General features: G+C 45.7%; 3 protein-coding genes across 3 annotated transcripts; all 3 read right to left on the reverse strand.

Annotated features, from left to right (window-relative positions):
- Nucleotides 1-27402: 27402 nt before the first annotated feature.
- Nucleotides 27403-28023, reverse strand: LOC138191285 (octapeptide-repeat protein T2-like). The gene has a single exon (XM_069137927.1). It carries the CDS (start codon nt 28021-28023, stop codon nt 27403-27405), a length of 621 nt encoding a protein of 206 aa, XP_068994028.1.
- Nucleotides 28024-39393: 11370 nt separating this feature from the next.
- LOC124223663 (uncharacterized) lies at nt 39394-44100 on the reverse strand. The gene is made up of 6 exons (XM_046635889.1): nt 43704-44100; nt 43263-43607; nt 42583-42851; nt 41788-42519; nt 40631-41621; nt 39394-40511 (listed from the first exon to the last, which is right to left on the reverse strand). Exons 1-6 carry the CDS (start codon nt 44098-44100, stop codon nt 39394-39396), a joined length of 3852 nt encoding a protein of 1283 aa, XP_046491845.1.
- A 5450-nt stretch (nt 44101-49550) lies between these two features.
- Nucleotides 49551-50750, reverse strand: LOC138191286 (uncharacterized). Its single transcript, XM_069137928.1, has one exon. It carries the CDS (start codon nt 50748-50750, stop codon nt 49551-49553), a length of 1200 nt encoding a protein of 399 aa, XP_068994029.1.
- Between the last annotated feature and the right edge of the window lie 21339 nt (nt 50751-72089).

Genomic DNA, 72089 nt, shown 5'->3' on the forward strand with positions numbered 1-72089 from the left:
TCGGCATCCTTGACACATTTGCTGACTTTGATGGTCAATGTGCTCAGATTTACTTCAATTCCCGATGAATTCGGTCATAATTTTTTCATTGTTCCCATCCTACATCAGAACCCGAGGTGCGAAATGCTCGAGACAGAAGAATTAAAATCTTTATGATTCTTGTAAAGCTCTATAGGATATTCGGATATCCATCAGTTCAGGATGTAACCGATCGGTGGACCGTCTGAGCGAGTTGATACATCGATAAGATTATGCCATCACTCGAACGAACCTTATAGATTGTTTACGTCAAAATACATGAGATACGATTCCACGTTACTAGGATCAAAATCTTTTCCTATAAACCTGTTATCGGCCCAAGCGTGTCGATCAGAATATTGTGAATTTACTCCCGTGTACTTGAACATAGCATCGAAAGCAAGTCCCGGCACTGTGTAGTAGTGCAGCGGATGTAAATCATATGTTCTGAGATATCTGGTCAGATCACCGTTTTGCGTTTATCAATCTCTATAGCTCTCCATTGGTTCTAAATGGAATTCTCCCCAAACATTTTTAGCATTCTTGTAATCGTCGTTTGAAATATTTGCATTACATAGGTGTGAGTAGAAATGCTTATTCGCAGGTAGCCGAGTTTCATCGAGCTTCTCCCAGCAATCAACGTATTCATGGGAAAAACGTCGTTGCCAGTCATCAAACTGAACTGAGTCTGGTTATCGCAGAATTTACGCGTGGTATGATTATCTGCATTACTTGAATACGTGGAAAGTTTATGGAAAGGATGCTGCTAGCCATAAAAATCAAAACGAATCGATAAATCTCAAGCACATTATTGTTCCATCAACCCATTCGTTAATGAGATATATTTTTCGTTATTTATTGGCAGCAGCGTAATTTTATGGGGAGATTTTGATGATAGGGATTTTAATAAAAATTGCGTATCCAATAGGGTTGATGAATTGTGTAAAACTGATGGAATTGTGAATCGTGTTAATGTTTACAACGGTCAGGAATATGAATATTTTTACATACGTTAATTCTAAATCAATCTGTTTCGAAAGACATGTCAGAAATCAAATTATTGCTTTACATAATGTTATCGTACTACAACAATGCGGATTGGAAAATGTTGTGATGCATACCGCACTCTCGACAGCTCCGCTAGAATCTACTGAATTTGTATTTTCAAACATGAATCAGCCCGGTTACATCAACTATATTGCATGGGAAGTAGTACGTGTAACAAAATGAGAACCACTAGACGACAGAACAAGTAAAATGAGCGAATGTTACCAAGAGTTTCCCCATCTATAGAGGAATCGGAAGTTTTTTCGTGTTACCGGGAAACCTGCAGAAGATTAAATTATATTAGGTTGGCTAGGTTGTACAGTCTCGAGTTGGGATAGGTTATGGGTTGAATTGTAGTGTCTTGGGTCAAGTTAGGTTATGTTAAGTGGGAGTAGCCTTGACGTAGGTCAGGTTGTAGAAACCTCAAAGCCGTCGCGCCAACCGCGAATTGCTCAGGAATCATTGAACTATCGAAGCTAGCAATCAAGCTTGATCGAATAAATCATTTCAGAAAGTATTTTATCAATTGAGGTTAGGTTGGGCAGTCTTGGATTAGAATAGGTTATATTAGGTTGGGTTGTAGTGTCTTGGGTCAAGTTAGGTTACGTTAGGTCATGTCCTACCGTCTTAGGTCAGGTTAGCTTTCACTCCGCTGGGTTGGGTCGGGTTGGAGCTATGGATGATATAGGCAGGGAGGACTATCTCCGCGTACAGAAATCGTCCGTAAAGCCGAGGCAAAGAAATTGAGATCGCGTCGCTGCGTGAAAAATTATATCCATTTTTCAAACTTCACTGAGTTGACGAGTTATAAAAGTACATAGTTAGTAAAGAAAAAAATGGTTCTCGAATTAAAGAAGATTTCTGTAAGTACCAAGTCTCGTCATCTTGCTCATAATAAATGTTTTTATCGTAACATGTTTAAGAGTTTTTAAATCGTTCAATTATTTGTGTTCATATGTGCAAAGAAAAAGTATTCAAGCTTTGGGAATTCTTCATTTCAATTTATTGTTCATTGTTCATGATAGTGTTCTGCGGCGCATGGTTTTCGCTCTTTTTATTTGAAGTGTTTGTGTAGCATTTTAATCCAAATTTGGTTGTTCATCCTTGTTTACAGTATCTGCTGAGGGCTCTGGAGTCTCTAGGCTGAGTCAGTATAAAGGATTTTTAGAAACGCCGCCAACGTGGGGAGGAAATTCGAAGCGAAATTGCATGTTTTTGAGGGCTAGCTGATGACTGCCGATGGCAGGGTGACGATTTCATAGACTTCTCCGGCATCAGATGGTTGATCGATGGGTGGTGGGGGCAACGCTGCCCCTTCAAGGATTGGGATCACCCGGCGTGACACGCGCCGGAGGCATTTTGGGCGGTTTACGACCCGAATTACGGAACATCTCCCCCTATGCCTCTTTTTTTAAATGCTTCAAAATAAAAACAAAGGGTTTTATATCGACCCGTTATATATGTATCATATTCGATTGTGTCTATGAATTAAAACTCATTTCCTCTCCAAATAACTTGTAAGTTAGTTATAGATTATTTTCAGGTCAAGCTGTGAATTTTTTTCGATATAGCGTCATTTATCTTGGTTACATAACGTTGGTAAAATTTGGTTCGATGTTGTGTCGTGACCTTTTTGTTTGGGGATTCTTCTAAGAAATTTTCAATGCTATTTTGATTCACTGAAACGTTTGTGCTATTCGTAATACCGTTTATTGTTTGCATTTCCACGTCTTGATTTTGATCTTGTGCTCGTCTAGTATCGTTTGATTGACTTGGTATTTTGCCAGATCGTTATCTATGCATGTACGGAGATTTAATTATTGCTCTTGTTGTTGTTGTTGTTATTGTTATTATTATTATTGTGATTATTATTATTGTTATTTTTATTATTATTAATGATGATATGTTACACCTGTATGCATAAGGGAAGAGAATGTGGAGATATTTTGTTGAATTGAATATTTTAGTGTAATTCTTAGACGATTCACAGTGTCTGTGTGAAAAATGTGCATGCATCGGGTTGCAAGCCGGTGTGTTCACCGATCCAGGATTGTGAGTGGGGAGAGGTTGTGAAATTGATCAATGTGGCTGTCCGTGTGGTTAAGCAAAAATCAAAAACCCGCACACCCCCAACTACCGTTGGGTCATGTGATGGGGAAAAAAATTGGTCAACGACAAAGCAGGTAGTGGGCAGCGCGCAGTGGTGACTGTGTGGAGGGCTGCAGTGGTGGACCGCCGCAGCCATCGAAGTATAAAAAAATTTTATGACAAACAAGTCTGAGCCTGCACACCCCAACCCTCATCAGCGTGGGGCATGTGATGGGAAAATCGGTCAACGAAAAGTAGGTAGCGAGCAGTGTTTTGCGTGAGAAATATCTTGTCTTGTCGACTCTTGACCGGATGCTTTGTGCACATACAGTTTTGGGGTTTATGACTCTTTATAGGGAACAAGTCCGAGTGTGCACACCCCCAACCATATTAGCGTGGAGCATGTGATGGGAAAAATTGATCATCAAAAAAGCAGGTAGCGATCTCTTGAGAAAATTTTCCCAGCTCATACTGTTGTCGCGTTACATTTTTGCCTGTATGTCACAAGGCGTACACCCTATGAACGATTGGCTGATTGGTTTTTGCTCGGTGGTGGTGAGCGTGTCTCCTTCCATACAAATCCGAATAGCTGTTTGAAACTTTTCTAGCATTTTGAAAAATCTCTCGTGCAGAAGCAGGTGTTTGACAAAGTGAGTGGTGAAAAAAGGTGTTCATTCGAAAACCCGTAGACTTAAACGAGTTTCTACTTTAGTGTGTACTTTATAGGATATATAGTGCTACACCAATCCTCTTACGATACTGCAAATGCCAATTCAATTTCCGTAATGATTATCACATTTGATTAGTATGTTAGCGAAGTTTTTCGATTTGTTTCAATTTTTCAGTATTCAGCATCATTCCCTCGATTCCACTCTATTTCTCTCTTTTTCTATCTATTTATTTATTTATTTTATTTATTTTATTCATTTCATTTATTAAATTTATGTTATTTATTTCATTTATTTTATTCATTTTAATTATCTTCTTTATCTTCTTTATTTTATTTATTTTATTTATTTCATTTATTTCATTTATTTTATTTATTTTATTCATCCTATTTATTTCATTTGTATTATTTATTTCACTCCGGAAATCCAGCTACTCAACTACATCTCTCAGGATCCGGCCATATCCATGAGTTTTCGTTCTTGGGAAACGTACGTGTATCCCATGCTTCCATCAACAACGCGGCATATATGGTCGGTCAAGACATCGACGCAGCTTGAGAAGCCGAGATATGTCGTTCTAGGATTTCAAACTGCAAGGAGAAACGAGTCGCTGAGAAATGCCAGCGTATTCGATCATTGTCGGATCAGAGATGTAAAACTCTTCCTCAACTCATAGTGTTATCCCTACGGAAACATGAATCTTGATCTGTACAATAATCAATATGCCATTCTCTATGATATGTATGTTCGGTTTCAAATGACCTACTATAACAAAGAAGCCGAGCCTTTGCTATCGAAGCGTGAATTTATAAACCAAGCTTCCCTTATCGTCATCGATTGCTCCAAGCAGAACGAAACATTGAAAACTGGACCTGTGGACATTCGATTAGAATTTGACTCTAGCATTACGTCCCCACCACACACTTCTGTCTACTGCATGATCTCGCATAACCGCATTGTTGAATATAATCCGATTAGTTGCACTATAAAAAAATTGATACAAGTCAATTTTGAAATAATAATATGTTTAATTAACATGGATATTGGAAATTATATGTATAATTTTACTCGTGAAAATTTAGAATAAGATAATATAGAATAAAATAAAAAAACTGAATGTAATTGATGTTGAATGAAAAAATTGTTAAAAGCATTCAAAACGTCATTTTAAACCTTCCTTCAGGGGTCATTTCCTGGAATTTTTTCAATAGATCTAACGGGTTTTCACCCTGGCCGATTTATGTGCAGCTTTCTGGCGCCAAACAAGTCTCGACAGGAATTATTTTGGGTGTGCGCGCGCGCTCGCGCGTGTATGTGTGTGTGTGTGTGTCAAATCCTATGAAAATAGTCATCTTGCGGCAAACCGCGAAAATGATCAGCAGAGGGGGGGGGGGAGGGGGTGTTGCGCCGCGAATTTGGGGGGGGGGGGGTCACGCCGCGCATTTAGGGCTGGGAGGGGGTAACGCCGCGGCTATAGGGGGGCTAGGGGGGAGCTAGGGGGGAGCGCGCCATTGTATGATCCAGAACCGGCGTATATATACACTAGTTACATTGATGTTGATGTAAGTTGACCAATGAGAAGCTGCTTTGTGGGTCCCATGTGACGTAACGAGGAGGTGACGTATTTGCCGGGATGTGGTATACACATTGGATGGTAAAGCATATTACATAACAGCAGCTTTGGTGTTTCAAATCAATGTAACTGAACGTGACATGCTTAACATTATCACGTCAACATTAAGAGTTACGTTCATGCTATGAACGATTTCAGGCAACTGCAATATGTGTTATCGAACTCTGTGGATATAGCAATTACGTTTGTAATATTCGCTTAATAATTGTAACTCTGATGTCAAAGTTGTGTCCAAATAAAGTAACTGTTACATTTATTTGACATAGAAACAAATGTAATTGTAACATCAATGTTATCTCAAAATAAATGTAACCCTCATGAATAAATTGAAATTATATATATCATAGAGTCTTGGTGATCGGTCAATTAAGAAAACGTATTTTTAGTTAACGTTTCGACCCGGATATGGGCCCTCCTCAGAACGATTTATTTAAAAACTGTCAAAAATAACAAAAAGAATTTTATAATATAAATAATGGTACTAGAAGTAATCAGACATAAATATTGTAGATGTAATACTCTTAGAGCTATGAGATATTGTTGATAGTAAGAACCTTATGATTAATTGAGATAAGGATGTTTTTTAGTGTTATTTACCTTCTGAGTTAAGTAAGTGGACTAAGATGTAGTCGAATTCACAATTACAATTGGTGGAAACAGTGTTCTTTTGAGTGACGGTAGACTATGTCAATCTTCAAGTTATTTTATATGTGGGAGTTAAAAGTTGGTAGTCATTAATTAAAAAGATTAAAGAACTATGTTTCTTCACAGTCAGTATGTCAATGTGTAAAAAGGTTATTGAAGAAGGTCGTTTTAGCAATGAACTTAATTCACAGGTGTCAATAAAGTGGAGGTAGGCTCTTTATAATTAAGTTCTACATGTCTAACGAAATATTGTTGGTTGAACCAATTGAGTCAACAGGTGAATAACGACTGATGGGAGAAAACAATGTAATCCGGAGTGAAGGTGAACCTCTTATAAACAATTATACAGAAAAACAATAAATATTTTGTAAGAAAGTCATGTAGAACGGACTGTAAATGGGGACAAAATAATTTTTTGTATGTAGTTAAGGTTAAACAATATTTGTTGTGTGGGCGGAGATTAGAGGTTTGTAAATATTGCTTAAATGTTCAACATCTTGTCTAAGATTAACAGAATTGGTATGACCTACAATGTTGCACATTTCTAATAACAGTCTTCTATAATAATTGTTTTCTTCGCAAAGGATGTTTGTGTTGTCGTAATTAAAAGTGTGTTGTTTATCGATACTATGTTTCGTTAGAGCTGTGTGCCGTTCTTCAATCTCATGTATGTTGCGTTGGTGTTCCCTAATTCTAGTATTGAGATGTCGACTCGTTTGACCTATGTAGACTTGATTGCAGTCATTGCATGGTATTTTATACACGACATTAGATCGTTTGCCTATGGGGATCTTGTCTTTGCCAGTATCAAAAACTAGTTGTAGATCTTTTGAATTTTTTCCAACAAACTTTACATTATATTTGGCGAATAAACGATTAAGTGACTCAAATAGGCCGGCTACATATGGAATGGGGATATATGTGGTAGCAGGTCTATTGCTATCTTCAGCGGGAGCAGAGTCAATATTATGGTCAAGTATGTTGTTGATGTAGGTACGTCTCTTATTAATTTGTTGTTGTAATGGGCCATAAGGATAATCATTCGATCTTGGTACGTTGTATATGAGCGCCAGGTTTTTTTCTTGGAACTCTGTACCAGCTAGTTTGATAGCTCTGTCAACAAGGTTAAAGATGGTGCCTATTTTGAAGGACAAAGGATGGTGAGAGTTAAAATTCAGGTATCTTTGTGACCATGTTTTTTTGTGAAACCAATCTGTCTTGATATAATTATTGTTGTGTATCAACAAAACGTCTAAGAAACAAATGGCATTATTTTCTTCTGTTTCGATAGTGAATTGTAATCTAGGATGGTACCCGTTAAAAATATTAAGGGTGTGATGTATTTTTTCATTTGGAACGGCAGTAAGAATATCATCCACGTATCGAAAATAGAACGGTAAATTAAAACCTAGATCGTTTATGCAAGAAGTTTCCAGGTCTTCCATGACGAGGTCTGACAGAATTGGGGAAAGAGGAGATCCCATAGGCAAACCAAATTGTTGTGCATAAGTATCATTATTAAATTTAAAAATTGCGGAGTCAAAACATATTTTTAAGGCTTTTTCAAGTTCACTAAGGGGAATTGGAATCTTATTTTCCAAAGAAGCCCAACGATTGTTTATTGCACGCAATGCGAGATCTGTAGGAACATTGGTAAACAGTGAGATTACATCTAAAGATATTAACGTGTAATTGTCCGGGATAATCAATGTTTTAATTTTATCAACTAATAAAAAGCTATTCTTAACTCTCGAGATGGGAGGTGTGATATTGGTGGTGAGCCATGAATTGATAGTTTTAGCTAAGGTATAGGTTGGGCTATTAACAAATGAGACTATTATTCTCAAAGGGACATCCTCTTTGTGAATTTTTGGAAGCCCATATGCGCGTGGAGGGACACTATTGTACGTAGAAATGTTTCTATGTAGATTTTTGGTTATAAGTTTAGAGGTAAACCAATTAAAAGTGAGATTATTCACCCTATTTTGTAGGGAGTTACACAAATCATATCTAGTAATTCTATAAGTACTGGTGTCAGAAAGCTGCTGTCTCATTTTTTTATTATACGTGTCTCTATACATAGCAACCGACGTATTACCTTTGTCAGCTTTTAATATCATAATTTCAGGGTAATTTTTTTTTTAAATCATGGTCTCACGGATTTTTTGATCAGTGACATAATTATTGATGTTATTTTTGGGGTACTTTGGGAAAACAAGTACACGGTTGGTGAAATCGGATCTAACTTGATTTCTTGACTCATTTGGAAAACTCGTAATTTTTTCTTCAAAATTGGAAATGAGGTTGAAGACAGGAAGACAGTTTTCAATTGGAAAAAATAACTGGCTAATAAATCTAACTGATACTCCTATTCCAGAAAATGTTACCGAAATAGTACAATTAGGTCACAAATTCGGTCGAACATACAACAAACGTGATCTTCCTGTCTTCAACCTCATTTCCAATTTTGAAGAAAAAATTACGAGTTTTCCAAATGAGTCAAGAAATCAAGTTAGATCCGATTTCACCAACCGTGTACTTGTTTTCCCAAAGTACCCCAAAAATAACATCAATAATTATGTCACTGATCAAAAAATCCGTGAGACCATGATTTAAAAAAAAAATTACCCTGAAATTATGATATTAAAAGCTGACAAAGGTAATACGTCGGTTGCTATGTATAGAGACACGTATAATAAAAAAATGAGACAGCAGCTTTCTGACACCAGTACTTATAGAATTACTAGATATGATTTGTGTAACTCCCTACAAAATAGGGTGAATAATCTCACTTTTAATTGGTTTACCTCTAAACTTATAACCAAAAATCTACATAGAAACATTTCTACGTACAATAGTGTCCCTCCACGCGCATATGGGCTTCCAAAAATTCACAAAGAGGATGTCCCTTTGAGAATAATAGTCTCATTTGTTAATAGCCCAACCTATACCTTAGCTAAAACTATCAATTCATGGCTCACCACCAATATCACACCTCCCATCTCGAGAGTTGAGAATAGCTTTTTATTAGTTGATAAAATTAAAACATTGATTATCCCGGACAATTACACGTTAATATCTTTAGATGTAATCTCACTGTTTACCAATGTTCCTACAGATCTCGCATTGCGTGCAATAAACAATCGTTGGGCTTCTTTGGAAAATAAGATTCCAATTCCCCTTAGTGAGCTTGAAAAAGCCTTAAAAATATGTTTTGACTCCGCAATTTTTAAATTTAATAATGATACTTATGCACAACAATTTGGTTTGCCTATGGGATCTCCTCTTTCCCCAATTCTGTCAGACCTCGTCATGGAAGACCTGGAAACTTCTTGCATAAACGATCTAGGTTTTAATTTACCGTTCTATTTTCGATACGTGGATGATATTCTTACTGCCGTTCCAAATGAAAAAATACATCACACCCTTAATATTTTTAACGGGTACCATCCTAGATTACAATTCACTATCGAAACAGAAGAAAATAATGCCATTTGTTTCTTAGACGTTTTGTTGATACACAACAATAATTATATCAAGACAGATTGGTTTCACAAAAAAACATGGTCACAAAGATACCTGAATTTTAACTCTCACCATCCTTTGTCCTTCAAAATAGGCACCATCTTTAACCTTGTTGACAGAGCTATCAAACTAGCTGGTACAGAGTTCCAAGAAAAAAACCTGGCGCTCATATACAACGTACCAAGATCGAATGATTATCCTTATGGCCCATTACAACAACAAATTAATAAGAGACGTACCTACATCAACAACATACTTGACCATAATATTGACTCTGCTCCCGCTGAAGATAGCAATAGACCTGCTACCACATATATCCCCATTCCATATGTAGCCGGCCTATTTGAGTCACTTAATCGTTTATTCGCCAAATATAATGTAAAGTTTGTTGGAAAAAATTCAAAAGATCTACAACTAGTTTTTGATACTGGCAAAGACAAGATCCCCATAGGCAAACGATCTAATGTCGTGTATAAAATACCATGCAATGACTGCAATCAAGTCTACATAGGTCAAACGAGTCGACATCTCAATACTAGAATTAGGGAACACCAACGCAACATACATGAGATTGAAGAACGGCACACAGCTCTAACGAAACATAGTATCGATAAACAACACACTTTTAATTACGACAACACAAACATCCTTTGCGAAGAAAACAATTATTATAGAAGACTGTTATTAGAAATGTGCAACATTGTAGGTCATACCAATTCTGTTAATCTTAGACAAGATGTTGAACATTTAAGCAATATTTACAAACCTCTAATCTCCGCCCACACAACAAATATTGTTTAACCTTAACTACATACAAAAAATTATTTTGTCCCCATTTACAGTCCGTTCTACATGACTTTCTTACAAAATATTTATTGTTTTTCTGTATAATTGTTTATAAGAGGTTCACCTTCACTCCGGATTACATTGTTTTCTCCCATCAGTCGTTATTCACCTGTTGACTCAATTGGTTCAACCAACAATATTTCGTTAGACATGTAGAACTTAATTATAAAGAGCCTACCTCCACTTTATTGACACCTGTGAATTAAGTTCATTGCTAAAACGACCTTCTTCAATAACCTTTTTACACATTGACATACTGACTGTGAAGAAACATAGTTCTTTAATCTTTTTAATTAATGACTACCAACTTTTAACTCCCACATATAAAATAACTTGAAGATTGACATAGTCTACCGTCACTCAAAAGAACACTGTTTCCACCAATTGTAATTGTGAATTCGACTACATCTTAGTCCACTTACTTAACTCAGAAGGTAAATAACACTAAAAAACATCCTTATCTCAATTAATCATAAGGTTCTTACTATCAACAATATCTCATAGCTCTAAGAGTATTACATCTACAATATTTATGTCTGATTACTTCTAGTACCATTATTTATATTATAAAATTCTTTTTGTTATTTTTGACAGTTTTTAAATAAATCGTTCTGAGGAGGGCCCATATCCGGGTCGAAACGTTAACTAAAAATACGTTTTCTTAATTGACCGATCACCAAGACTCTATGATATATTACATACGAGGTCGAGAATTCTTACTCATTAAATTGAAATTACTAGCGGTAATATTCACATTGCATATATGACATATATATTTGATCGAAAGTTGCAAGGTAAGTTACTAAACGAGACATTCAAAGCCATTCACCAACCACATGAAGTACCTCAAGGTTCTGTGCTTGGGCCAATAACATTCAACCTCCATATCTCAGACGTCCCGCACTTGACCAGTCTCAGCTTCCAGTACGAAGACGATATGATGATATTAAACAACGGACATACCCCTCGCCGAGCACAATACCTCGCGGAAAAGAACACGCAAGAATTATTTCATTACTATCACAAATGGGGTCCCAAATGCAACGCTTCAAAAACACAAGCGATGATTTTTGGACGACAACATCGACATATAGAGCAATGCGGAATCAGCATTGTAAATCCACAAACCAGGAACATCGAAACAATAAACCCAGCAAGAATACTCAATCATCTTGGAGTTACTGTCTCGAGAACCCTTAAAATAACACCGAAATTTGAGAAAAGAGTCGGAATTACGAACTTTTCATTCAACTGTCTGCAAGAAATTATTGGGTGCTACAGCGAAGTAGACGCATATATAAAATGGAGACTGATCAGAGCATGTGTTCTCCCATCACTGGATTATGGCACCGGCTGTTCACTACCATTATATAATTAAACATCTCTACGAAAAATGGAGATAGCGTATAAAAAGACGCTTAAACAAGCCGCCAGTCTACCGGGGTCCTTTCCAACTGCCGATCTGTGGATTATGACGGGCGAGAAACCCTTTCTCGAGCGCCTCTGCGAGATACATCAAAGCAACCTGAACAAACTAGAGAATCACGCCTGTGCTCATTTACGTAGGCTCACACCAGAAGATCGCTGGCCATACAGTGTCTGACAAAAAAAAGAGACCACCTCAAAAAATTTTAAAAAAATCGAAAAATTCAAGACTTTAATATTTGTATCATCTTTAATAGGAAAATTTTATAATCCATATGAATATCTAACATCGTGATGGAAGAAATAATTGTTCTTTTTTTCATTATAACAATTATTCTAATTTATAATGATAATTCATATCTTTCAACACATGGACAAAAAAAAGACCGCTTTTTAATTTTTCAATATAACATAGACTTTTTTTTGACGATGCCTATTATTTGGTATGGCCACCTCTAGCCTTGATAACGGCTTGGTGTCGTCTAGGCATACTTTCGACGATATTCTGCAGATAGTGGTCATCCAATTCCTCCCAAGTTTTGTTGAGCGCCGTAAAATAATTGTACTTGTTTGTTACACCAGTTTTGTTGATTTTTGCATATAAAATCGACCACAAATTCTCAATTCGATTGAGATCGGGTAATTGCGCTGGCCAATCAAGCACCTTCATTTTGTTTGATTTCATGAACAGCTGTGTTTTCTTCGCTGTATGCTTCGGATCATTGTCTTGTTGAAAGATGAAATTCTCTTCCAATCCGACCCGAACTAACGCTTCCAAATTCTCACTGAGAATGTCGATATATCTATCGGCAGTCAATATTTCAGTGATTGGCACCAAACTTTCCACTCCGGACCAAGCAAAGCAGCCCCAAACTATGATGTTGCCTCCTCCGTGCTTTACAGTTTGCTATAGGTGACATTCTTCCAACTGTTCCCCGGCTCTTCGCCACACTCTGGCCTTCCTTTTCCGGTTGAACAATTCGAATTTGCTTTCGTCAGACCATAGGACCTTTTTCCAAAAAGGAATAGGCTGTTTGACTAATTTTTTTGAGAGACCAGAGTATGGAGATAAGCCGGGGAACAGTTGGAAAAACGTCATCTACAGCAAACTGTAAAGCACGGAGGAGGCAGCATTATGGTTTGGGGCTGCTTCACTTGGTCCGGAGTGGGAAGTTTGGTGCCTACATGTAAGCATATTGACTGCCGATAGATATATCGACATTCTCAGTGAGAATTTGGAAGCGTCGTTGGTTTGGGTCGGATTGGAAGAGAATTTCATCTTTCAACAAGACAATGATCCAAAGTATACAGCGAAGAAAACACAGCTGTTCATGAAATCAAACAAGATAAAAGTGCTTGATAAGCCGGTGCAATCACCCGATCTCAACCCAATTGAGAATTTGTGGTCGATTTTGGATGCAAAAATCAACAAAACTGGTGTAACAAACAAGGATACTTATTTTACCGCGCTTAACAAAACTTGGGAGGAATTGGATGACGACTATCTGCAGAATCTCATCGACAGTATGCTTAGACGTCTCCAAGCCGTTATAAAGGCCAAGGGTGGCCATACCAAATATTAGGCATCGTCAAAAAAAAAGTCCAGTTATATTGGAAAATTGAAAAGCGGTCTCTTTTTTTTGTCCATATGTTAAAAGATATGAATTATCATTATAAATTATAATCATTGTTATAATAAAAAAAGAGCAATTATTTCTCCGATCATCATGTTAGATATTTATATGGATTATAAAAATTTCCTATTAAAGATGATACAAATATAAAAATCCTCAATTTTTCGATGTTTGCAAATTTTTTGAGGTGGTCTCTTTTTTTGTCAGTCACTGTACGAGAACCCAGCAGCGAAACCTAACATTCTTTGCCCAATCCAATTCCCCCTTCTCTAAACCCCCCTCCTAAATTATCTATACCTATACAGATCCCCCCCCCCCCCCCCGCTCCTTTTATTGCATTTACAATTAAGTTTATAAAAAGATGCACAAAAACAAACAAAAAAATCAGCCCAAAGGCAAATGAAAAATATTCTACCATATGTAAATAAAAACAACATTCCATCCCACGAATGTATAGAAACCTCAGAGGCAACACTTGTACCATATGTAAATAAACCAAATTAGAAATATATTTATATATATATGACATAATTTAATTGGTATCATAAGTAACAACATAATCAGCTGGTAACATAACATATTTATTAAATATAAAAAGGATGCTACATTAATATCATAAAGTAATATACGTGAAATATATATGGTGTAATTGGGAAAAAAGGGAATGATTTTAATGTTTAATCAATTTAAGTATAGAACTATCTGGATTTCAATTTAAGCATGAATCATCTTATTTCTGTAGACGACATAATGAGTACTTATCGAATTTCTGTAGCTCAATATATAGTTTTCATCTAAATTGGCTCAAAGTTCTAAAATGATATTGATTTAGGTTCTAATATATTAAGTCCATTACACATTGAAACTATACTAGAACATTTTATAATGCACAGCATTAGCTATGACATACAGAGAACTGGAATGTGTGATGAAACAGATCAAAAAAATAAGAATTTTAATCAAATATTTGAAAGCCAAATTTTTTTGTGGAACTCAGAAATCAGCTATCACATAAAACAAACACAATGTTAAATAAAGTGAATATTAATGAAAGAAGTATTAAAATAACTTGAGTGAATGTCACAGTTACCAAATGTATCCTTATTACCGACCTCTTTTTTTTGAATATTTCCATCAAATTATTTCAAGTCAAATTAATAACAACAAATCACGATTCACCAGATTCTCAATTACCATTTTTTATTTATTTTTTATTTTTTTCAACTTGGAAATTTTTTATCAGTGATTTATAATATTCAAAAATAGAGGCCAATCATAATTGGGATTTTGCGTGTTGATACTCGACTGAGACGTGATAAGTTATTTAGCACAACTTTGAAGACACCATATGTACAGTTTAGGTTGACACATCTACGGATTCTGCCCATTTCTTCCTTTCCTTGAAAGCCGCTGCTTGGCAAATCGGAACCACTCGGCACCATGACTTTCAAAATCGAGATCAGTTACACGCTCGTGCGATGAACATATATCTAAAAATTTCAAATGTCGTTTTCAACACTCTGCATGACATTTTATACGACATCTATGTCAATGACTAAAAGACATTCAAATGCTGGCTTGGCAAACTAAAAACTAATTCAGTTGCAAATATTTCATACGTTTGCAAAATTACCTTTTATAATATTCACGCTCTTCAATTTCATAACTGCAAAATTGTTGCGTCGACCCTTCCATGAACATTGTTTGGTGCAGCTTGTTTGGGTAGATGTGACCTATGCTGATGACAAAATTTTTCTGTAAACACAACAAAAGTTGAGTCAAACTCACGCAGATTTTGTGAGATCAAAAGATAATTATCTCGAACTTGTAAATTGACGTTATGCAAATCCGGAATAGATTCGAGACCATATTTGATCTGAAGTGATTGTACAAACCTATTTAAAAAAAGGATTATTTTTGTTATACTATAGTTTTCAATTTTGACAAGCTGGTAACTTCGATTGACGTGCTGACGGAAATGTACCAAATTCCATAATTTTATAGCAGATTTTTTTAGCTGGTTCAAAAGAAGGCTTGAAAACGGAAAAACGCATTGTCGTTAGTAGCGATTACCTTCTCGAAAGCTGTTATACCTTTCAAATTTTTTATCGGAAGTGAGTCATTTATGAGGTCAAAACGTAACTCTGCTTCCGTAAATGGCTGTCGACTAGTCTACTTCTGAAGAGAAGTAAACCGATTTTCGATTCTTTTAAGCTGAATATTTGCATCAGCAAGCATTCTGATGATTTTCCTGAGAGACTCTGTAAGATAAAACGGTCAGTTAAGTGAAAAACTGTGGCGAACATAAGTGCGACCGTGATTCCATTATCACTGTATCCAAATAATTTTAAAACCATAAACCTTTAGTGATGAATGTACCACACATATTTGCCGTAGGTCTGACATCACGCGAGAAATGTGGTGTGGTACCGATTATAGAAATTATAGGTAAATCAGTTACGGAACCTTCGGAATGAAAAAAAATGAGTTAGAAAACATTGCAAGATATGATAATATACGTGTATATTACTTCTGCCGAAATATTGTATTATACAATACATATTATTAAAGAAAGTGCGCTGTTATTGAATGCATAAAATAAAATCACAAAATTCTCTAAAATTGCGTCGACTATACCACCTTCGACAACCGGTGATCCACACCTATTTTTGGAGGGTACGCGATGGCTACGAGGTGTGACGTTCAGATATGCCAACGATTCAGTCACATAATCTAAAGAAATTAATTTAATTGTTACAAATGTTTCAGAATAGTATTTCATTTTTTTGTAATAGAATATTGAGATGAAGGCCATGTATGTATATACAATTGCAGTATTTCATGTAAAATTCAATGTTCAAATTCGCTGGCTCCGGATCGTGATTTCTTGAATGACTAACTCGAAGTTGTTAACCTGGTTATTCGCTACATTCAAAAGATAGATAAATAATGTGACACTAGCGTGCAAGATTATTCCTTCACCTTAGATACATATACTCTGTACAGGGTAGAACTAAATTTTGTGTCACGGCTCTACCAGGTGATTCTCCAGCTCGCGAAAATTCACCTTTATCCTGAAATTGAAGGGGGAAATTCTTGACATCAAGAGAAACGAAACTTACAAATGAATTCTTGGTCCCTGGTTTTTATCAACACCATAATTCCTTTTTTTTTGTCTGAGGGGTTCATTTGCGATTCATGGTTCCTCGGAGAGTTTTGTTTCTCTCGTTGATAGAATTTTTCAAGTTTAGAAAGATTCGATCTTCAGTTATAACTAGGCCAAGATTAATGTTGCCTGGGAATGTTTTTACCGATCTGGAGCTGGAGAATTACCTGGTAAAGCAGCGATTCAATTTAACATTTGGTTAAACCTTCTAAAAGTATATTTTTTTTTTTTTTTTTTGAACCGTTATTCTCGTTATAGCAGCACTTGAATTGTATGGACCGAGTTCGGTTAATTATAATATAATTGAATAAAACCTTTCTTTCTTATTCTGAATTGGTTTTCACGAGACTGGTTCGTAATCAACTATCTAAGATTCAGCAGAACAACATCGTATCTTTGATTGTAGTTCAACTTTATCTTGTATCGAAATTTGGTTCAAAGGTACTGTACCTTATAGTGTGGTTTAACAAACGTCGTTTCTCTATATTAAAGATATAAGATATGCGATTTTGTTTAACCAAATTCTAAGATGTACGATCTCGTTGAGCCAAATCCCGACACAAGATGTAGTTGAACCAAATTACGAGATTCGGTGTTTTCCTGCACATTCATCGACGTTAGACTTTAAATATCCACTCTACTTTGATATTAATTTAATCTGTACTCAAACTTTTATGCCGATGCCTAATTTCGAGAATAATTTACTCAGTCAATTGTAATGTTACCCTCTATCGCTGGAGTATTTGATGAATTCTTCATGTTTAGTTCTGCTTTATCCATTTTGAGCATGTCCGGTTGTGACTGTTGTTGAACATAACTTGACATTCGAGAAGTATCTGAAATTTTGATATTAATGAAGTATGGAATAAAATATAGGTAATATGAGGGTGTTCAGAGAAAAAAAAATTTTTCTGTTTTCAGAACGCTTTTCGAAGTTTTTAAAAAGTATTCCAAACTATGTCAGCCAAATATCTCACCCAAATATGAACTCGAAATGTTGATATTTGGAGATGGCCATTTGATTTCTCCTGTTTTCCATGCAAATAACACGTGAATCACATGATTTTTGGATTCTTTGAGTTTGGATTATTTTGAGTTGTTGACAGACTTTTCAGCGTAACATTTGTTACTGATTCCACCACTGAATTTTGCTTCGAGATTCGCTGCTGCTGAAGAGTTTCCCAGCGTTGGATTGATGCGGTAAAGAAACTGTAGATCTCTTGCAAAAGTGCGAAAAACCAACAAGCCTCTTCGCACTCTTCCGCCGCAGACTCTATAATCAAACTAAGAGAGTGAGCTGCACATGGAATATATTCCTTGTGAGGTGAAAGTTTTTTTATTTGTGGCTATAAACCGTTATAAGCACCCGAAATATTGGCGGCATTATCGTAAGATTGGCCTTGGCAGTCATCAATATCGATTGCAAATTCGTCCAACGTAGCAGTAATGGATTTTGTCGTGTCCAGATCTTTATGGCCTGCGTTCGGAATAAATTTGAGGTAGCGTTCAACGGATGTACCGTTGGCCTGTACATATCGGACGACAAAAGTAAGCTGATCAATATGAGAGATATCAGGTGTAGAATCTACAACGATAGAAAAGTATTTTGCCAATTTTATCTCCGTTACAATCGTATTCATAACTTTTTCTGCCATGAGCCCTATAAATTCTTCGCAAATTGTAGAAGAGAGATATCTTGTGTCACCACTGCCTAAGTTACCGTACCGCGAAAAATGATCTGCTAAAAATGGATCGAACTCTGCGATGAGTTTTAAGGACATTAAATAATTTCCGTTGTGTGGTAAACCGAACTTTTCATTATATCCTCTGAACGGTAGACCACGTGAGACAAGAGCCGTTACCGTTGCCACAACTCGTTTTAATATATTCCTCCAATATACAATTGTTGCATCGAGTTGTTGCGTTAGCATTAGGTCAACGCGGCCGAGAAAAGTCCCCCTTCTTTTCATATTCAATAAAGACAGTTTATGCGTCGATGAGTTTTCGTGATCGGCTACCCGTATAGAGGCATTTTTCCAATCGGTAAAGCTTTCTTTGCTGCCAAAATGTGTCCCGCCGTCGAAGGCAAGGCATGGTCCACAGTAAACTCTACCGGTGCTCTCTGAATAGATAAGCCAGTTACAGAGACTCTTCCCTCCATTAACCGGACGCCGTTTGAACAAAGATCGTGATAAATAACGCGTCTGGTCACCGTATACGCGCTGGCTGGACGAAAAATCTGAATCTCAATTTTGTTTTACGCCGTTCGCCGCTATTTCGACTCTGGTAAAATCATTTACTATACATTCAGCTGTATCTCGACTCACAATCATTTTTTGTTGCTGCTGAATCGGAATAAGAGAAAATTCCATCAATTCTGGCACATGACCATTACCTGCATCGGAAGAAGAAGAAGAAGATGCGCAGGCGTTGATTGTTGAAGGATGGACAACTTGAATATCCGAATCATTTGCACTTCTTTCAGGTGTAGATAAAAACGTGTCCAATTTTCAGGTTTTCTTGACCACTTCCTCTTCTCTTTCTAATTTTTGTTTGAAATGTTTTTTGTACTCGGCGCCACTGATTTTTTTTCCGGTCACTCATCGTCGATAGCAAAAATTGCACAACGCGTATACGTGTACATGTACTGTACTGAAAAGTAGAGGGTTACACAGTAGATGTAGATACTAAACAATAAAGAGAAACAGATCATCCATGTCGTGACCCGACTCGATTGAGATATACCTACCAATTCACGGAGAATTTCGTTTGCGTTTGAAAATCTATATATATATTTGCTATCGTTAAAAATACTCAAGTGCTCCGCCGCTTTGTGTTTTTATACCGTAAATTGTCAAGTGTGATATGTTAGAATGCTGTGCTCCCAAGCTGGAACCTGGAGAACAGGCATGAGCACGCTTACAGTGGCTGGCGCGTAAGCAGGCATAAGCACGTCAAGGCCGGCTACCACATGTCATACATTGTATACGTTTATACGTATTTGAAAGAATATAATCCAATATTCCATTTACATTGTATATATCTTCCACTAGAAAATTTAATTTGATCGAAAGAATGATTTCGCAACTTTCGAATTAAACCTATAAAATTTATCACATTGGCTCATTTCGCTCATCATTTTCCGACCAGAAATTTGCCGCCCCCAAAAGCCTGCTGCCCTAGGCTGTAGCCTGGTAAGCCTAGTGATAAATCCCGCCCCTGCTAATTGGATACAATAAACTTCAAAATATCGTTGTGCGACATAAAAATTGTACGTACTTTTTTTAAATACAGATTTTGTGCTGGATTGAAATTATTGAAATGGTCGTTACTTACGAACCGTCTTATATATAATCTGAACAACATTTACAGTGTTTTTGTCATCTACAACATAAAACAGTTGAATCAAATCCCTATATGATGATAATCTGAGATTAGTATATTCTACATGGAATCCGATATTTACATCCAACATAATTAGGCAAACAAGTCATCAAAAAATGAATAATTCAACTCAGAGCAGTAGCACTCTAGTACCACATGATGCAAAACACATTTCAATTCATCAGGTGGGGAATGGTTAACTATCATAGATGCAAAATTTTCTGCTTTTTTAGACCACCAGCATTGAGATTCATTGCCACTTAGTCTCAGCCAAGGAGATGGAACTTCAGAAGCAGTCCCACTCCGGAAACTGAACAATCGTGTACATTTTATTTTTTTATGTACTAGGGGCTTCGCCACTGCGCGCTTCGCGCGCTAACCCCGTCTCGGCGCTGCGCGCCTCACTATTTCCTTACGCATTGTCTAGTAGACAGGCGAATTCCTTCATGTTGATTTGATGACAAGTCTGCACTTGCTGTCCACTTAAATTCCTTCTGTGCTAACTTTTCTTTTTTTCATCAATCTAAGCTTCCATTCGTTGGTTGAAAATTGGTGTTCCTTTTCTATTGATATCGATCTATCTCCTTGACTTGCTGAATTATTTTTGCTACCGCTTTGCCCGTTATTCTCCAAAATCACCTTCTTTATATTATTTTTTCCTCTATATTTGCGTTGCTGTTCATTCCGCAAAACACCTCTTTCTCTTGTGGTCAACATCGATCCTGGTCGTCCTCTTACCTGGTCATACGAATATTTGATGGATATTATTCTATGGCTTATTTGGTTCTTCGCACTTACGATTTTATTTTCCTCTTTCTTTTGTGATACTTCCGACCATCCACCATCTTCATCGCCTTGTCTGCTGCTTGAAACTCCTCCTTTCTCCACTGTCATCGTAAATCCCGGCTGTTCTTTTGACTGTTTGGTAATATATTTAGATTTACTATCATTTGATTTTTACTTTTCGTACTTATTACTCACTATCTGAATTTTATTTTGGTTCTTCCAGACATCAAAGTGTCCACTGTCTCCGTCGCCGGTGAAGAGTAGCGAGAATTGTGTTTCATTTTGTGATCCGATCCGGTGTGGATGAATTTGTCCTTCGCGATACACGATTAAACATATCTTGAAAATGTCCGCAGCTGCAGCTAATTCTGCTTCTCCCCCGTATATTACATTTTTATTCATATGTGATTTGTAATCACCAGGTGACCTAATCACAGCACCGTTTGACTCATTACCTGTAATAAGACCCGCAAATGTAGACCAATTATCCACTATATTTGAAACGATACTCAGTCTCACCTCTGCTTGTCGATCTTGAGTGCAGTATACACAATACGCCAACGCGCGAAAAAGACAATTCCCGTCGGGAATCATCTTGATAATTTTCGTTTGCATGTTCATTTTTTGCGCGTCAGAAACAGATACCTGTAAAGATATTTGTCAAAGACTGTCATAAACAGCCGATGACAGCTGTCAAAGGGTTTGCTAGATGCTTTTTGTTTTGTTTTCGGGATCTCACCCCACCGCCAACTTCATGCATATACTATTGTTATTATAATCTTTTTTATATTATTGTTATTATGGTCTTTTTTTTTTACTATTGTTATTATAATCTTTCTCTACGTTCATTTGTTTGAAACTTTTTTATTAGATAAAGAGATATTAGCTGTAATATCAAGGGCTGTGTATTAGATACCATACAATCATAATAATAAACATACTTGTTATATCATAGGGGTAATCAAAAAATTGATGTCATCTGGAAGCTACAATGCAAATTAATTTTTTTCATATACCGAGACAATTTCTAGAAACTATACAGTTAATGCGAATGCGGGAGTTTCATCGGCTGCTCGGGCAGGCTGGCCACTCCGAGTTTCAGTTGTTAAACTCTGTTTCTGGAGGCGATGTGATTCACACGAATTTTTGAGTTCAGAATTTTAAACAGTCGAGTTAGTGACTCGGAAAGCATTTGTTATTGAGTCGAAAAGTTCATTCTTCAAAGAACGGTCGAAACTTGATGCTACTGCTCTTTGAAAATTGGCTTTATTCGACTGAAATGAGAAATCTGTTTAAATGTGGGTGCTTGGAAGAAACGCAGCAGGTAAGTGGGAATACTTTATTTGATCACTTTTAACATTTTCTACATTAGAAATAACTAAATTTATTAGACGGCTTGTCCCGTCTTGCGTGGCTTCCTATCGGAAGAAAGAGAATCCAAAATGTAAACATTCATCATCTACATACATTCTTACACAGGGTGCTTAAAAGACGAAAATTCCCATTCACACAGACCAAGCACATGAAAACAAATTCGAACTCACTGGTCATGAGAGAAATTAACGACAACAGAGTCAGGGCGGCTAGGTGGTCTAGTGCAGTAAGGCTCCGGTCAAGCATCTCTAGACGCCAGATTCGATTCCTGGCTCCACTAGTAATTTTTCGAAATCACCAATCGTTCGAATCTATATCTTTCAACAATTATCAACTCGTATTTAATTATATGCACATCCGCATATCATTCACAAGACGGCTTTGCCGGTCTCGCGTGGCTTCCCATCGGAAGCAAAAGAATCCAAAATGTAATCATTTATCATCTACATACATTCTTATACAGGGTGCTTAAGAGACGAAAATTCTTATTCATTAGAAGTAACAATGAAATTTTTTTCTATCAACAGGTGATACGGCCAAAATAATCACATCTCTAAAATATTCACCGTTATCTGCCTATTCAATTTATCACACGTGCAAAGATCATCGCCACTTTCAAGCAGCTAAGTAACTTTCTCACTCTCTTGTGATTTCAGGCGGTAATATTGAATTTTATCACTTGAAAACGAGACATTAAACCGAGCGTTCAAGAAATTTAAATACTTATCTATCTGTAATAAAACTGCGAATTTTTTCTTCTTGAAAATAGTTTGACAAGATTTACCACTACTCGATAGTCAATGTATTTTTTCCGATCAATAAATTATTGCCACTACTATTAAGAATTTTCCAATGATCATCAGAGTTCGAATAAGTATTAGTTTCTTAGATATGCAGGTCATTGAAAAAACGTCAATTTGTTTACGTTTCGGCCCGGGTGGGAGCCCTCCTCAGATCAAATTTTTTTTAATAATCTGGTGTGAGAATTTTTCGGATGCTCAAAGTTGATGTGGACATGACGACGATACAGATTAACAGAATAAATTCACTAGCAAGAAAGGACGGACGTTGAAATTAGATGACCGTTACAGACGTTGAGACAACAACGGTCGGACTAGAAAAAAGGATTAGCGGCTAGTAACAGACATAGATATGACCTAGGAACACGGAAACGAAACAAGACAGTTTTGATGATAGAGTAGAGATATGCACAATAGGTAGCTTAGGAAACTAAGAATGATGTATTACCGACGTATAGATTTAAGTTATAAGCGTGACTCTTATAACTTAAAAGGGTTGCGGAAATGATAATTCCTGAGTCTCAACGACTTGGGTTGATGTAGAAACGTTACTAAAACATTATATTAACACCGATCACAAATAATTACATAAATAATAACAAAAATAATTATAACACTTATAGTCACCTAAATCAGCAACAATGTCGGTTTTGACGATCGGGAATGCAGGCTTAGTTAATAGTAATGACAAAGAATAATTTATAATAAACAATATATTTTGCGGAGCATTCACTATGACGCTAGTGGATGTCCCGAGCGCCTGTCAATCACTCCCCTTTCTCCCGAGCCGATGGCTCCGCGGTGTTCACTCTTAGTTATCCTTTCCGTAACCCGTTCAGCGTGTTTATTGTTTTTCATGGATAAGTTTGGGTAAACAGGCCACAAACTTACATAGATATTACTGATATGATCAATATCTTGACGCAATTAACTGCAAGAGGATAGAATAGAATAGAATAGAACATATTTGTTTTATACAAAGGCGGTATCCCCTAAGTATAAAGAGAGAGCGATACATATTGTGAATAGAGAACAGTAGTAGATTCAATACTGAATTAATTCTAATTCAATTCTGAATAATATCCAAGAGAGCGGCGAGGTATGGACAGTACAGTGGTTATAGCACGCGTTACGGAGACAATGTTCAAGGTGCGTGCGAATTAGAGCAGGAGAACGCATACAAGAAGCAAGTAGAGATATATTATGTAAGGGCTACGTGATCAAAGAGTCCTTTTTTGAAAATCGCCGAAGAAGATGCTTCATGTAACGCCTGTGGCAGAGAGTGTCACAAGCAAGTGACTGATACAATCGTAGATTTCTCGTAGCTTGCAGATCAATACGAGGGAATAAGTAAATCATATTTCGATGCTCACGAGGGGATCGTACGCTCCCGAATTTCTGACTGCAGGGTAAGTTGAGATGCGAAGAACAGCGGGACACGGAGATTGAGAGCCCGAGAAAATAGTTACGGCGCTGTGAAACTCTCAGCCACTTGATTCTCTGGAAATAAGGCGTGATGTGTTCAGATTTCATTACATTGAAAACAAAGCGAACTCAAGCATTTAGGGAATGCTGCAACCGAGTATCCTCGACGCGTGTCATATCGTGGTTGGAGAAGGGTTGGGGGGGTGGAGTTGACTGACGGCAGGGTATGGACGTCAGCGTATTCCCTTCTCCCACCTCCAATTTCCTTTTCTAAATCCGCCACCAGCAGGTTGAATAGGTGTGGACTGAGCGGGTACCCCTGCCTCACCCCCCCCCCCCCCCACCCGCTGTCCAGAACGCCACTCCTTCCTTTCACCCGCTCCTCACCCGACTCTTTGTTTCTTTGAAAATTTCCTTCACCCTTACCCTTAGCCCTTCCCTCACCCCTCTGCTTTCCATAGTCCCCCACATCACCTTCCTGTCCACCGAATCGAACGCCGCCTTCAAGTCCACAAAGACTGCCACCATCTTTCCCTCATCCCTTCCCACCTGTCTATTGATTAAATAGTTCAGCACATACACGTTGTCAATTGTGCCCATTCCTATCCTGAAGCCAGTTTTATTATGCGGTATCATCCCCTTCTCCACTACCTCTCTTTCTAACCTTTTCGCTAGTGCCATCGCATTCACCTTATACAATGTTGGCATCAACGTCACCCCCCTATACTCTTCTGCCGTTTCCCCTCCCCCTTCTTTACTATTGGCACTATCAATCCCTCTCTCCAATCCTCCGGCCATCCCTCCCCCACCCAAACTCTATTACATGTTTTCCATACCCACCGCTCCATCTCTTTCCCCCTATACCTCCATATCTCGCTAACTATTCCATCCCCCCCTGGTGCCTTTCCGTCCTTCAGCTTTCCTATCACCTTACTTATCTCTTCCCTCTGCAGCTCCCCTTCCCTGTCCCCTTTTCTATTTGCTGTCCCCCCGCCTTCTGTTACCTTGTTCTCCACTCCACCTAATAATCCCATGAAATACTCCCTCTACTCCTGCTCGCCTATTTTCTCATTCACTCTCTTCCACTTCTTTCTTTCCCTGTTAACTATCTCCCACACCTCGCCATCTGTCCTTGCTTTCGCTGCTTCTTTTATGAATCCCTCATTTTCTTTCTTTTTCCTCTCCTCGCATAGCCTATTATATTCCCTTCTTTCCTTTCTTTACGCTTTCCCTTCCCCCTACGCCTTTCTCCAGTTCCTTAGACTCTGCCTAACTTCCGCTTCCTTTCTCCTACATTCCTCATCCCACCAACCCTTTTTCACTTCACTTCCCCTCCCTCCTACCTCCAAAGCTCTGCGAAGCTCCCCTATTCTTTTCTCCATCTCTTTGCCTACATTCGCTTCTCCTACCCCCTCTCATTTGACCTCCGTTCTAAACCTCATCCTACCCTCCTCTGTCCAATCCCCTTTACTAGTTCCCCCTACCCTTTTTCCCTTTCTTATCCTAGTCACTACCCCCCTCATCCACACCATCACCAGGTGATGGTCCAAGTCAATCCTATCCCCAATCTCTATCCTTTTGATCCTATCCCTTACCTCGCTGTCTCCTATAGCGTAATCTATCACCGTCACCCCCGCCCCTCGGACATACGTAAATTCTCCCTCCTCATCACCCTCTATGTTCCCATTCATTATTGCCCATCTTGTCTCTTCCAAAAATTGCGCCAGCTGCTTACCTTCTGAGTTTATTTTCCTGTCCTTTGATTTCCTACTCCTACTCTCCTTCTCTCCTTTTCCCCAGCATCCTCCCCCCTCTTGCCCTGTCCTGGCATTAAAATCGCCCCCCACTAGCACTTTTGTTCCTTCATCTGCCTCTTCTGCTTGCTCCTTCAATTCCCCTATCTTCTCTTTTAGATCCCCATTTACGTATATCCCTATTACTAGCCATTTTTCTCCCCCTACACTTATTTTCCTTATTATCATCCCCTCATTTACCTCTACCCTCCCTCCCTCCCCGCTTACTATCTCCTTTCTTACCCCTGACAGCATTCCACCTATTGCTCTTCCCTTCCTATTTCTTTTCACCGCATACTGCACTTCCCATTCACACACTGCCGGCAACTTATTCCTAATCCTTTCCCACCCCTCCTTCTCTGTCCATGTCTCCTTTAAAAATATTACATCCCACTCCCTTAGACCCCTCTAAAACTCTTCGTCCTTTTTCGCAAGCCCCGCCACATTCCAGAAGACTACTTTCCAACCCTCCCTTTCCTTCTCACCTACTCCCCTCTTTCTCCTTTTTCTCTTCCGCCCACCCTTCCCTGCCTCTGCCCCTTCCCACTGCCTATTCCCCCGACTGCCTTTTCCTACGTCCCCCGGCCTTTGCCTCTATACTTCCTTCTTGCCTTGCGTCGCTTGTTGTCCTATCCTCATCACCTTCCCCTACTTTTCGCCTCCCCTCCCTTTGCCCCTCTTCCCTCTTTCTCCGTGCACCGTCCCTAAGCACCTGTCCTATCTCATCTCACTTCCACATTTTCCCTTCTATCCAAATCCTTGCATACCCTATTCTTACTCTGTTTTCCCTTCTCTCCTCAATAGCTGCTATCTCCATCAAATTCCACTTCATTTTCCTCTCTGCCCAGGTGAGATCCTCCTCTATTCTCTCCTCCCTCCCTTTTAGTAGACTTTTTCTTTCCATTACCTGGTTCTTTTGCTCCCTGTTCCCTAGCCTTGCTATCCATATCCCCTTTTCTACCCTCTTTTTCGCGCCTACCTCCCACATATCCTTTACCTCGACCTCTACCCCTGTCGCCTGCGTAATATTTTTCAGCCCTTCCTTTTCCCTTCCATTCTCTATTCTCGCTTTTCTCAATACTGTATTTCCCTTCTTTCTTCCCTTTCTTTCCTCTCTATGGCCCACTCCATCTCTTTTAACCTATCTATTGCTGCCTACGCCATTTTCGCATTTCCCCGTCCCTGCTCCCCCCCCCCCCCCCGCCATCTACCCGCTTCTTTTTTAATTCTTCCAGCCTTTCCTTCACCCTTTCCATCTCTCCCCCACTCCTCTCTTCTACCTCTTCTAATCTTTTACCTAGGTCCCTTATTGTTTCCTTCATCTCCCCCCTCTCTACTTCCCACTGTTCTGCCCTTTCAGTCATTTCCCCTTCAATCTTTTCTATTTCTTCCCTGAGCCCCCTTCCCTGCCCTCTGACTTCCTCTAGACCTATCTTTAACTCCTCCCTAATCAGCCTTAGCATATCCTGTATACTCCCTCCCTCTTCCTTCCCTTCCTCCCCTGCCTTGCCCTGCGGTGACCGGTGAACTTTTCTGCTTCTTCTTCTTTCCTGTATCTCATCTGCATCCTCCTCCCCTTTTTTCCCCACCTCCTCCCGTTTTCTCTTCCATAAATCTATCACAGTCATCGCCGATCCCAAACTATGTCTCCTTTCCCTCCCTATCGCTGCTGCTACACTCGTCCGCCCTGTCTTTTTCTCCTCCTGTACTTTCTTCGCCCCTTTTTTCTGGCCACCCGTGTTGCTTATATCCTTTCGTCCAGCCATCGCTCTCTACCTCATCTGCCTGCCGCCTATCTGTCTCTGCTCTATCCCCCTTCCTGCTCCCTAGATGTCCCCGCCTATTCTTCTATATTATCTTCCCCCCCCCCCCGCCGTCCGCCGCTCTCTCTAACTAACCTCAAAAAACTCTCACCCTTTCCTCACCTGTCCGTCCCTTCTGCTCCTGCCTCCCTATTCCCTTCACCCGTCAGCCCGTCCTGGTCCTCCCCGCTTCTTCTCTGCCCTATTTCCTTTTCTCCTTACCTTTGCTATCCTTCTAATCCTCGCCTTTCCACTCACACTCCTTCTCACACTTGCCACTCACATTCAAACCGAAAATGGAAGTCGCCGATTACCAGCTATTAACAGACGTAAATATGACCTAGGAACATAAAAGCGAAACAAGACAGTTTTGATGATAGACTAGAGATATGCACAATAGGTAGCTTAGAAAACTGAGAATGATGTATTACTGACGTATAGATATAACTGAGATGTTTAATATCGTGACGTAAATTAACCGCAAGAGGATGTGCAACAATATTACACATCTCAAGAAGAAGACGGTTGTGGTACACCAGTTCCACAGCCAAGACGCTAGCACGTTCATAATTAAAAGCACGGTCCAGTTCAATGGTGTGTCTGGTTGAAGCAGTGTAATTTTCATCTAGGCCGTAAATATTCCGTTAACGCGTGGTTTACAAAATTCCCTGCAAAAACTGTGACAAGTTATACATTGGGCAAATAAGTAGGCAATTACATTCTAGAATTGAGGAGCACAAACGGAACATTCACGGCCTAGATGAAAATTACACTGCTTTAATCAGACACTCCATTGAACTAGACCCTGTTTTTAATTATGAACGTGCTAGCGTCTTAGCTGTAGAACCGGTGTATTACAAACATATTTGAAATTGGTCGCGAGAGGCACATTCCGGACTTGTGTGTGTGACTTGTTGACATGTGCACATTAGACATCTGCATGTGGCTAATAATGTGTGTATATCATCGTACATTTCTAGCAAATTTTTCTTGCTCAAATATTGATATGATTCTTTCGTATCATTTAATATGACGGCTGGGACGTTCAAATTGGCAAAAATAATGCAACGTACGATGATATACACACATGATTAGCCACATACAGATGTCTAATGTGCACATACCTACAAGTCACACACTCAAGTTTGAAATGTGCCTGTCGCGACGAATTTCAAATATGTATATATTTACGGCACACGAAAACAAAAACAATTTCGAATACTGGGGACGAAAGAAATTAATGACACTGTAGTCAGGGCGGCTAGGTGGTCTAGTGGTGTAAGTCTCCGGTGAAGCATCTCTAGATACCAGGTTCGATTCCTGGCTCGATTCCTGGCTCCGTAGGTTATTTTTAAACTCGCCTGAAAATTTTCGAAATCGTACTCTTTTTGTATTACAAACGTCTTCTTCTTGAGATGTGTAATATTATTGCGCAGCCAAATACGCGGACGATCTCCAAATTTTCATACACTGCCTGCCATCTCGCTTAGCCGAACACGTTGAACGAGCGAATGACGATGTGGCTCGTATCTGTGACTGTGCCGACGAAAATCTCTTACGGCTCAAACCTGAGAAAACTCAAGCTATGCTTCGTGGCTCCGCCCGAACTCTCAATATGGTCCGATATAACGAGGTCCCTTAGATTTTGCTGGGAGAAAATATTATCCCCTACGTAGATAGTATGAGGAATCTCGGTATCTATGTTACTTCGACACTAAATTGGCGGGAGCAGGTCACCAACATGTGCAACACAGTCCTCAAAACGCTCTACCAACTGAGGGCCAACGGGCAGGCTCTCACATCTGCTCTCCAACAGATCCTTGTCTCATCTCTCATCTTCCCCATTTTTGACAATGGATCAATTGCACTCCTCGATATTACACGCGTCGAGGATACTCGGTTGCAGCATTCCCTAAATGCTTGAGTTCGCTTTGTTTTCAATGTAATGAAATCTGAACACATCACGCCTTATTTCCAGAGAATCAAGTGGCTGAGAGTTTCACAGCGCCGTAACTATTTTCTCGGGCTCTCAATCTCCGTGTCCCGCTGTTCTTCGCATCTCAACTTACCCTGCAGTCAGAAATTCGGGAGCGTACGATCCCCTCGTGAGCATCGAAATATGATTTACTTATTCCCTCGTATTGATCTGCAAGCTACGAGAAATCTACGATTGTATCAGTCACTTGCTTGTGACACTCTCTGCCACAGGCGTTACATGAAGCATCTTCTTCGGCGATTTTCAAAAAAGGACTCTTTGATCACGTAGCCCTTACATAATATATCTCTACTTGCTTCTTGTATGCGTTCTCCTGCTCTAATTCGCACGCACCTTGAACATTGTCTCCGTAACGCGTGCTATAACCACTGTACTGTCCATACCTCGCCGCTCTCTTGGATATTATTCAGAATTGAATTAGAATTAATTCAGTATTGAATCTACTACTGTTCTCTATTCACAATATGTATCGCTCTCTCTTTATACTTAGGGGATACCGCCTTTGTATAAAACAAATATGTTCTATTCTATTCTATTCTATCCTCTTGCAGTTAATTGCGTCAAGATATTGATCATATCAGTAATATCTATGTAAGTTTGTGGCCTGTTTACCCAAACTTATCCATGAAAAACAATAAACACGCTGAACGGGTTACGGAAAGGATAACTAAGAGTGAACACCGCGGAGCCATCGGCTCGGGAGAAAGGGGAGTGATTGACAGGCGCTCGGGACATCCACTAGCGTCATAGTGAATGCTCCGCAAAATATATTGTTTATTATAAATTATTCTTTGTCATTACTATTAACTAAGCCTGCATTCCCGATCGTCAAAACCGACATTGTTGCTGATTTAGGTGACTATAAGTGTTATAATTATTTTTGTTATTATTTATGTAATTATTTGTGATCGGTGTTAATATAATGTTTTAGTAACGTTTCTACATCAACCCAAGTCGTTGAGACTCAGGAATTATCATTTCCGCAACCCTTTTAAGTTATAAGAGTCACGCTTATAACTTAAATCTATACGTCGGTAATACATCATTCTTAGTTTCCTAAGCTACCTATTGTGCATATCTCTACTCTATCATCAAAACTGTCTTGTTTCGTTTCCGTGTTCCTAGGTCATATCTATGTCTGTTACTAGCCGCTAATCCTTTTTTCTAGTCCGACCGTTGTTGTCTCAACGTCTGTAACGGTCATCTAATTTCAACGTCCGTCCTTTCTTGCTAGTGAATTTATTCTGTTAATCTGTATCGTCGTCATGTCCACATCAACTTTGAGCATCCGAAAAATTCTCACACCAGATTATTAAAAAAAATTTGATCTGAGGAGGGCTCCCACCCGGGCCGAAACGTAAACAAATTGACGTTTTTTCAATGACCTGCATATCTAAGAAACTAATACTTATTCGAACTCTGATGATCATTGGAAAATTCTTAATAGTAGTGGCAATAATTTATTGATCGGAAAAAATACATTGACTATCGAGTAGTGGTAAATCTTGTCAAACTATTTTCAAGAAGAAAAAATTCGCAGTTTTATTACAGATAGATAAGTATTTAAATTTCTTGAACGCTCGGTTTAATGTCTCGTTTTCAAGTGATAAAATTCAATATTACCGCCTGAAATCACAAGAGAGTGAGAAAGTTACTTAGCTGCTTGAAAGTGGCGATGATCTTTGCACGTGTGATAAATTGAATAGGCAGATAACGGTGAATATTTTAGAGATGTGATTATTTTGGCCGTATCACCTGTTGATAGAAAAAAATTTCATTGTTACTTCTAATGAATAAGAATTTTCGTCTCTTAAGCACCCTGTATAAGAATGTATGTAGATGATAAATGATTACATTTTGGATTCTTTTGCTTCCGATGGGAAGCCACGCGAGACCGGCAAAGCCGTCTTGTGAATGATATGCGGATGTGCATATAATTAAATACGAGTTGATAATTGTTGAAAGATATAGATTCGAACGATTGGTGATTTCGAAAAATTACTAGTGGAGCCAGGAATCGAATCTGGCGTCTAGAGATGCTTGACCGGAGCCTTACTGCACTAGACCACCTAGCCGCCCTGACTCTGTTGTCGTTAATTTCTCTCATGACCAGTGAGTTCGAATTTGTTTTCATGTGCTTGGTCTGTGTGAATGGGAATTTTCGTCTTTTAAGCACCCTGTGTAAGAATGTATGTAGATGATGAATGTTTACATTTTGGATTCTCTTTCTTCCGATAGGAAGCCACGCAAGACGGGACAAGCCGTCTAATAAATTTAGTTATTTCTAATGTAGAAAATGTTAAAAGTGATCAAATAAAGTATTCCCACTTACCTGCTGCGTTTCTTCCAAGCACCCACATTTAAACAGATTTCTCATTTCAGTCGAATAAAGCCAATTTTCAAAGAGCAGTAGCATCAAGTTTCGACCGTTCTTTGAAGAATGAACTTTTCGACTCAATAACAAATGCTTTCCGAGTCACTAACTCGACTGTTTAAAATTCTGAACTCAAAAATTCGTGTGAATCACATCGCCTCCAGAAACAGAGTTTAACAACTGAAACTCGGAGTGGCCAGCCTGCCCGAGCAGCCGATGAAACTCCCGCATTCGCATTAACTGTATAGTTTCTAGAAATTGTCTCGGTATATGAAAAAAATTAATTTGCATTGTAGCTTCCAGATGACATCAATTTTTTGATTACCCCTATGATATAACAAGTATGTTTATTATTATGATTGTATGGTATCTAATACACAGCCCTTGATATTACAGCTAATATCTCTTTATCTAATAAAAAAGTTTCAAACAAATGAACGTAGAGAAAGATTATAATAACAATAGTAAAAAAAAAAGACCATAATAACAATAATATAAAAAAGATTATAATAACAATAGTATATGCATGAAGTTGGCGGTGGGGTGAGATCCCGAAAACAAAACAAAAAGCATCTAGCAAACCCTTTGACAGCTGTCATCGGCTGTTTATGACAGTCTTTGACAAATATCTTTACAGGTATCTGTTTCTGACGCGCAAAAAATGAACATGCAAACGAAAATTATCAAGATGATTCCCGACGGGAATTGTCTTTTTCGCGCGTTGGCGTATTGTGTATACTGCACTCAAGATCGACAAGCAGAGGTGAGACTGAGTATCGTTTCAAATATAGTGGATAATTGGTCTACATTTGCGGGTCTTATTACAGGTAATGAGTCAAACGGTGCTGTGATTAGGTCACCTGGTGATTACAAATCACATATGAATAAAAATGTAATATACGGGGGAGAAGCAGAATTAGCTGCAGCTGCGGACATTTTCAAGATATGTTTAATCGTGTATCGCGAAGGACAAATTCATCCACACCGGATCGGATCACAAAATGAAACACAATTCTCGCTACTCTTCACCGGCGACGGAGACAGTGGACACTTTGATGTCTGGAAGAACCAAAATAAAATTCAGATAGTGAGTAATAAGTACGAAAAGTAAAAATCAAATGATAGTAAATCTAAATATATTACCAAACAGTCAAAAGAACAGCCGGGATTTACGATGACAGTGGAGAAAGGAGGAGTTTCAAGCAGCAGACAAGGCGATGAAGATGGTGGATGGTCGGAAGTATCACAAAAGAAAGAGGAAAATAAAATCGTAAGTGCGAAGAACCAAATAAGCCATAGAATAATATCCATCAAATATTCGTATGACCAGGTAAGAGGACGACCAGGATCGATGTTGACCACAAGAGAAAGAGGTGTTTTGCGGAATGAACAGCAACGCAAATATAGAGGAAAAAATAATATAAAGAAGGTGATTTTGGAGAATAACGGGCAAAGCGGTAGCAAAAATAATTCAGCAAGTCAAGGAGATAGATCGATATCAATAGAAAAGGAACACCAATTTTCAACCAACGAATGGAAGCTTAGATTGATGAAAAAAAGAAAAGTTAGCACAGAAGGAATTTAAGTGGACAGCAAGTGCAGACTTGTCATCAAATCAACATGAAGGAATTCGCCTGTCTACTAGACAATGCGTAAGGAAATAGTGAGGCGCGCAGCGCCGAGACGGGGTTAGCGCGCGAAGCGCGCAGTGGCGAAGCCCCTAGTACATAAAAAAATAAAATGTACACGATTGTTCAGTTTCCGGAGTGGGACTGCTTCTGAAGTTCCATCTCCTTGGCTGAGACTAAGTGGCAATGAATCTCAATGCTGGTGGTCTAAAAAAGCAGAAAATTTTGCATCTATGATAGTTAACCATTCCCCACCTGATGAATTGAAATGTGTTTTGCATCATGTGGTACTAGAGTGCTACTGCTCTGAGTTGAATTATTCATTTTTTGATGACTTGTTTGCCTAATTATGTTGGATGTAAATATCGGATTCCATGTAGAATATACTAATCTCAGATTATCATCATATAGGGATTTGATTCAACTGTTTTATGTTGTAGATGACAAAAACACTGTAAATGTTGTTCAGATTATATATAAGACGGTTCGTAAGTAACGACCATTTCAATAATTTCAATCCAGCACAAAATCTGTATTTAAAAAAAGTACGTACAATTTTTATGTCGCACAACGATATTTTGAAGTTTATTGTATCCAATTAGCAGGGGCGGGATTTATCACTAGGCTTACCAGGCTACAGCCTAGGGCAGCAGGCTTTTGGGGGCGGCAAATTTCTGGTCGGAAAATGATGAGCGAAATGAGCCAATGTGATAAATTTTATAGGTTTAATTCGAAAGTTGCGAAATCATTCTTTCGATCAAATTAAATTTTCTAGTGGAAGATATATACAATGTAAATGGAATATTGGATTATATTCTTTCAAATACGTATAAACGTATACAATGTATGACATGTGGTAGCCGGCCTTGACGTGCTTATGCCTGCTTACGCGCCAGCCACTGTAAGCGTGCTCATGCCTGTTCTCCAGGTTCCAGCTTGGGAGCACAGCATTCTAACATATCACACTTGACAATTTACGGTATAAAAACACAAAGCGGCGGAGCACTTGAGTATTTTTAACGATAGCAAATATATATATAGATTTTCAAACGCAAACGAAATTCTCCGTGAATTGGTAGGTATATCTCAATCGAGTCGGGTCACGACATGGATGATCTGTTTCTCTTTATTGTTTAGTATCTACATCTACTGTGTAACCCTCTACTTTTCAGTACAGTACATGTACACGTATACGCGTTGTGCAATTTTTGCTATCGACGATGAGTGACCGGAAAAAAAATCAGTGGCGCCGAGTACAAAAAACATTTCAAACAAAAATTAGAAAGAGAAGAGGAAGTGGTCAAGAAAACCTGAAAATTGGACACGTTTTTATCTACACCTGAAAGAAGTGCAAATGATTCGGATATTCAAGTTGTCCATCCTTCAACAATCAACGCCTGCGCATCTTCTTCTTCTTCTTCCGATGCAGGTAATGGTCATGTGCCAGAATTGATGGAATTTTCTCTTATTCCGATTCAGCAGCAACAAAAAATGATTGTGAGTCGAGATACAGCTGAATGTATAGTAAATGATTTTACCAGAGTCGAAATAGCGGCGAACGGCGTAAAACAAAATTGAGATTCAGATTTTTCGTCCAGCCAGCGCGTATACGGTGACCAGACGCGTTATTTATCACGATCTTTGTTCAAACGGCGTCCGGTTAATGGAGGGAAGAGTCTCTGTAACTGGCTTATCTATTCAGAGAGCACCGGTAGAGTTTACTGTGGACCATGCCTTGCCTTCGACGGCGGGACACATTTTGGCAGCAAAGAAAGCTTTACCGATTGGAAAAATGCCTCTATACGGGTAGCCGATCACGAAAACTCATCGACGCATAAACTGTCTTTATTGAATATGAAAAGAAGGGGGACTTTTCTCGGCCGCGTTGACCTAATGCTAACGCAACAACTCGATGCAACAATTGTATATTGGAGGAATATATTAAAACGAGTTGTGGCAACGGTAACGGCTCTTGTCTCACGTGGTCTACCGTTCAGAGGATATAATGAAAAGTTCGGTTTACCACACAACGGAAATTATTTAATGTCCTTAAAACTCATCGCAGAGTTCGATCCATTTTTAGCAGATCATTTTTCGCGGTACGGTAACTTAGGCAGTGGTGACACAAGATATCTCTCTTCTACAATTTGCGAAGAATTTATAGGGCTCATGGCAGAAAAAGTTATGAATACGATTGTAACGGAGATAAAATTGGCAAAATACTTTTCTATCGTTGTAGATTCTACACCTGATATCTCTCATATTGATCAGCTTACTTTTGTCGTCCGATATGTACAGGCCAACGGTACATCCGTTGAACGCTACCTCAAATTTATTCCGAACGCAGGCCATAAAGATCTGGACACGACAAAATCCATTACTGCTACGTTGGACGAATTTGCAATCGATATTGATGACTGCCAAGGCCAATCTTACGATAATGCCGCCAATATTTCGGGTGCTTATAACGGTTTATAGCCACAAATAAAAAAACTTTCACCTCACAAGGAATATATTCCATGTGCAGCTCACTCTCTTAGTTTGATTATAGAGTCTGCGGCGGAAGAGTGCGAAGAGGTTTGTTGGTTTTTCGCACTTTTGCAAGAGATCTACAGTTTCTTTACCGCATCAATCCAACGCTGGGAAACTCTTCAGCAGCAGCGAATCTCGAAGCAAAATTCAGTGGTGGAATCAGTAACAAATGTTACGCTGAAAAGTCTGTCAACAACTCGATGGTCAGTTAGGGCCGATGCGTTCAAACGCTTATACGAGTCCTGGGATGACATTGTGGGAGCATTGGACTGCATCGAAGATGATAAATGTCAGAAACCGAGCGTCAGATGCGAAGCCAAAGGTATTCGATTGAAGTTGGAGCGTTTGGAAACTGCTTTTATTGTTTGTTTTTGGGGTTTCTTGCTCGGCAGATTCAATCTCATCAATAAGAAACTGCAAGCAGTCGACATCGAGATATTAACGATTGTGCATCTTTATGATTCATTAATTACTCGCGTTTCTTAGGCTCGCGAAAATTTCGAAGGTTTCGAAGCAAAAGCGAAGAAATTTTCGGAGGTACAGGAGTATGATAAGGACACAATGCAAAAGAGAAAGCGCCGGCTTCGTCCGGGCGAGTCTGCGAGTAAGGAAGTGGAAATGACCGGTCGAGACCATCTGAGAGTCGCGACATTTACAGTCATTACCGATAAGCTTTTTTGTGAGCTCCGAAAGTGACGTGAAGCATATGTGCGATACCACGATACGTTTTCTTTTCTCACCGACTCAGCAGCGATTAGTTCGGTAGAAAGAGAGAAAAAAGCAGAGAGCTTGCGGAAGCTCTACGCTTCAGATCTCGAGGAAAGTTTTTCCAATGAATGTCTTCATTTCTGTGCACACTGTTTGTCAAGTGGCGGAAATTTGAATACGGCTTTAAACTTGTTGAAATGGATTCGGAATAGTGATATGCAAAGTGTGTATCCCAATATCGATATTGCTCTTCGCATGTGTGTTTGCACGCCTGTTACGAACTGTTCTGAGAAGCGGAGCTTTTCTTGGTTGCGTCGAGTGAAGAATTATCTACGATCAAAAATGAAGGAAGATAGGCTCAACGCTCTGGCTATACTCGGCATTGAGTCAGATTTACTGTCGTCCTTGAAATATGACGATCTGATCGATAGTTTTGCAACTCAAAAATCAAGGCGCGCAATACTATAAACTGTAAGCTATAATAATTGATAACTCCACGAACTATGAAGTAGCTGATGAAATGACGAAAATATGATAGTTAACAACCCAATAGTCATTCAATCATTACTAGTCACGATTTAATTTGTAATACTTAAATAACGGGGTTCTAATATTATTTTCGTCATCACAATAGTTTCCTGTCCCAGTACGTTCAGGTGACATTAAAATAAAACAAAAAAAGTTCTCTGTACAATATCGCACAATATGTACCAGAATAAAATTATTGTCATATCCCTAGACATGGATGGTATCAATATGGAATGAAAAAAAATAGGCCCACCGTACACGAAAAGGGCAAAAATCTTCCTTAAGCCTAGGGCGGCAAGATTATTGGATGCGCTTTTGTTTGTCATATTGGAGCTGAAATATGTATCCCCAAACATTTGTCGGCAAGTCTGACAATAACATTCTATCTGAAGTCGGAAGCACAATAACGAATTATGTTTTTCAGAATAATTTGTCCATGGATTTCATCGTTGCTTTTCAAATATATGTGTGTGGAGATTTTCGTCAAAGGTGAACAATGATAAGTTTCAGGTTATACACGCAAATTACGTATCGTTATTGTTTAGAAAGATGGCAGAAAGATACGGATCATCGACGTGGGATTCGCGAATTAGTCATGAGAAAGAGTGTGAATGAAACGAAAGTGATGTTGAGATGGAGAGAGATAATGAATACCGATAATTGAGATTTTTATTGGTTTCGATGAGGCGATACAAACCGTATCGCAAGAGAACGTTACAGAGAGTAAAGATTTTACAGAGCGAGAGAACACATAGATTATACACATACATGATTTCAAGATAGTAGACAATACGTGAGATACAGCTGATGGGTTTTGAGTCGCGACACGGGCAAGCGGCGAGATTTGACGCAGAGACGGCAAGTAAAAATTGCACGCGAGTGTGCGTACATGTGCGAGGACGATTTTGAGTGTCGCGAGACACACATTTAACTATTCGATACCTTGCCGAAACATACCGCCCGCTTCGCTATCGGTAACAATCGCGAAATTAGATTATGCGGCCCGCCGTGCGTTATTCATTCTTAGAGTCAATAATTGTCTTAAGAGGACACTGGAAGCACACACAATTTCACGATTGGACGTTTTAACACAGAGGATTTCGTTTTAACGGTCACAACGCGAACGGGACCGTCGGTTCCCGGATGCACTTCGATCACTTTCGCGAGGGGCCACACAGATGGAGGTAGATTTTCGTTTTTTACGAGAACGATGGATCCGATTTTGATGTTCCCGTGATGAGTCTGCCATTTTGAGAGGTTTTGGAAGGACTAAAGATACTCCGTACTCCACCGTTTCCAAAAATGCTCCAGCATTTGACGCAAGTGTTGCCAATGCGATAGCCGTTGAACTGGCACCTCGATGAGTGATGGCTCAGGAATTGTGTTCAATGCTGAGCCGACGAGAAAGTGTCCTGGAGTCAAGGCACTTGGATCCCGTGGATCGTCCGAGATAGCGCAAAGAGGTCGAGAATTAAGCGTAGCTTCTACTTGCGTGAGGAACGTCGCGAATTGCTCGAACGTTTGAGTAGCTTCTCCGATGACTCGTTTGAGGTGAAATTTGACTGATTTCACTCCGGCTTCCCATTTCCACCGAAATGAGGCGCGGAGGGAGGATTGAACCGCCACTGGGTTCCGTGTGATGCGAGGTTGTTTGCGATTTCTGAGAACTCCTTTGACGATGCAGCGAGAAGACGGCGAAGTTCTGAGTCGGCGCCGATGAGATTCGTTCCACAATCGCTTGCGATTGAGGCACAAATTCCTCGTCGAGATGTGAAGCGTTTGTACGCCGCGATGAATGCCTCCGTCGTGTGGTCCGAAACTAACTCGAGATGCACAGCCGAGGACGTGAAGCAGATGAAAAAAACGATATATCCCTTGCATGATTTCGCTCCTCTTCCGCGGGAGGCTCGAATCGAGAATGGACCAGCGTAGTCAACGCCAGAGTGAAGAAACGGCCTTAATTGCGTGACTTGAGACTGAGGGAGTTGGCCCATCTGTTGGCTGCTGAGGGTGGCGCGATGACGCGCACAAGAAACGCAACGATGTATGAACATGCGGATCGGTACTCTTCCTCCCAGGATCCAGTACCGCTGTCGGATTTTAGCGAGAGTGAGTTGCGGACCTCCGTGGAGCGTCAACTGATGATGATGATCGATGATCAATGTGGAGAACGATGATTCGCGACGCAAGATGAACGGGTGCTTTCCGTCATATGAAAGCAATGAGTGATTCAGTCGACCACCGACTCTGAGGAATCCGTTTGAATCGATGAACGGCGTGAGTCGCGATAGTGCATGACTTCGACTGAGACTTGAGCTTGTCTCGATTTGGCGAATTTCTTCTGCAAAGTACGCCTGCTGGGTCACCTTGGTCCAAAACAGTTGGGCGTCGCTCAATTCAAGAGTAGAGATCGGTCCGACAGTGATAGACGTGTTTACGTGATTCGATGACGTCTTCGCGTCGAACCGATTTGCTGCGCGTTTACACAATGATGTGACTTTAAGGAGAGTCGATAGTTTTGAGTAGCGATCGACGAGATCCCAGATTTGTAGCGGCTTAGCTGTTGCGATGTGCGTCGACAGCCCTTTTCTTTCCTCGAGATGAATGTTTTCTTCCGGTCGCGGAGATGAGGATGGCCAATTGACAGAAGGCTTCGAGAGCCAGGATGGTCCGAAGGTCCAAAGTTCTGATTTTTGGAGTTGTTCCGGAGATGCACCACGAGACGCAAGATCAGCGGGGTTTTCAAACCCGAGATGTGAAACCAACGAGCGCGCGCGAACTTTTGGATTTCCGTTACGCGATTACGAACAAATTCCTTCCACCGCGATGGGTGGCTTTTGATCCACGCGAGCGCGACTGTGGAATCCGTCCACAGATAAACCGGGGTGTTTTCGAAATTAAGAGTCTTTTCCAAATGACACATCAACCGGACGAGAAGATTCGCAGCACAGAGTTCGAGACGAGGAATTGTCACCTTCTTTAGCGGTGCTACTTTAGTTTTCGCGCACACTAGTAAAACGCGCACTTCGTGAGTGTTGATACACGTTCGCGCGTAGATCACTGCGCCTAATGCACTTTGAGAGGCGTCCGCAAAACCGTGGATCTCTATCCCGAGAGATGCTGAACTTAACCCGATCCATCGTGGGATGGTGATAGCTGAGATGCCTTGAAGATCTTGTAGGAACTCGATCCATCGCGAGGACAATGAAGCTGAGAGCGGCTCGTCCCAGTCGTAACTGAGTGCCCACAATTCCTGCATGAAGATTTTGGCTCTGATCGTGATCGGCGAGAGCCATCCGAGAGGATCAAAGAGCTGCGCGGTTTGTGAGAGAACTTTTCGTTTTGTGAAATTGTCCCAAGTTTGATTAATTTGCGGAGAGAACGCGAACGCATCGATGTCTGGTCTCCACGCAAGACCGAGAGCCCGAAAGAATGGACTTTGATCGAGATTCAGATGCATCGCGATCTCTTGATGGTTTCGAGAAATGTCAACGAGAGTTTCTGGGTGGCTTGAAGTCCACTTTTGAACTTCAAAGCCGCCCGCCTTGAGCAATTGATTGAGTTCGTTGATTTTCTTGCGACCTTGATCAACGTTCTCTGCTCCTGAGAGGATGTCGTCGACGTACGTGTTCTCGAGAATGACGTGGCTCGCAAGGGGATACTGCTTACCTTCGTCCTGAACGAGTTGATGAAGAAGACGGATCGCGAGATACAGAGCGCTTGCAAGACCATACGTTACCGTAGTCAGTTGATATTCTTCAATCGGTAGCTCTGGTCCTTCCCTCCAGAGGATTCGCTGAAAATCTTAGTCATCATTGTGGACCAAAATTTGTCGGTACATCTTGACGATGTCTGATGAGAACGCGACTGGATATTGTCGCCAGCGTAAGAGAACGTCCGCGAGGTCGGTTTGCATTTTTGGACCGACGCGACGAGAAGATTGTCATTGAGAGAGAAAGTACGAGGTTGGTTCTTTGAGACCCGTTGAACACGACACGCAACTTTGTTGTTGAACTGCTGTCGCGAACTACACCGTGATGGGGAAGATAAAACACGCGGGAATTGTCTTCAGGTGTATTGATAGCGCGACGCATGTGCCCGAGTTCACGATATTCACGAAGGAAGCTCCAGTAAGCCTCCTTGAGTTTCGCGTCGTTACCGAACCGTTTCTCCAAACGAAGAAGCATTTGATGCGCGGGATTCCGCGAGTTGCCGAGCTCTACCGAATTGTCCTTGAGCGGCAGCCGAACTACGTAACGACCGGACGCAGTTCGAGAAACCGTTTCGCGAAAGTGTTGCTCACAACGCTCTTCTTCGGAAGTTAGTGCCAAAGGTTTCGACACTTCTTCCTGCTTCCAAAACTGCTGCACGAGATCGAGCAGTTCGTGATCGAGGGAGCATTGAAAGCCTTGGACTGCGCCATACGAGGGGCTTGCTGCTTCCGCTGAAACGCAGCCGGAGAGGACCCAACCGAACTGAGTTTCTTGCGCGATTGGTGTTCCTGGTGCTCCTTTTCGAACTCCTTGACCAATGATGTTGCTGTCGATGTCAGCTCCGAGAATTACGTCGATTTGACTGGGATGTGCAAAGCTTGGATCCACGAGGTTGAGTCCTCGTAGATGAGGCCAGTCTTCGACGAGAAGTCGAAATGAGGGTAGATACGATGTGAGTCGTGGAAGCACGAGTGCCTCCACCTAACACGAGAACGAGGTGTGAGCACGAGATTGGAGTTGCAATGTCGCGATGCCGCGAGTCACTGCCGATTGATGAGCTCTGACGCCAATGATCGGTATCGTTGCTTGATGCCGACGTAGTCGCAATTGTTGCGCTAGCGACTCCGTGACGAATGAACTTTTGGATCCTTGATCGAGTAGAGCGCGAGCGATGATTCTTTCTCCAGTCTCCGGATTCGAAGCGATCAATTGCACTGTGGCGAGAAGAACTGGAGAGCGCTTGATCATCGTAGGCTGAGCAGAGTGGTTGCTCACCTGAGAGGCGCTGTTCTGAGATGTGCCGCTGTTGGCAGCTGTCGAGATTGAAGAAGAGTTCCGATGCAGCAAGGAATGATGTCAACCGTTGCACACGCGACACGTTTTGTTGGATCGACAGTCCTTCTGCTGATGTGGATTGAGACAATTAAAGCAAAGCTTTTTCGCAGTAACCACTTCCCTTCTTTGATTCAGAGATTTGTCGCGAAAGGTCGAACAGAACGCGATGTAGTGGTTGCCTTTGCAACAAGCACACGACTGTTCCCCTGATTGCGCTGTATGTGACCTTGTCGTCTGAAGATTTGATCTTCCTTGCGATGAGTGCGGTTTCGATGTCGCGATTCAATTATGAGCATGAGCTTGCTCCACGGTTTCGAGGGTGTGGATGCGACCGATGAGAAACGCCTTGAGCTCCGCAAACGAGGGGGGCTCGAGTTTCTCGCTTAAACTTTTCTCCCACTCTTCGAGAGATGCTGGGTCGAGCTTGCGAATCGTCATGTGCACGATGATGTGATCCCCTAATTTCTCGGGACTATCGAGAAGTTCGAGCGCGCCAAGAGCTTTGCAAGTGTTGCTGTGCAAGCTCTTCAGTTCCGATGATGATTTTTTAGTGACACGAGGAATCGCGAAAAGTGTCGCGAGATGAGAATCAGTCAGAAGCCGCTTGTTTTCGTATCGTGAGACGAGAGTTTCCCAAGCTCGAGGGAAGTTTTCTGCAGTGAGAGAAATGTTTATGATAAGTTGTAACGGTTCATCGGTCACACTGGTTTTGAGGTGGTGCAGCTTTTCCACTTCTGAAAGTTGCGAATTTTCGCGAACCATCAACGAGAAGAGGTCGTGAAACGGCTTTCATTCTGAGTAGCTGCCCGCGAAAGTGGGCAGTTCGATACGCGGTAACCGTTTTGATGATCCTCCTGCTGGTGCGTCTTGAGGAGCTGCAGCGGCTTGCGCGGTTGCTGCAGGCGCAGGCTTTAGCGATTTGAGAAGATCAAGCATCACTCCTTCTCCACTTAAGAAGTGCTCTTCACACAGTCCGTAATGATCCTTCGTGAAGTACGAAAGCCTTTCGATCGCGTCGAGTTGATCACCTTTTGCTGCGAACTTGGTCTCGCTGATCTTTTCGTGATTCTCTTGGAACTTATTCCAACTTGAATTTAAAGCATTAAGCCGCGACTTCACCTGCCCGTTAGTGATTTTCGCCTTGCCGAGCTTGCGCAGGTTTTCGACGGCACAAGAGATGCGCCAAATGTAGTCGTTTTGAAGTTCGATATGTTCTTCGATCGACATGTTGATGTACGAGAGGATTTAAACTCACGCGACGAACTGAGTTTTCACGAACGAGATACGCACACAGTGATAACAGGGCGTCGCGATACACACTTCGAGAGATCGGTGTTGTTGACGCTCAGATCTTAGTCACGGTTACTACAGAGGACACCGCACGTTTCAATTTAACGGACGCGACTGATTTTGGTGATGGTTTTCACCGATAACGATATTGTTCACTTTGATTACGTGAACTTTCGCAACTTGATGCACACGCGATAGTTCCGTTCCACTCACTAGCTAATTTGTTTTCCCGTAAGTCGCAACGATTCGAAAGATTCGACTCGATTTGCGAATGATCCGATTCGATTCACGACTGATCCAGCTCGAAGGACCAAAAAATGTTCAGAGAGATGGCAAAAAGATATGGATCATCGACGTGGGATCCGCGAATTAGTCATGAGAACGAGTGTGAATGGAACGAAAGTGATGTTGAGATGGAGAGAGATAATGAATACCGATAATTGAGATTTTTATTGGTTTCGATGAGGCGATACAAACCGTATCGCAAGAGAACGTCACAGAGAGTAAAGATTTTACAGAGCAAGAGAACACATAGATTATACACATACATGATTTCGAGATAGTAGACAATACATGAGATACAGCTGATGGGTTTTGAGTCGCGACACGGGCAAGCGGCGATATTTGACGCAGAGACGGCAAGTAAACATTGCACGCGAGTGTGCGTACATGTGCGAGGACGATTTTGAGTGTCGCGAGACACACATTTAACTATTCGATACCTTGCCGAAACAGTTATCTTCACGAGTGATTGGAAATGCAGTAACTCGAGCATAGCGACGGCAAACTAGCCTCGCGTGTTTGTGTATGTGTTGTGCATGTATGTGAACGCCTGGCGTGCTCGACGAGCGGACAGCAAAAGATACGGCAGTATCGTCGAGAGAGCAATAGGGTACTCACACTCTCTTTCGCTAATTAACCGCGTTCGTACAGTTCTATCAAACCTTAGACTCGATTATTAAAACACATGGAAGTCCATTAGTTCCTCCACTCCTCCAATTTCTTCGACCTCAATAAAATACAGCAATGGCGACGAGGATAAAGGTTTTAATAATTCAGTACACATCACTCGACATAACCCAAAAGTGTGTGTTAGTCGTCTGAGTGCGCAGGCACATGTCGGCGTTAAATTGGTCGTTTATAAAATCTGACATTGAGTTAAGTCACACTTCGTGGATAAATACGTTCGGCGAAGATAATATAATTGAAGTTTGCAGCAATTACGGTTTTCCTGATAATCAAACGCAAACAGTAGAATCTTCCCGCAAAGCATTAAACAAGTGCATCAAAACAGTTATAGCACAAAACTCGAAAACTGAAAATAAACCACCGACGGAAAGTTATCATAGTAATTCAAAAGAACCCAAAGTGAATAAAAATACAGAAAAGAAACTAGTCAAAATGTCGCTGCTCGGCCACGTGAAGCCGTTTCAAAAGAAAGGTAACCTGAAAGGATTCTTGCGACAGCTGGAAACTCTACGCTTAATGACATAACCGATTTAAGAAAAAGGAAGTGCTTCTATCAACGTCATTGTTGTCGGAAGTATACAATGAGTTACAGATTGAATGCGAGACAACGGATGCAAATGGTATGAAGTATGAAGACATCGCTAATAAGTTAACAGAAATGTGTGCTCCGGATGAAGGGAAATACTCGGCGCGATTTACGTTTCGTGAAAAGAAACAAGTAGTAAACGGAAGTATTCAAGAATTTACGCCAGCTATAAAAACATTGGCCATACCATGCAAATTTGCGTCAATCGAACTAAAAACTCAAGTAAAAGACCAGTCAATCTCGGGGGTGATCAATTCACTCATAAAGTACAAAATTTCAGAACAATCGGCTGAATCACTGGACGACCTAATAGCGTTGGCAAAATTAGTTGAAGCCGCCAACGAGAACACGCTAAAAAGACGACGTACAGGAGAAGGCTCCAGAACATCGGAGGAAGCAGCAGGCATGCACCACGTGACTTCGTCACGCGGTTATCAAGGCACAAAGCAGCGAACGCCAAACAACACGTTCGCACATAAGCAACGACCACAGCAACAGCGGAAGAATGCGGGGCAAGCGAGTGAAGAAGAGGTGTGTAGGTGTCGCGGCAAAAGCGACCATCGTAGATTTCAAAGCTCGCTCGGATACAAATATTGTAGCAAATGCGGAAGAAAAGGGCACATTTTTTCCGTGTGCCGAAATGAACAGGGTTCGTAATCTAACCAAAGATTGAATAATATTGATAATTCATACGTATGTGAGCGAGACTTAAACGTACAGGTCCTACACGTTCGCGATAACAGCGATAATAATAACAGTAACGCAAATGACGAGTACGATGAAACAGCGAAATATAATCGGGATATATATTAAGCGATTCACCGAATGAAAATGAATATCAAAAAGATAGAACCAATTGGAGTAAATTATAAACGCGTAGAACCGCTAATCGAGACGGTGTATGTAAACAAGGTACCGTTACCACTGAAAATCGACTCAGGTTCACAAATTTCGGCGATTCCGTCCGAATACTATCAACGTTATTTTTCAAACACTCCGTTACAAAATGTGAATAGAACTCTGTGAGCGTATAACGATGAAGCAATGCCGGTATAAGGAAAAATTAGTGTAAAAATCAAGTGCAACAATGAAAAACATGAAAATGACTTATATGTGATAAATAATGGTAGTAATCCTCTTCTATGTGAAAAGTGGATGCACGCACTAGGCATGTAGCATCTTGAATTCAAGAATGAAATACGAAGCGAAAATAGAAATACACAATGCTCTTAGTTATATAAGGGAGGTTCTGGCTCAAACCTGCCTTACCGACAGGATCGAGTGCTGCGGCACGCGCCTCGCCTGTAGTCGGTTTGTTACCGAACGAGCGTCAGTGTGCTACCGACTGCAAGATTGCAAATTGACCCGCTGGATGGCGGAACGACATACAAGATGGCTAACTATCATGCAAGATGGCGGACGAGATGACGGGACATGTAGTCGGTGTGTTACCGGCCTAACCTAACCCGACCAAACCTAACCTTTTTTTTCAGCGGTGAAGGGGAAATATTCGGAAGACATCCGGATGTTCAATGGTGCCCTAGGATAGTGCCCGATTTTCACCGGCTAAGACCGCTCCGCCGCTCATCACCCAGGACGGAGCGGACCCGCTCTCGCATTAGTGCACTCCGTCCCTGTGGCCGGCCGTTCTCTTGGCTTCTCTCTCCCGCTTACGTCATTGTGACGTTGACCATCTCGGCCGGACAGTCGCGCCTCAGTCAGCTTTCCTTCGCCTCCATTTTTCTTGCCTCAGTTGTGTCTACTGTCGGCACAGAATTCGCTACTGTCTGTCTTCCGGCGACCTCGTCCGCAGTCACGCTTCGCACTACACTGACCACTACACTTTGCTCGTTGTCTTCGCACTATTGTCCTGCCAATTTACCCGTCTGTCCGTGTCGCTAATCTCCTGTCACTGCACCTCCTGCGCTACGTTCATTGGCTTTGCAGTACTGTCCTGCCAAATTGTCTAACTGTCCGTGTCACTAGTCACGCTTCGCATCTCCCTGCGCACTACTTGTCTTTTCTGCAGAGCATGTTGCAAGGCGTGCTCACGTGGCCACAACCAAGCTCTTGCACACTTACCTGCGACGTCTGCGTCCTAGCCAGCCGCCAGTACAAGCAGGTGGCCCCCTTGTCCACCGTGGACCTGTAGTGCGAAAACATCCTCACATGCTCATCCCAGCTGACGCATTGGCACATGACGGTGAAGACTACGCCGTCGAGCACCACCACGTCTAGCCCCATTGGTTGCATATTCACCGGACTGCACAAGTTCGTCGGCTTTTGTTGACCTCCGTACCTGCGCTTCGGGTACAATATAGCCCGGTTGTTGCCTATGTAATTTACGTCCCCATAGGTCATCCGGACCCTTGCACCCTCGCTACCCGGCATTGTCGCTCTGACCGCAGGCGGTCCTCTCCCGATTTCCTCGGCGGCGTGCCTTGCCGCCAGACCCACGATCTTGTCCTGTACCACGCTTATATCCGCTACGTCACTGGTAGGTTCAGCCACATCGTCCCTTAGGTAGCCCGCGCTCCTGAAGCATACGGCGTGCCTGTATGCCAGGTCACAGCCGCACGCCGCGGCTCGCGCAAGCGTCCCCGGGTTGGGTCTCCTGCCTGGTCGTTTACCCCTTCTGTTCCGTTCGGCTTCCTCCTTGTCACGGAGTACTCGTCTGATGTAGTCAGTCACTGCATTTCACTGTTCCAACCTTCTCAGCATGGCGCGCACTACCTCCCGGATGCTCGCGGTCGGTCCGGTCGCGCTCCACATTTCTTACCTCGGTGCCTTCCATGCCGGGCATACGAACCACGTGTGTTTTGCGTCGTCCGCAGCGGCTTCGCAGTGGTGTCACCTTGGCGTCGTCTCCTTACCTATCCGATGGAGATATGCACCGAAGCACCCGTGCCCCGTTAGGCATTGGGTCAGGTGAAACTCCATCTGGCCGTGTCTCCGGTCGATCCAAGGTACTACCGAGGGCATCGCCTCCCTCCTCCATGTCCCCTTCTCCTCTTCACCCCGTTCCATGTCCCATTCCTCGGTCGTCTTCACCCGCTCCTTACGTCTCAGTCTGACCCTAGCCGCCTTGCCACGGGCCCCGCTTCTCACTTCCACCTCCGCGATTCTTTTTCGTTCGACCGCCATCTGGTGCAGCAGAATCAGGCCCGCCAGCAACATAACGGCCCGCGTTGAGACAGTGCGGTACGCTGACACGACTCGAAGTGCGCTGGCCTTTCTTGCAGCCTCCAGTCTGCTCATGTTTCTCGCCACGCTTAGGGCGTCCGCCCACACAGAGGCTCCGTAGAGTGCACCGGAGTATGTTACGCTCTCCAGGAGTTCACTTTTCACGTAGGCCGGTTCCGCGATGTTGAGCATTAGCCTGCCGAAGGCCGCGGCTACGCCCATAGCCTTGTGTGCGGCCTTCCGCACGTGCTCCGCGAAGTTCAACCTGGCGTCAATGGTCACTTTAGGTCATTCGCGCTGTCTGTGGGATTCAACTCGTGTCCTTTGACTTTGATAGGGTTGACCTTCAGCGTGTGCCGCCTAGTTATCACCACTATCTCCGTCTTCCTTTCCGCCAGGTCTAGTCCTACGCCAGGTAGCCACGTCAGAGCGCTGCTGACTGCTTCATTGGTCTTGCTTTCCGGCAGTTCCGCCGTCCTTGCTGACACCACCTGAGCTACGTTGTGGGCGAAGCCGATAGTTCTCACCCCTTTCGACATTTTCAGCCGCAGCAAGTCATCATAGGCCACGTTCCATAGTAGTGGGCCGAGGGCAGACCCCTGTAAACCCCTGTTATCAGTGGGCGCGTTCTTTTGCCTTTGCTGGTGCATTACAGAAGTAACCTGTTTTCCAGGTAGCTCTTGAATATGCCCAGGAGGTACGCCGGCATGTCCTTCCGCTTTATTATCGCTTCCAGGATTACGTCGTGCCCCACCGCATTGAAGACGTTTTTGATGGCCAAAAGCGCCCACAAGCAGGGGGTAGCGAAGCGACCTTTGCGCTCGTTTGCTTTCCTGGCGATGTCCACGAACTTGTCGATAGCTTGGTTGGTCGACCTTCCCCTACGGAAGCCGTACTGATTATCCGCTAGTCCGCCCGAGGCGTCCGGAGCTGCCTCGAGCCTGGCGTGCAATAGCCTTTCCAGTATTTTGCCAGAAACGTCAATTGGCCTGATGGGCCGGTACGGCGGCAACTCCCCATTCTTAGCCTGCCCCTTAGGCAGTAGAACAACCCTTTGTCTTTTCCACCTGCCGGGAAATGCTCCGCTGCGAAGGCACTCGTTGTAGGCCCTGAGGAGTGTGTCTGGGTAGCACACGGCAACTACGGCCAAGGCTTCTTTCGGCACTGTAACAGGTCCTGGCACCTTCCCCCCACCGAGCCTCCTTGCCGCGTTGGCGAGCTCCGCCTCGGTGAAAGGTTCAGTGGGACCCTCATCGTTGCACCCGAGCGTGGTGCTTAACGTCTTCCCGTGAGTTGGGAACAACTCACCTAGCACCCCCTCGACGATTGTCGGGTCTTCTGGTTGCCTTAGGCCTGCAAGTTTCTTGGTGACCAGCTTGTACGGCGGCCCCCACGGGTCTTCCTCCACCGCCTGCAGTAGCTCCTCCCAGCACTTGGCCTTGCTAGCTTTGATCTTATCTCTCATGCTCTTTTTGACACACCTGTATTCCGTACTTCTCGCCTCTCTGCCTTCGCCTTTGGCCCGCGCTCTCTGCATCCGCCGCCTGACTCTAATGCAGTCGCGTCGAAGTTGAGCGATCACGCAGGTCCACCAGTAGACGGCGATCCTGCCACGCTGTGGCCTTTTTCTCGGTATTCTCGCATCGCATGCCCTGGTGATGGTGTCCACGAGGGCGTCTACTTTCGACTTGCAGGTCTCGGTTGGGCCTTGCCTGTGATTCGCTGTCTCTTCTTTGAGACAGGCTGTCATGGCCGCCTTGTCCAGCTTTCTAACGACCCATCCCGGGCTAAACCGCAGGCTGGCGTCTCTGTCTGTTGCTCGAGCTCCACCGTGCGCCACCCACTTCATGTAGATGTAGCGATGGTCGCTCAGGCTCTATTCTTCATGGACCCTCCATTCTCGTATCTCGGCCGCCACTCCGGAGCTGCGAACCGTGATGTCGATGATCGACTTCGCGGCGGTGGGTTCCCTGCTCCAGGTTGGGGCGTCTCCCGTGTTTATGGGCCAGAGGTCGAGTCTGGCCATGAACTCGGTCACGATCTCGCCCCTCTCGTTCCATCTATCAGATCCCCATAGCGGCGACTTCGCGTTGAAGTCACCTTCTCTGAGGATCCTACCCCTTGCCGCCCTGACCGCCTCGTCGAGGCCGTCCAGCTGCATCTCCAGGTCTTGCGTCTACGTATTGGGCAAGAAGTAGCAGCTGAAGACACTCGTGCTGCTTACTCTCATCCACACGAAGCCTTCGCCTCTTCCACCCAGCATCAGGTTGCTCGTCAGGTTTCGCATCCCGAGGAGGGCGGCGTCTCCGGTCGTGTCCTCCAGCCAGTGACCTTGCTTCCCTGCCCTGCTGGGCTCAGATACCAGCAGTATGCTGGCCCCCATACCCGCAGCAGTTTGGGTGAACAGGTCTTGGGCGGCCTAGCTCCTGTTCAAGTTTACCTGAAGTATGCCCGCTTTGGGATCGGTGTTGACGCACCTCACTCTTGACATAGCAAGGTGCTGAAATCGAGCCTCCGCCCGAACGACCCTCCCAGTGTGGTAGGGAAGAGCATCACCGGCTCCACGCTCGCCCATCCCGTGCTCTCCACCGTCCTGTAGTTAGGCACCCTTATGGTGGCCCGCCCGTTGCGCCGGTCCTTGGCCTTCAGCAGCTCTGCCTTGGAGGCTCTGCACTGGTCACTCCCGGCGAAGTGGTCCGCCCTTACCCCGCCGTTTGTGCACACGATGCACCTCGGGCTGGACCTCCCGCACTCTTTCTTCTTATGCTCGGTCATACTGCATCTCCTGCAAGCATTCAAGTTGTCTATGCCCAGGCATTTGGCAGCGTGATGTCCATACCCTTGGCATCTGTAACACCCGTCCACCGTGATCCTTCCTTAGATCTGGCAGACGGTCAAACCGATGTTGATTTTGCCAATCGTCAGCAGCTTCTGGGCAGTCCGCCCCAGCATCCTTATCAGCGCAGCCTGGATGCCCCTGAAACCACTCCTCAATCTCATCTCGTCCTCGAGCGACGCTTTCAAGGCGCTGCTGAGGGCCACCCTTATCTCCTCCCCCGTCGTGATCTCGTCGAGATCTCTAACCTCAATGGTCATTCCAGCGTCGAAACCTTGGCCTTGCCACCCAGAACCCCCACGACGGCCTCCTTCAGGGCCTGTGCGCCTCTTGAGCCCTTTAGCTCGAGGAGGACATTACCCCCTCTGGTTCTCCTGATCGCGGTAATGGAGGCACCCACCTTATCCGGGTCAAGCTGGCTCCTCACCTTCTTGAGGACTTCGGCACAGTTCTAACCTCCTTCCGTCTTGATCAAGACGGCGTCCGGCCTAACCGGTTTTCTAGGCATGGGCCTACCTTCCTTCGCGGCGGCCGCAGCCGTCTTTTCTGATGGCAATGCTGGTGTTGGGGCGGCGGCCTTGCGGTGACCTCGCCTCACCACCTTGCTCCGGCCCTCCTTCTGGGACATCTTCCGCTGTTCGTTGGAGCGCAGCATCTTCTCCGCAGCCTCGGTTGAGAGGGAGATCTCCTTCCTATTGTTGGCTGCGGCTGCCTTCTGCTGCTCCTGCTGGGGCTGCTGCGCCCCTGTCTGCGTGGCCTTGTCTCCGCAATCCCGCGGTACTCTGGTCCCTGTCAGCTCTTCCTCCATCCTGTTCCAGGTACGCTCGACGCGCCTGACGACAGTAGCCACCTGTGCCAAGTCTTCTTCGGGGATGACGTAAGTATTTTTGTGGGCCATCACGAATACATTCATCCCCTCAATAAGGGTAATCAGGGTCTTCGGCGATTCCGTCCCACTTACCTCCTGCGCATTTCGGGTGGTCAGACTTACCTTCCCAGTGCAGCTCATTCTCCTCGCCCCCTCGTTCCTGGCTTTCGGGATCGCTTCCTTTAGCCCCGGCGCGCTATTCTGCGCACCCTTTCTTGGCAGCTCTATGTCAATTAGGACCAGTGGCGTCTGGACAGGTGCCGCCGCCCTCATCGGCACCTCTAGGCTGGTGATCCGCCAGGGCGGTGGTGGTGACCAGTGAATGCTGGCCCTTCTCGTAAAGGGATTCACCTCAAAAACCTCGTAATCCTCTTCGTTACTTGTTTTTCTTTTTGTTTTAACTTTTTCATATTGTGATATTCTTTGTACAACGGCAGTTCGGCCATCATGGCAGCTGCGACGCTGTGCAGTATCTATCCCCACTGGATGGAACCCTAACCCCGTACTCGCACGTAAACTGCTTTCAGCTTGTCAGGTGGTCAGCCCTGTCCGTGCGACCCCCCCCCCCCCCCCCCCCCCCCGCCCCTTGCCTCTTTAGAGTCTTCCGTCCGGGGGATTCCCCTGTCAATCCGAGCTAGGGTAGGCCCCCATTCAAGTGAAACCTTGCTGGAAATACCCTACTAGCTTCAAGTATGAGGAAATGCTGACCAGATAATCCTCCATACATGCGCCCGAGATCCCAGATTCAACCCTCTGCTTGGCTACAGTCGGCTGCAAATAGTAGTTTTCCCACTTCAGACCTGTGGATTCCTAGGACGCCACAGGAAAGGTACAGACATTCCTTGAAGCCCTGGTCGGTCGGATTACTCGTCCGGCCTTGGCTAGCCTTAGTGGAATATCCTCAGAGATCCCGACCACATCCCATTAACTCATCTCCCATTCATTACTCCTTATTCCCTTACCCAGCCTCGGGAGGCTGGGCCGGTTATGCTGAGTAGTCGCTCGTCTAGTCTCGCCTTTGCCCAGGGATTTTTAAGGCCCTCGGCGTCGGGTCCTCGAGATTCATTGCGGCCGAAAAGCCCCCACACTACGACAAGGTGAAAACCCGCGTGGGGAAATCAAACCTAACCTAACCTGACCCAACCTAACCCAACCCAACCTAACCTCATCTTTTTTTTTGTTCAGCGGCGAAGGGGAAATCTTCAAAAGACATCCGCTTGTTCTAATGGATGCTATCGGATAGTTCCGGATTTTTGAAGGGCCAAAACCCCTCACGCCGGTCTTGGCCCAGGACGAGACGGAACCGCTTTCGCATGACTTCACCCCGTCTCTGTGGCTGGCCTGTTCTTATGGCTTCTATCCCGCACAGCGTTTCCTGCTGCTAGCCCGCGGCGCCTGCTATTGTCGTAGCATTTCCGCGTCCGCTCTTGCTTACCATCTACTTACGATCTATCGTCGCAATAGCGTTATTTAGTATGTCAGTATACTTAATACTACCTCATTTCTTGCCTATTAGTGCAATAGCGTTTAATATTAATACCTTAGTGGAATAGCGCATTACCCTGTGTTATCATCCGTACTTACCACTTACTCATTGCTGCCAGTGACATACTACCAGCGCGGGATTTTCTGACGCAAGTGTTCCGCGCCGGCTTGGTTTCACATGGCCCTCCATTCACTGTAGTTCCTACACCACCACCTACTTATTGTCAATTATGGTTACGCAGCGCGTACCAGTTGTCTCAATCGATTTCTGCTGCGCTAAGCGCAGTCGAGCGTCCTACTATCAATTTTCTTAATATCTATCCTACTTGATGCTTGTGCCCTGCTGCTGGTTTTACGCGGCTATCATTCATCATTCATACTTACAACTCACTTATGGCTGCCAGTGACCTACTACCGGCGCGGAATTTGCTGACGTAAGTGTTTCGCGCCGGCCTGGTTTCACATGGCCCTCCATTCGCTGTAGCTGCTACACGACCACCTACTTATTGTCAATTTTGGTTACGCATTCGTACCAGTTAATTTGCTCAATATCTATTCTACTTTGTACTATTAATTTCATAAGTTAACCGCTGTCTGGGACCCGCTGCCGGCGCAGAATTTGCTGACGCAAGTGCTCCGCGCCGGCCTGCTCGCGACCTACGGCTGGCGCGGAATTTGCTGACACATTGTTTGTTTCACGCCAGCCTGCCTGCTCACACCTGTCGTAATTAGAGTCCGATTACTGAAGTTCAAATCTAAATAGCAATTACCCCAGTGGCCCCTACTCTAGTTTCACTATGTTGTTTGGCTGGTTGTTGGATATTGTTGATCACGAGTCACTTGTCACTCCCGTCCTTTCCATCCCTTCGGATTAATATCTTTTCCACCACTCCTCACTACCATGCTGCTCGCACTCTTGAAGTGGCCTTGTCTCCTCCCGGTCTCACTGCCTAGCCTGACCTCCCGTGTCAGCCTCCAGTCGGATCCGGTGACCCCGTCCTCCACGGTGGTGCTGTAGTGCGGGAACATTCGTTCGTGCTACACCAGGCTGCCACACTGGCAGCTGGCGGTAAACACCGTTCCGTCTAGCACTACCGCATCTCGCCCGGGTGGTTGCGACCCCAGTGCGCTGGTCGAATTGATCAATTTTTGCCCCCCCCCCCCCCCCCCACCGTCTCTTGAGGTAGAGGATGGCCCGGTTGTTACCTAGGTAATTAACATCACAGTAGGTCATCCGGACCATCGCTTCCTCCTCCGCTGTCCTCGTAGCCGGAGGCCGGGGCTCCCCTCGTCGGATCAGCCTGGCTGCATGTTCAGTCGCCAGGTTCTCCAGCCTTCTCATGGTGTCTGCGAGACCCCCACTAGCTGGTTATATCTCGTTACCTTGATCCTCCCGGTCGTGTAGATGGCTTCCTCTAAGGAAGCAAACCGAGTGTGCGTATGATAAATCACACGCGCACCCGGCCGCCGCCCCCCCCCCCCCCCCCCCCCACCTCCAGCCCATCCACTGGTCCGCTAGCAGGTCGAATCGTCGCTCGTGCGGACTTTTGTCTAGGCAGTTTCCCCTGTCGCACCCTCTCCGTCTCTTCCTTGGTGCGCAGGACCCCGCCTGCGTACCGCTGCGCCGCTTCCCACTTTCTCGGGCTCTTCAGCAACGCCTTGACGAGCTCAGCAATGCCTTCGACTTTCCCGGTGACGCCTTCCATCTCATTTGTCTGGTCCTTCCAGGCGGGGCAACGGAACCAGGTGTAGTCCGCGTCATCTTCAGGATCATTGCAGTGGTGGCATGTCGATATCGCCTCCTCACCTACACGGTTGAGATACTCACCGAAGCAGCCGTGTCTGGTGAGCCCCTGGGTGAGGTGGAAGCTCAGTTGACCGAACCTCCGCTTTACTCAAGGCGCGACGGATGGTATGGCCATCCTTGTCCACGCCCCCCTCTCCCCGTTGCCCAATCCTCGTCTCAGCTGTGGATAGTCCTCTCCCTCTCCACTCTTCTCAGTTTGGCCTTGGTAGCTTTATTCCAGATGCCCCCTTCTGTCTCAGCGGCAGTGATTCGCCTGCGCTCGTCCGCCATCAGATGTAGCGGAATCAGCCCCGCCAGCACCATGACCGCTGCTGTGGATGCGGTGTGGTACGCTGAGATCACTCTCAGTGCGCAGACTCTTCCCACCGCGTCGACTCTGTTCTTGTTTCTGGCCACTTTTAGGGCTTCGGCCCAGACAGGAGCCCCGTACAGCATTACTGAGTACGTGACTCCCGCCAGGAGCCTCCGCCTGGCGTAGCCCGGGCCGCCGGTGTTTGGTATAAGTCTGCCAAGAGCCGTCGCCGTCCTCATGGCCTTGTTCGCGGCCGTCGCGACGTGCTCCGCAAAGTTCAGCTTTGCGTCGATTGTCACGACCAGGTACTTCGCGCTCTTCGTGGGCCTTACCTGGTGCCCCTTAACCATTATGGGGTCGACGATAAGTTTATGCCTCCTGGTTAGGACCACCACTTCTGTCTTTTTTTCGGCCAGCTCCAGCCCTTTCTCGTTCACCCAATCCCACACTCGGTTGATGGCCTCCCCTGCCGTTCTCTCGAGCAGCTCCGCTGTCCTCGCCGTCACCAAGAGCGCGATGTCGTCCGCAAATCCGATGATACACACCCCCTCTGGCATCTCCATCCGGAGCAGGTCGTCATAGGCTAAGTTCCACAAGAGCGGTCCAACGACCGATCCCTGTGGGACTCCCGCCGTTACCAAGCGTAGTTTCATTCCCTCACTGGTATGATACATGAGCCGCCTGTTTTCCAGGTAGCTCGCGACCATACCCAGTAGGTACTTCGGCATGCTGGTTTTCCTCTTTATTGCCTCAAGTATTGTGTTATGCCCCACCGCGTTGAAGGCGTTTTTGACGTCCAAAAGCGCCAGCAAGCAGGGGGTAGCGTGTCGCCCTCTCCTCGCCTTCGCCTCTCTGGCGATGCTCACCACGTCTTGCATGGCCTGTATCGTAGACCTGCCCCTTCTGAACCCGTACTGTCTGCAGGCTAGACCGCCCACTTCTTCTACGGCTTCCACCAGTCTTGCGTGCACCATTCTCTCCAGGAGTTTCCTCGTGGTATCTATGAAGCTAATGGGCCTGTACTTCTGGTTTCCTCATTCTTCCGAGGGTCCCTTCAGCAGTGGGACAAGTCTCTGGCGTTTCCACTTGTCGTGGAAGTGGCCCGTCCGGAGGCATTTGTTAAAGGCTCTCAGAAACTCCTCCGGGTCACTTTTCAGCGCCACTGCCAGAGCCTCGTTTGGAACTCCATCTGGTCCTGAGGCCTTTTCATCAGCTAGTTTCCTGGCTGCCTCGCTGAGCTCCACCTTTGTGAAGGGGGCCGGCGGCTCAGTCTCTCCTGCTTCTCTTGGTGTTGGCATAGTCCTATGCAGGGTAAGAGCTCGTTCAGGACTCTTTCAATCACCTCGGCGTCATCCGGTTGTTTTGTTCCTCCGAGCTTCTTCATCATCAGTTTGTAGGGAAGCCCCCACGGATCCTCCTCCATCGTGCGGAGCAGTTCTTCCCAGCATCTTTCCTTGCTTGCCTTGATCTTCCCCCGCATTCTTTTTTTGGCTGCTTGGAAGACTCCAAGGCTTGCGTCCGTTCCTTAACCCCTTGCTCCTCCCGCTTTATGTTGCTTCTACTCCGGAGGCAGTCTCTACGCAGCTGCGCGATTTCCTCGGACCACCAGTGTGTCGCCGCTTTGCCTCTAGGTGGTTTCTTCTTAGGCATCGCCGCGTCACATGCTTTTATAATCTTCGTCATCAGTCTGGCTGCCTCGGGTCCCTCCGGGGTGCCTCGCGCTTCGCCTTTCGAGAATAGTTTGCCATAGCCTCCTTGTTCAGCTTCCTGACCGTCCACCTCCCGTCAGGCCGCCCTCCTTGTTGTTCCCCTTGCTTCTTTGGTACCCACCTCATGCGGACGCAGCGGTGGTCACTGAGGGATTCATCGTCCAGGACCCGCCACCCCTCTATTTCGTCCGCGAACTCCGAGCTCTTCGTCGTGATGTCGATCACCGTCTTCGAGCCCGTGGTCTCCCGGTACCAGGTTGGTTCTGCGCCGACGTTGATTGCAGTCGGGTCGAGCCTTGTCAGGAGTTCGACGACGGCTTGGCCCCTCGCGTCCAGCTTCAAGGACCCCCAGGGGGGAAGACTTCGGGTTAAAGTCTCCGGTGACTAGAGTCTTGCCCCTCGCCGCTCTGATGCTGTTCTCCAGTCCGTCAAGCTGGGCCTCGAATTCGCTGATCGCGACGTTGGGCGAGAAAAAGCAGCTGTAGATGGTTAGGCCACTCGTTCTCGCCCAGACGAAACCCTCCCCTCTACACCCCAGAGTGAGGTTGCTCAGGTGGTTGTTCGTAGCCAGTATCGCCGCATCCTCCTTCCAGTCGACCATCCAGTTCCCCTGCTTCCCCGCGCTGCTGGGTTCCGAAACAATTAGTATCCCGGCCCCTTGCGCAGCGGCGGTCTGGGTCAGCAGGTCCTGGGCGGCACGGCTCCGGTTTAGGTTGACCTGGAGTATTACTACTCCAGGCCTGCTCCAGGGTCCCATGCTGGTGATCCCCCTGACTCTTGGCATGCTGTGGTGCTGTGATCGAGTCTCCGCCCGAATGAGACGCCATGCGAGGTAGGGGAGAGCATCACGTGTTCCCGCGGGGTAGGTTTCCCTTGTAGTGGCCCTCCCTTTGCGCCGCTCTTTGGCCTTCAGTAGTTCGGCTCTGAAAGCTTCGCACTGTCCGCTCCCGGAGAAGTGGTACGCCCTAGTCCCGCTGTTCGTGCACACAAAGCATCTTGAGCTGATCCTTTCACACTCCTTCTCCTTGTGCCCGGTCTCTCCACGCCTCCTACATGCATTGGAGTTATCGATCCGTAGGCATCTGGCTGCGTGGTGTCCGTATCCCTGGCACCTGTGGCACCTATCCACCGAGATCCTTTCGCGGATCCGGCAGACAGTCCAGACCTTGCCACTCGCCAGCAGCTTCCGGGCAGTCCGCTCTCGCATCCTGGTCAGTGCAACCTGCGATCCCCGGAAGCCGGCCCTCATTTTCATCAGTGCCGTCAAGGGAGCTATCATGGCATCCGACAGGGCCACCCTTACTTCCTCCTCCGTGGTCACCTCGTCCAGGTCTGTGACCTCCACGGTCATGGATGGCTCCAGGGTCGAGACCTTCGTCTGTTTCCTCAGAAACCCCCTAACCGTCTCGCTCAGAGCCTGGACGCCACTAGATTCTTTCACCTCTAGAACGACGTCACCCCCCCTCGTCCTCCTTTCCGCAGGGATGTTGGCCCCAGCCTCAACTTCTTTCAGGACGTCGGCGTGGTTGCTACGACTTGCTACCTTTATGAGGACAGCGTCGGGACGAACTAGCTTCCTCCTGGGCCCACCCTTTGGTTGAGCCACGGCTGTCGTCTTCTGGATTGGCAAAGGCGCCGAGGTAGCGGGTTTGGCCGTCCTCTTGGGGCGACCTCTCCTCACTACCTCGCTCCAGTCTCCGGTTTCCCCTCCTCCGTCTCCTCGGGGTGCGGCCGCTTTTCAACCGCCCCCGCGGACGAAGAGATCTCCTTCCTCTTTGACGTCGCTGCTTCCTGGATCGTCCCGGCTGCCTACTGTTGTTGCTGTAATGGTTCCCGCGTTGTCTGAGTCGCCTCGTGCCTAGTCTCGCGTGGAGACTTGGCCGCCGCCAGCTCCTCCTCCATCTTCTTCTGGGCCTTTTTGACCTGGCGGGCGACTATGGCCATCTTCGCCGTGTCCTCTTTCAGCTTTACATTGGTGTTTGTGTGCGCGAGGGCCAAGCCCTTCATACGCTTGATGGGGGCAATCAGAGACTTCAGGCACTCCCTCCCACTTACCTCCGCGGTACTATTAGTGGCGCTGGGGCAACTCATCGTCCTTGCCCGATCCCAGACAGTTTTGGGAATCGCTCCCCTTGGTCTACTGGTACTGCCACCTGACGCCTCCAGGTCAATAAGCACCATCAGCGTCTGGACCGGCACCGACACCCTTGATGTTTTTTCAGCGCTATTGCTGGCCCGCTTGGGCAGCGGAGGTGTTCGGTGGATGCTCGTCCTCCTCAAAAAGGGGTCCTTCACCTGAAATACCTCATACTCCATGTCGTCTTTATTGAGTTCTATTTGTTTTGTAAAGAGAGCCATTTTGATTAATTATGTTTTTTACGACGGTTTGGCCATCATGGCAGCTACACCGCAGTGCAGTGTCTGTCCGCGCCTTATAAAACCCTACCCCCCATACTCGCAGAAAAGCTGCTGTCAGCTTATGAGGTGGTCCGCCCTATCCGTGCGATCCCCCCTCACCCCCCTTGCCACTTCACAGTCTTCCGTCCGTGGGTTTCCCTGTCAATCCGAGCCAGGGTAGTCACCCGCCCGGGTAAGACCTTGCCGGAAATACCCTACCGGCTTCGAGTATGAGGAGATACTGACCAGGTGATCATCCATACATGCGCTCGGGATCTATGATTCAACCCTCCGATTGGCTCCAGCCAGCTGCAAATAGCGGTATTCCCACTTCAAAGCTGCGGGTTCCTAGAAAACCACAGGAAAGTTACAGACATCTTTTGCAGCCCTGGTCGGCCAGATTACTATTCCGGCCTTGGCTAGTCTCGGTGGAAAATCCACAGAAATCCCGACCACATCCCATTTATTCATCTCCCATTCATCCGTCACCATTCCCTCACTCAGCCGTGGAAGGCTGGGCCAATTGTGCTCAGTAGTCGCTCGTCCACTCTCGCCTTTGCCTAGGGATTTTTAAGACCCTAATCATTGGGTCCTCCAGATTCATTGCGGCTGACAAGCCCCCACACCACGACAAGGTGACAACCGACGTGGGGGAACCTTTTTTTTTTTTTTTCTTTTTTTTTTTTGTTCAGCGGCGAAGGGGAAATCTTCAAAAGACATCCGGTTGTTCTTGTGGATGTCATCGAATAGTGCCGGATTTTTACCGGCTAAAACCCCTCCGCCGCTCATCACCCAGGACGAGGCGGAACCGCTTTCGCATTACTTCACCTCGTCCCTGTGGCCGGCCTGTTTTCCTGGCCTCTCATTCTCTCCGTGGCCAGCTCGCAGCCGGCGCGGAGCATGCTCCTTGCCGGCCTGTCAAGGCTACGCCTCCCTTCCGTTCCTCGTCCCTACTCACTATTCATATTTAATTACTATCCCTACTCTATGGTAATTACTTACTCACTACTTATGAAAGCAGTTACCCGCTTGCTTCGCTTGCAGCGCGTGACCTACTGACGGCGCGGAATTTGCTGACGCAAGTTTTCCGCACTGGCCCGCCTGCACTTGTCCCGCAATTAGTATTAATGTAGTCCTACTTGTTATTGGTTAGTGTCATAACAATTATTTGCTACATGTTAGTTATTCCCTATATCATATGCCTGGCGTGTTAGTTATCCTACAGAGCAGTTGAGCAATTGTTATTTATTATTGCTCTGCCCGTTCTACATTACGTACAGTACGTACGCACAGCGCGCGACCTACTGCCGGCGCGGAATTTGCTGACGCAAGGGTTTCGCGCCGGCTTGCCTGCGCTGTTGCGTCTGCCCGTACTACTCAGCGTACACACGGTACGCGGCCTACTGCCGGCGCGGAATTTGCTGACGCAAGAGTTCCGCGCCGGCTCGTCTACACCTGCTCTGTGGTTAAAGCCCTGTCGCGTATAAGTCGACCGTGTTTGTCGTGCTATAGTAGCGTGACTACCCAGACCTACTAGTAATGTTAATTACTATTTGCAATTTACACCTATTCTAGTGTTAGTATTATTTACTAATTAACTGTAATTTTTACATTGTCCTTACTATCTACTCGCGCTAGCCTGCCGAGTCTTGCTGCTCACCGGAGTTTGCTGACTCAGCAAGGTCGTCAGCCCGCGCTTGATGTTTACAGCTAGCTTTACGCTCGCCGCCAGTCGACGCCACTCAGGCCGTGACCCACTGCCGCCGGTATTTTGCTGGCGCAATAATTCCGGCGGCCTAGTCCCGATTCACCGCACTGTTAATTGTCTGGTGTCTGGTGACCGCTTATCACTTAGGTTACTCTCTGTTTAGTCTGTAACCTTTATCACTTTGTCACTTTGATTAACCTACACAGTATTAATGTTCACCTGTTCGTGGGGGGGTGTCTTCGCGTACCTTGTCTTGTACACCCCCTCCAAGCATCACCTTTCACTTCACTATTTCCGCACCGCACTAGCATGTTTTGCGCGGTGCGGATGTGGTGTCCCCTCTGCACTGTGACGCCGGTTCTTGCCGCCTCCACCGTCACCCTCCAGTTAGACTTTGTAGCCCCATTCTCCACGGTGGTGCGGTAGTGCGGGAACATACGCTTGTGTTCAGCCAGGCTACCACACTGGCAGCTGGCGGTGAACACTGTTCCGTCCAGCACCACCGCGTCACGCCAGGGGGGGTGCATTTTCAGCGGGCTGGTCGAGTTGACCAGCTGCTGGGTCCCCCCATATCGTCTTTTGAGGTAGAGGATGGCCCGGTTGTTACCCAGGTAATTCACATCACCGTAGGTCATCCGGACCATCGCTCCCTCCTCCGCTGGCCTGGTAGCCGGAGGCCGGGGCTCCCCTCGTCTGATCTGTTTGGCCGCATGGTCGGCCGCCAGGTCTTCCACCCTTCTGAAAGTGGCGTCGATACCACATTTCTCCGGGTGCCCTGTCTCGTGATCATTTCGGTCCCTCAAGTCCTTCAGCAGGCCGCCGCTGCGGAAGCACACCATGTGTGCATATGATAGGTCACACGCGCACCCAGTAGCCCCCCCCCTCAGCCTGCCTACTGGTCTGGTCACCTGCCTGCCTTGTCGTCCGGGTTGGCCTCCTTGTCTTCTCGTCCTTTCAGCCTCTTCCTTATCTCGCAGCACCCGGCCTATAAACTGGGTGGCCGCGTTCCACTTTTCCGGGCTCTCCAGCATCGCCTTGACCAATTCAGCGATGTCATCGACTTGTCCCGTGGCCTTCCTCATTTCCCCCCTGAGTTCCTCCCATGCCGGGCAGTGGAACCAGGTATGGTCTGCATCGTCGTTGGGGTTGCTGCAGTGATGGCACCTCGGTGTCACCTCCTTACCTATTCGTTTGAGGTACTCACCGAAGCATCCATGGCCCGTGAGGCCCTGGGTGAGATGAAAGTCCATCTGGCCGAACCCTCTGTCCACCCAGGGTACCACTGAGGGTATGGCTTTCCTTGTCCATGCCCCGCTCTCCTCTTCCGACCATTCCTTGTCCCACTCGGCTAAGGTCCTCTCCCTCACCTCTTTTCTAAGCCGGTTTCTTGCGGCCTTGCCCAGTCTTCCCTCGGCCTCCGCTGTCGAGATTGTTTTTCGCTCCTTCGCCAGGAGGTGGAGAGGGATCAGGCTGGCGAGCACCATTACGGCTGCTGTTGATACCGTGCGGTACCCGGAGACTACCCTGAGGGCACAAGTCCTTCCCGCCGCTGCTAGCCTCGCCCTGTTCCGGGCGATCTCGAGGGCGTCCGCCCACACCGGGGCGCCGTAGAGCGCCACGGAGTATGTGACGCTGGCCAGCAGCCTCCTCCTGGTGTAGGCCGGACCACCTACGTTGGGCATTAACCTCCCTATCATGCTTGCCACCCTCGTGGCCTTGTCCGCCGCGCTCCGGATATGGTCGGCAAAGTTCAGCTTGGCGTCGATAATGACGCCAAGGTACTTGGCACTGGCTACCGGTTTAACCCTGTGCTCCTTGACTTTGATCGGGTTTACCCTTAGCTTGTGGCGCCGGGTGAGAACCACGATCTCGGTCTTTTGCTCCTCCAGATCCAGGCCTCTGTCCGTCAGCTAGCTTCGGGCGGACTCGATGACCTCCGTGGTCTTCCATTCCAGCAGCTCAGGGGTTCTTGCCGTTACCACAAGAGCCACATCGTCCGCGAAGCCGATCGCCTTCACTCCGTCGGGTAGGGTCATTCGGAGCAGGTCGTCATACACGATGTTCCACAGTAGGGGGCCGAGGACGGACCCCTGTGGAACGCCAGCCGACAGGAGACGCTCCTTTTCTCCGTCGCTCGTGTGGTACAGAAGCCGCCTGTTCTCCAGGTAGCTCCCGACCAGCCGGAGGAGGTACGATGGTATGCCCTGTCTCCTTTCTATTGCCTCTAGGATGACGCCATGCCCCACCGCGTTGAAGGCGTTTCTGACATCCAGAAGTGCCATCAAGCGGGGGGTTGAGGAGCGGCCGCGCCTCCTGCCAGCTTCACTGGCAATCTCCACCACTTCCGTGATCGCCTGCACGGTCGACCTGCCCTTCCTGAAGCCATACTGGTTGTCTGCAAGTCCGCCAGTTGCATCCAGCGCCGCTTCCAGCCTGGCGTAGATCAGCCGCTCGAGCAGTTTCCCGGCGGTGTCGATCAGGCTGATCGGCCGGTACTTCTGCGCTGTTCCCGCCTTGGTTTGGCCCTTAGGTAGTAGAACTAACCTTTGTCTCTTTCACTGGCTGTGGAAGGTACCGCTGGCTAGGCAGGCGCTGTAGCCCCTCAAGAAAAAGTCCCGGGTCGATGTCGACCGCCACCATTATAGCCTCGTTGGGGATCCCATCGGGGCCAGGGGCTTTTCCCCTACTGATCTTCCTAACGGCCTCGACCAGCTCCGCTTCCGTGAACGGTTGCGGCGGGTCCTCTGCGGGCTCTGCCCGGCTAGGCCTTTCGACATGGGCGTGGATTGGGAAGAGCTCGTCAAGGGCCCTTTCCACCACCTCTGGGTCGTCCGGTTGCCTGGAACCACCTAATTTCCGGGATACTAACTTATGAGGCAGCCCCCAGGGGTGCTCGTCGACCGTCCTGAGGAGCTCTTCCCAACATCTGGCTTTACTGGCCTTTATCTCGTCCCGAAGGGCCTTCCTTGCCACTTTGTATGCGCCGGGTGCTGTGGTGGTTTCCCCTCTTGCCCTCTGCCGCTGCTCCTGCCTTCTGGCCCTGACACACTGGAATCTGAGGGACGCGATCTTCTCATTCCACCAGTGCGTTGCGGTTTTGCCCTTGGGTGGTCTCCTTTTGGGCATCCCCGCATCACAGGCCTTTACCACGGTGGTCATCAGAACGTCTATCTCATTTCCAGCTGCGTCCGCGCTGCGCTGCTCCTTTTCCCTTCTGAGGAAGCTCGCCATCGCGTCCTTGTCCAGCTTCCTCACCACCCATCCTTTCTCGGTGCTGCCAGGTGTTCGAGCGCGCGACCTGTCCCTGGGCTTCCACTTCATATAAATATAGCGGTGGTCGCTCAGGCTTTCGTCGTCCAGCACACGCCACCCCATCACTTCGGCCGCCACCCCTGGGGTTCCTGCTGTCAGGTCGATTACCGACGAGGCCCCCGTGCTGGCCCGCTGCCACGTTGGGGCTGTACCCTCGTTTACTGGAATGAGGTCTAGCCTGGCCAGGAAGTCCGCGACCGCCCGACCCCTCTTGTCCCACTTGCTTGACCCCCAGTTTGGCGACTTGGCGTTAAAGTCGCCAGCCACAAGGGTTTTGGTGCCCACCGCTCTAACCGCGCCCTCGAGGTCGTCCAGTTGCCGCTCAAATTCCTCGATGGCCTCGTTAGGCGAGTAGTAGCAGCTAAAGATGGTTAGCCCGCTTACCCTCGCCCAAACGTAGCCAGCACCCTTGCCACCCGGCTCCAGGTTTCCGGCTAACCTCTTCGTCCCCAGTATGGCAGCGTCTCCCCTCGTATCCACCGCCCAGTTTCCCTGCTTTCCCGCGCTGCTGGGTTCCGAGACAATTAATATCCCGGCCCCGTGTGCCGCAGCAGTCTGGGTCAGCAGGTCCTGGGCCGCACGGCTCCGGTTAAGGTTTACCTGGAGTATCACTACTCCAGGTCCGCCCCCGGGTCCCGTGGTGGCATGCCCCTTCACTCCTGGCATGTTGCGGTGGGAAACTCGAGCCTCCGCCCGAATGATACGCCGAGCGTGGTGGGGGAGAGCATTACTGCCGCGACCCCCGCCGTGCCCGTCTCCCGCGTGGCTGGTGCCTTGTTGCTCACCCTCCTGGTTCCCCTCCCTCCCTGCCGGAGCTTGGCTTTCTGCAGTTCCTCCTTAAACGAACTGCAGCGGCCGCTCCCAGAAAAGTGGTCACCTCTCAGGCCCCGGTTCTTGCAGGTCAGGCACCTCGGGCTAGACCCCTGGCACTCCTTCTCTTTGTGCCCCTCCGTGCCGCACTTCCTGCAGGCGTTAGAGTTATCGGGCCCGAGGCACTGCGCCGCGTGATGCCCGTACCCCTGGCACCTGTGGCACCTGTCCACCATGATCCTCTCCCGGATCCGGCAGGCGGTCCAGCCGATCCTGACCTTTCCCATCGCCAGTAGCTTCCGGGCAGTCCGCTCCGGGATACGCATAAGCGCGGTATGCGTGCCCCGGAAGCCGCTCCTCAGCCTGATGTCTCCCTCCAGAGGTGCTTTCAGGGCGCTGCTGAGGGCCGCCCTGGTCTCCTCTGCCGTCGTGATCTCATCGAGATCCCGAACCTCGATGGTCATGGCCGGCTCCAGCGTCGACACTTTAGCCTGACCACCCAGGGCCAGCACAACGGCCTCCTTCAAGGCCTGTGCCCCGCTTGAACCCTTGAGCTCCAGAAGGACATCCCCGCCTCTGGTCCTCCTGACTGCCGTAATGGAGGCACCTACCTTATCGGGGTCCACCTGGCCCTTGATCCTTTTGAGGACATCCGCGTAATTTTGCCCCCCTTCCGTCTTAATCAGGACGGCATCCGGCCTGACAGGTTTCCTGGGCCTTGGTCCCCTTTCCTTTGCGGGGGCCGCGGCCGTGTTCTTGGCTGGCGCAGCTGGCACTGCTGGCGTTGTGGCGGCTGTCTTGCGGCGGCCTCGCTTGACCACCTCGCTCCAGCCCTCCTGGCGGGGTTTCTCCCCCTGTTCTTCGGGGCGCGGCCTCTTTTCCGCGGCTCCAGTTGAGGGGGAGATCTCCTTCCTCTTGTTAGTTGTTGCTGCCTTCTGTTGCTCGCGCTGCAGCTGCTGCGCCCCTGTCTGCGTGGCCTTGTCCTGAGTCTCCCGCGGTACTCTGGTTCCGGCCAGCTCCCCCTCCATCCTGCCCCAGGCGCGCTCGACTCGCCTGATTATAATCGCTGCCTTGGCCACATCCTCTCTGAGGGCGACGTGGATGTTCTTGTGGGCCGCCGTGAAGGCCTTTATACCCTCAATGAGGGTAATCAGGTCCTTCAGCGATCCCCTCTCGCTCGCCTCCTGCACGTTTTGGGCGGTCAGGCTAACCTCCCCGGGGCGGCTCATCGTCCTTGCCCCCTCGCTCCTGGCTTTCGGGATCGCTCCCTTCAGCTCGATCGCACCCTTATGCGCTCCCTCCCTCGGCGCCTCTACATCGATGAGGATGAGTGGCGTCTGGACAGGCGCCGGCTCCCTCATCTGCACCTCCACGGTGGTGACCCGCTTGGGCTGTGGTGGTGTCCGGTGGATACTGGTCCTTCTCGCCAAGGGATCCACCTCGAAGACCTCATTCTCCATTTGGTTCTCAGTTTTGTTTGTTTTGTTTAGGTTAGCCATGTTGCAGTAAATAATGTCTTGTGAATCGTAAATAATTTTTGAACTACTGGTAAATTCGAAAAATTAACGACGGAGCCAGGAATCGAACCTGGTATCTAGCGATGCTTTACCGGAGCCTTACTCCACTAGACCACCTAGCCGCCCTGACTCTGATGTCGTTAATTCCTCTCATCACCAGTAAGTTAAAATTTGTTTTCTTGTGCTGTAATAGTATGTGTGAATATGGAAGGTGCTCTTCCTCTTCGAGACACAAATTTGTAAGAATGTCTGTAAGTGTTTACATTTTGGTATCTTACGCTTCTTGGTGCGAAGCTCGTAAGACAGTCAATGACCGTCTAATATTGAAATGCGGATATGCATCCTCAACATTAATATTAATCACGAGGCAATATTCATTTTGTGAATCGTAAATAATTTTTGAACTACTGGTAAATTCGAAAAATTAACGACGGAGCCAGGAATCGAACCTGGTATCTAGCGATGCTTTACCGGAGCCTTACTCCACTAGACCACCTAGCCGCCCTGACTCTGATGTCGTTAATTCCTCTCATCACCAGTGAGTTCAAATTTGTTTTCTTGTGCTGTAATAGTATGTGTGAATATAGAAGGTGTTCTTCCTCTTCGAGACACAAATTTGTAAGAATGTCTGTAAGTGTTTACATTTTGGTATCTTACGCTTCTTGGTGCGAAGCTCGTAAGACAGTCAATGACCGTCTTATATTGAAATGCGGATATGCATCCTCAACATTAATATTAATCACGAGGCAATATTCATTTTGTGAATCGTAAATAATTTTTGAACTACTGGTAAATTCGAAAAATTAACGACGGAGCCAGGAATCGAACCTGGTATCTAGCGATGCTTTACCGGAGCCTTACTCCACTAGACCACCTAGCCGCCCTGACTCTGATGTCGTTAATTCCTCTCATCACCAGTAAGTTCAAATTTGTTTTCTTGTGCTGTATTAGTATGTGTGAATATAGAAGGTGTTCTTCCTCTTCGAGACACAAATTTGTAAGAATGTCTGTAAGTGTTTACATTTTGGTACTAAACAAATTTGAACTTACTGGTGATGAGAGGAATTAACGACATCAGAGTCAGGGCGGCTAGGTGGTCTAGTGGAGTAAGGCTCCGGTAAAGCATCGCTAGATACCAGGTTCGATTCCTGGCTCCGTCGTTAATTTTTCGAATTTACCAGTAGTTCAAAAATTATTTACGATTCACAAAATGAATATTGCCTCGTGATTAATATTAATGTTGAGGATGCATATCCGCATTTCAATATTAGACGGTCATTGACTGTCTTACGAGCTTCGCACCAAGAAGCGTAAGATACCAAAATGTAAACACTTACAGACATTCTTACAAATTTGTGTCTCGAAGAGGAAGAACACCTTCTATATTCACACAGTAAATAATGTCTAACGACGGTTCGGCCATCATGGCAGCTGCACCGCGGTGCAGCATCTATCCCCGCCGGAAAGAACCCTAACCCCATACTCGCACGGAAGCTGCTTTCAGCTTGTCGGGTGGTCAGCCCTATCCATGCGATCCCCCCCTCCCCCCTTACCTCTTTAGGGTCTTCCGTCCGAGGGATTCCCCTGTCAATCCGAGCCTGGGTAGGCCCCCATTCGGGTAAGACCTTGCCGGAAATACCCTACCAGCTTCGGGTATGAGGAAATACTGACCAGGTAATCCTCCATACATGCGCCCGGAACCCAAGATTCAATCCTCCGATTGGCTCCAGTCAGCTGCAAATAGCGGTTTTCCCACTTCAAACCTGTGGATTCCTAGGAACCCACAGGAAAGGTACAGACATTTTTTGCAGCCCTGGTCGGCGGATTACTAGTCCGGCCTTGGCTAGTCTCGGAGGAATATTCTCAGAGGTCTCGACCACATCCCATTCATTCGCTTCCCATTCATTCCTCGCCATTCCCTCACCCAACCTCGGAAGGCTGGGCCGGTTGTGCTTGGTGGTAGTCGCTCATCTGGTCTCGCCTTTGCCCAGGGACTTTGGGGCCCTGGTCATTGGGTCCTCCAGATTCATTGCGACCGCCAAGCCCCCACACCACGACAAGGTGACAACCGACGTAGGGGACGTGGGGGAACCTAACCCAACCCAACCTGACCGAACCTAACCTTACCCAACCTGACATAACCAATGTAAACAACAATATCGCGCAAAATGGCTGACATCGGCTGACGGGGCATGCGGTCAGTGTGTTACCGGCCTTACCTAACCTTTTTTTTTCAGCGGCGAAGGGGAAATCTTTAAAAAGACATCCGGATATTCAAGTTGGTGTCTACGGGTAGTGCCGGATTTGTACCGGCTAAAGCCCCTCCGCCGCTCATCACCCAGGAAGAGGCGAAACCGCTTTCGCATTACTTCACCTCGTCCCTGTGGCCGGCTTCTTGTCATAGCCTCCCTCGCCTGTCCCGTGGTTCAACCTACTGTCGCGATGTCGGCTTGGAGCTTGCACTCGCATTCTTCTCGCCGGCCTGTCGGTCCCACATCTCCGCTCCCGTGGCCCTTGCTCTACTGTCCTGTTTATCCTATTGATATATGTCTCGGGAGTCACCGTCAGTCTGTTAGTTAGTTTGTATGTCCTCTCCATTGTTGTTATGTTATTTTATTACATGTCTGTTTTGTGAGTCCCCGTCAATCAGTTCGTTTGTCACTTTGCCGTGTCGTTGTCACGGCTCGCGTCCTACTGCCGGCACGGAATTTGCTAACGCAGGTGTTCCGCGCTGGTCAGTCTACTCATGTCCTACGGTTCAAAAGCCGTCGCTTAGATTTAATCTTACTCTCTAGTGTTAGTACTATCTACTAGTACTTATTTTACTCATTTTATGTGCCTGCTAGAAGGCAAATAATACAAAATATTTTGTCAGTCACTTGCCGTAATATTACGACTCGTGACCCACTGCCGACACGGAATTTGCTGACGCAAGGATTCCGTGCCGGTCAGTCTAGTCCTGTCCTACGATTTAAAAGCCGTCGCTCGATTTCGATCTCACTTTATAGTGTTCGTACTATTGATTACTTTTATTTCATTTGCCTGCTGGAAGGCAAATACTACAAAATATACAGGGTGTCCCTAAATTGCCTCCCACGGACTAGCCAGCATGATATCTCGTTAAAATCCAACCGAGAATTTCTTTTCCGGAAGCTCGTCCGACGCATAGTTTTTAAATTATAAACGATAGCGCTAGGCCAATCAGAGTGCACGATTTCATCTAGATTTGCCACCACGGAAATCGCTGTTTCGTTCGTCTGAATTATTATTATTCGTTCACAAATTAAATATCGGCACTTACCCTCTCTAGCTGCTGTAACCCTTCTCGGGCGCTGACCTCGGTATTGTTGCCGCGGCACACGCTGCCGGCCGCACATCCATGGGCGCACACTTGTGTGTGTAAACAGAACTGACGATTTTGAGCCACCTTGATTGGGTGAGTAATTATGGAAGAACTGACGAGCGCGTCGATTCGTTGACAGTGATATTCACGTGCCTCCGTTATCACGGTACGATGATTCGGAGTATTTTATGACATGGAATCTCAAATTTTCCGATACATTTTGTGATTTATTTTGATTTTTATTCGTAGATGTGTGTTTCGTAGCATTATCAAGCTGAGGATGCGCTTCTGTTCATACACACAAGTGTGCGCCCGCCACTGCTAGTCTCGCCTTGTTACGGGCGATCTCGAAGGCGTCAGCCCACACCGGGGCGCCGTAGAGCGCCACGGAATATGTCACGCTGGCCAGCAGCCTCCTCCTGATGTAGGCCGGACCTCCCACGTTAGGCATTAGCCTCCCTATCATACTCGCCACCCTCGTGGCCTTGTCCGCCGCGCACCGGATGTGGTCGGCAAAGTTCAGTTTGGCGTCGATGATGACGCTGAGGTACTTGACACTGGCCACCGGTTTGGCCCTGTGCTCCTGGACTTTAATCGTGTTTACCCTCAGCTTGTGGCGTCGGGTGAGAACCACGATCTCGGTCTTTTGCTCCGCTAGGTCCAGGCCTCTGTCCGTCAGCCAGCTTAGGGCAGACTCGATGGCCTCCGTGGCCTTCAGCTCCAGCAGCTCGGGGGTTCTTGCCGTTACCACAAGAGCCACATCGTCCGCGAAGCCGATCGCCTTCTCTCCGTCGGGTGGAGTCATTCGGAGCAGGTCGTCGTACACGATGTTCCACAGTAGGGGGCCGAGAACCGACCCCTGTCGAACGCCAACCGTCAGGAAGAGCTCCTTTTCTCCCTCGCTCGTGCAGTACAGAAGCCGCCTGTTCTCCAGGTAGCTCCCGACCAGTCGAAGAAGGTACGATAATATGCCTTGTCTCCTTTCCATTGCCTCGAGGATGACCCCATGCCCCACCGCGTTGAAGGCGTTTCTGACATCCAGAAGTGCCATCAAGCAGGGGGTTGAAGAGCGGCCGCGCCCCCTGCTAGCTTTGCTGGCAATCT

This window comes from Neodiprion pinetum, chromosome 7 (assembly GCF_021155775.2).
Source record: "Neodiprion pinetum isolate iyNeoPine1 chromosome 7, iyNeoPine1.2, whole genome shotgun sequence".
Taxonomy (NCBI): domain Eukaryota; kingdom Metazoa; phylum Arthropoda; class Insecta; order Hymenoptera; family Diprionidae; genus Neodiprion; species Neodiprion pinetum.

Coding starts and splice junctions, on each gene's coding strand:
- LOC138191285 (XM_069137927.1), bottom strand. CDS start 28,023: ATGGCTGGACGAAAGGATATAAGCAACACGGGTGGCCAGAAAAAAGGG.
- LOC124223663 (XM_046635889.1), bottom strand. CDS start 44,100: ATGTCGATCGAAGAACATATCGAACTTCAAAACGACTACATTTGGCGC. Junction 42,852..43,262: donor TCTCGAAGAGTGGGAGAAAA/GTTTAAGCGAGA, acceptor CAATCTCGACAG/CTGCCAACAGCGGCACATCT. Junction 40,512..40,630: donor GCGGTGGAAGGAATTTGTTC/GTAATCGCGTAA, acceptor TCCAAAAATCAG/AACTTTGGACCTTCGGACCA.
- LOC138191286 (XM_069137928.1), bottom strand. CDS start 50,750: ATGAAGTGGGTGGCGCACGGTGGAGCTCGAGCAACAGACAGAGACGCC.